Here is a 72089-nt window from a genome sequence, read left to right on the forward strand (position 1 = left end):
GGAAGGGGGGGAGCAATTCCTCACCCCTCTCTTCGAAAGCAAGGCAATAACTAATCGTCAGTTAACCTCTCCTGTAGTTTGCACCTTGAATTTAAGTGCTTAAGTCGGGACACATAATCTGTCATCGACTCAACTTTCTTTTGTTTGATATTATGTAACTGTGCCACAGAGCACCATCTATCACCACTTCGGGCAAAGCTGGGCACAAACACATTCTTGAGTCGTGTGAAGTTAACCTTATCCTCGAGCTTGAGGGTTCAGAACCACTGATGCGCTTTCCCTTCCAGGGTCAGTGACATTGTCACATCACTGACAAGCCCGCACGTTTCACATGTGGATTCAAAAATCTCTACATGTTGGATAGGATCTCCATCCCCAGAGAATTTTTGGACGAGTTTGGAAATGATATGTGGCTTCATCTGGGAGGATTAGAACTCGAAGCAAGCAAGTCAGAAAGATGACGGTGGACGAGCTTAATAATGCTATATTAGAGAAATTGACGGAGGGAAGAAAACATCTAGGCATGGGCATAATCATATTTACCCCCGCAAGGAATCGGTGTGGTGCTCTATGTGCAGATTGAATGACACTACCACCGAATGTCCACAATATAGAGCAAGGCCATTACTCTATTATGCCCATTGTGTAAAATTAGGAAATCATGACACTTCAATGTGCAGATATCCAAGATTCCAAAATGTTACACAGCTACCAGCACTTAGAGCTCCATTGGCTTTACCTGCGCCACCTGTACAGATCACCGCTACTATAGGATAAACCAACTCTTCCTACTTACCTTGGGGGATGTTCCGGGTACAAGACGGTTCACCTTTGCCACCACCAGTTCTACCACCACAACCACCGCAAGCTAAAATCAATTAAGTATTGATTGAAGAGCAGTCAGAAGATGTTGATATGGTGTGTGAAGTAGAACTTAGCGGAGAGTACTATGAGGAAATTGTGGAGGTCATGCCTGAATTCTACATCCTACAGAATAACATGCCAGTACCTATGTTTCAAACCACGGTACAGTGGAAGGGAAAGGACCTGAACTCGAACCTAAGAAGAGGACCACTACAATTCTTTTGCTGTGGAGGGCCGCAGTGAGTTGCCGAGTGCCCGAATAAGAATATGGTGCATACTCCAGGTGAACAAACACACACACACACACACACACACACACACACGATGAGGTGGGGGCGAGCCGCTTTGATCCCCCCTCCCACTAAAGCAAAGACCCCCAGCCACTCGGATGGTTGGAGAAATAAAAATTGGGCCCTGAAATTTTAAGGCTGCAAGGTCTTCAAGGGCATTTTAATTTTAACCTTCAGGTGAAGGCCACCATGGAAACTAAGGTTTCAATTGAAATCAAATTTTCTACAGTAGTAGTGGGTTGCAAATGTGTAAACATGAAGGCCAAGTAAGTTTATAGACAGACTATTTCAGCTTACAAAATACAACTAAAATTTTAAAATATACCACTTGTATGTTTTTTATTTAATATATAAAGGCTTCATCTTTAAAAAAAATAAAAAACTTATTGACCCCTTTAAGTCTCTTTAAATTAATGGGTCAGTACCAAGCGGTGTTAGCTCTTAAATTCTACGTGAGCCCTCTACCGCTTGGTACTGACCCCTCATCAATTTGCAAATGTGTAAATATGAAGGCCATGTAAGTTTATAGGCTTTCACGTTGAAGGTTAGGGCAGGCCATCAATTTTCAAGCTTGGAAGACAAGACTATTTTAGCTTACAAAATACAACTAAAATACAAAATATGTCGCTTGTATGTTTTTTATTTAATATATAAAGGCTTCATCTCAAAAAAAAAAACTTATTGACTACTTTAATTCTCTTTAAATTTAGGGGTCAGTACCAAGCGATGATGGGCTCGTGAATTCCGCGTGAGCCCTCTACCGCGCATTGACTGAAATGTTTTTTTTAGGCATGTCTTCGAAAGAGTTGGACATTGTTTACGAATCGGATGACGAGGCAAAAGAGTCCTGTGCAAAAAAGCTGTTTATGTTCTTGTACAATGCACAAGCCCACGAGCATTTGCATGAGTTGTCTTCAATGTTCAACAAGGAACTTTCTCTTGAGAACGTCATTAATTCTTGTAGGATTGTTCTCGGTGACCGTGAGTAGGAGTATGAAGACATTGTTTCTGCCAATATCGTTATGTCCGATGGTGAACGATATGTTCATCCATCTGATTTTGCAACAGACAAAGTCATGAAGAGGAGGCTTAGCCGTTGTCTTGAAAAGATTCCCAGCTACAGCAATAAAGTAGAGGAGAAATGCCCAATACACTCAAAGAAGTGTTGCTTGCTCAAATTTAGTTATGGTTTTCTTTGTTTTCTACATCTTCTTACTGAGGACTCAGAGCCGAAGACAGTGACTTTCGCAAGCACTCAAGTGCCAATCGAGGATGATGGGGTTAAGGAAGAGGTGGCTATAGAACTAGCAGAGGAGAGGGCAGAGGCCAAAAAGGAAACCTTTGAGGCTAATGCATCCCTTATCCCCTTCGATGTAGCACCTGTTTCATTGGAAGACAGTCACTCTAATGAGAATGAACAGGGAGAGTTGTCACTATCTTCCTTGCCCAGCTTTACTATGGCAGCCCAAGCCGATTACGTATTATTAACACACATGATGCAACATTTCAATATTTGTGAAGACTATTACTTGGCTACCTTAGAAAATTTTAGTGAAGCAGACATGGGCTGGATAGAGGAAGGAGTTGACAATTATCTACTAAGCTAATTCTGCAGTTTAGGACTCCGAGTACCTGCCTGGCAAGGAGATATTAAAGAAGATGTTCGATGAAGCTAGGACATATGAAACCCAATTGCCTTCCGAGGAGGAGGCTGCAGCAATTGCCGACCGTCTTGGTTTGGCCAGATATGGGTAAATTTTTGGCACCTACTATGCATGAAGACAATAAGTCCACGATCCCTTTGTGGACAAGATCCATGCTTGAGGTCATCGAAAGAATGCTACTCTTGCTCAATATATAAGACATTTGAATCATCAAAAGGTACGTGCAATTTATGACACTTGCTTAAAATTGACAACAGCAAGCAGTGACATGAGTCATGATGATTACAATTTTAATACGCAGATCATTATATTTCACAAGGAGTTCTCAAAAGACAATGCAAAATTCTCTTTATTCGCATTCAAAGTACTATCTAGGTTTTGTGGTGGACACGAAGTGCCTTTAAATGCTGAGAAGGTGGTGCTTGTCGAGAAACAATTTGCACTGCGGGTGTTTGGTCAAGGATATGGTTGCCAAGCACTAAGATGCCCCTACTACCTGTGATATACAACGCATACTAATGTAGCAGGAATTACAAACCTAGACACATTGCATCCATATGGAAAAAGATATGGTTGCCAAGCACTAAGATGCCCCTACTACCTGTCATATACAGCGCATACTATTGTAGCAGGAATTACAAACCTAGACACATTGCATCCATATGGAAAAAGATATCTAATATAAGGACAAGAAAAAGCCGGTCGGAACTGTTGTCTCCAACGGTGCAAATGCCAAAAATACATCTCTCGGTAGATGAAGAGGAAGAAGAGGAAAAGGAAGACGAAGAAGGAAGACCACTGAAGAAGATCAAGCCCACCTCATCTAGAGCACCTTCTCCCAACCCTAACTCTTGAGCGATGCCACAATTGATGGCGCTCTCTCGTAGTTGACTGATTCCAAGCGCATTGTCGGTTTTCTTTATTAATCAATCGTATTGCACATGTCAATGATGACTTGAATGTGTCTTTTTGTTTTGCTTTGTGAATCAATTTCCTGTAAGTCCAGTGATGTAACTCTAAAAGACTATTAGCTCGATTCTTGTCTCCACCATGTCTAGTGTGCCTAAAGTAACCTGTTCTTGCCATGTACCTGTGACTTCTCCATATTGACAATGAACTGTATATCTTTGTGAAATATGGTGTATGATTATATAGTATATACTGTAATCAATGACAAAACAGAAAAAAATCAAATGTATGTATTAGTTGGTCTCACAATATTGAGATTGCAGCAGTTTTTAAAGTTCTTACCATGTAATGAGTTACATGTTGATCACTGCATCCTGCAATGAATGTCTTCCTCCAAGTCTCTAATACGTTTTCAAATAATTTTATCTCAATGTTGCTCCAGCTCTTTTTCTCCATGAATGCAAAGATCTTGTCAAGTGAAATCCACACATCTGCCTTTCGATTTTGGATTGAACCTTCATTTCCAATGTTTTTGACTGCATTATGTAGATCTTTCCATTGATTAATTATCTTGACAGTCTTTGAGGCAGTATGACAAAAATATTTTAGCTTTCACACCACCTATTGATGGTTTTTTTGGTACTTTGCTGCCCCCTTGTGACCGCTTGTTGTCCTCCTCAATTTTAACATGCCCCCCATGCAAGCCAACGTCTGATAGCACTTTTTCTATTGCTTTGATTGCTTTTAAAGATTCTTTTTTAGGCTTTAACGTCTATGCAAAGCATATGTACAAATACACCAGCTTCTCTACAATTCTACATAGTGCATGCAATGTGCATATGTGCACTCTGGATAGAGGAATATCAAGTACTGCTTTGAAATTTTTATCTTTTAAATGCCTGTCAAGAGCTTTGTTCCATAGTATACGATCTAAAGTCTTGGCACTTGACAAGCAATATAGACATGGACTCTTTGCATTTGCACCTTTGCTTATATTATACATGCATTTTAGAGTCTTCAAATCACCTGCCATGTGCCATTCCACTTTATAGTCACCGAACTCAAGCACATGAATGGCTCTTCCATTTCTTTGCTCACTAATCAGTGATGGAATTGTAGTTTGATGAAACACCCAATGCAAAATTTCAAAGTCTTCTTTATCCACCTATGTCATTATGAAGAAGCTCATGTTTAATACAAGTTTCATGTTTAAATTATTTCAACGTAATACACAGTCATATTCAATGATAAAGAAGATACCTCAAAAGATCCAAGTGGCAATATGTTATTCTCCGATTGAACACTAAAATATCTTGCATCATCTTTTGTAATTGATATGTCTAAGGCCCTGTTCATTAGAGTGATAGTAACCCTCTCCATTTTTATGTTCTTTAAAATCTCACACTCATCCAGTTTCAAAACAAATTTTAGAACTCTTTCACATTCTTCTTGACCAATCTCAAAGAATTGAACTCCGTACCTTTGCAAAGCTTCAAGATCAAAGAAAATATTGTTGTGCTGGTTAAAGGCTACCTCTCTATCTTTAGCAAAACGAATGTTGCTTCAATATGTACTGGTGAACCAAGTTTCTCAAACCTCTGAATGGGTTCACATATTGGCATCGTGCAGACTTTACTTGCATTGGTTTGGAAAGTAACGAACCTTTATGCTTCTTACTTTGACATTTCTTTGCTAGTGCCTTAAACATTATACTGGTTCTTGTTCATAAAAGAAGACACATGCTCCTCATTGATTTTTTGAAACTTCTTTTGATACAGCATCTCTTCCACTATTCCTTTTGGTACCAAGTGACTATAGTGCACTCCAGCTTCAAAATGTACCTTGGACTCTAGATAAAGTAAAGATCTAAAAATAAAATAACATCAAATCTGATTACTTATGTCTAGTTTCAAACAAAGAACCTAATCTAAAAAGAGAAATATATATGAAACAGGAGTACGTGGCTCTAGTGATGTGTCCTTTCTCTTTAAAGCATCAATCTTTTTCTCCAAGTCTTGAATTGTTTCTTTGTTTTTTGCCATAAGCTTCTCTGCATACAACACCCATTTAGTTTTTTTATTTCAGTGTTCTCTATCTGTAGAAAATCCCTCTGCTGTTCTGCAACCATCGCTTTCGTTTCCAAGTTTTAGGCATAACTCAGCAAACCTTGTCTATCATCACCCATGAAATGAAGTAGGTTTGTAATGTTGTGAAATGGAGGTGGTGCATTTGTAAATGGATCCTTGGGATACATTGACCCATCGGTCCACAAGTCTAAATGACGCTCTCCATTATTCCTCCTTTGCTCTTTTTGCTCAGAACATTAAAAAAAAAACTCTTATTTCGTTTCCTCAAAGGCTGGTACTCATATTGTATGTCCACAACATAAAGATGATAAGTATCATATGTTCTTTTACATGCACCATTTCTACTACTGTTACTGAGAATTGGAGTGTCTCCATGTGTTGTTAAAGGTGGATTAATTAGAATCCCCAAATTTGGATTAATGTTCTCATTTGCAAAGCTAGTATTTTTTGTATCATAAAATATATTAAAGAATTTGAAACAAGAATTAACTGGATTAGTAAGGACATTTTTTTAAATAGCTTCAGCAGGAAAACCTCGAATCTATTAAATGCATAATTACCTCAAATCTGTGAAATCTTGGTTCTGACAAGTTTTACGTGCATCCAACAAAGAATGCTGCCTCATAATGAAACCTCGTTGAAAGAATATGCATATTTTAATATATTTAAACTATTTATTATAATAGTAAAAAAATGAGCCAGATTGCAAATTTGGATATATTTTAAACCTTTTATATTTTCTCTCTAAGCTGAGTTGGCACTTCTTACAGGGCCCAAAATTAAGTCCACATTTCTCCTAATGAAAGTCATAGAAAACTTTGTCAAAAAACTAGCACTCATTCAAAAAGCAATAAAGTCAATTACCAAAATTATTGGTTCCAAAAGCGAAAAGAAATTCATTCGTGAAAATATTAAATGCATTATTTGCCATTAAAACTCCTAAGATGCTAACGTAATAAGTACCAGTTTGAAAAAGATTGGAGTAACAAACTTAGGTTTGGCAAGAATCCCATTTGGGTAGCCTTGAAAGAAAATTGGCCCAGAAATTGGTGCCTAAACCAATCATCATAGTGGTCCCTAAGCCTCCCCATTGTTGCTGGAAATTCTCGCCTTCAAAACCGTACATGAAGCTTCCGCATCATATAGCTTCTCCCAAGATCAAAGATCTTCATTCGCTTTACGAATGAAGATTTGAAGAATTTTGTGTTTTCTGCATGGTATGCCTGTATAGGAGTTAAGGTTGCTGCACATGAACACCACTCATTGTCAAGTCTTTGTTTCTTTGAATGATTCTATTGTCAGAATGTGCAGCAGAGAGATGATGACCAAATCTGGGAACACGAGCAAACACAATGCAGAAAAACAACGAGAGAGAGAGAGAGAGAGAGAGAGAGAGAGAGAGAGAGACAGAGACAGAGAGAGGGGTGTAACTCTGCTCTATATACACAAAGAAGATCCCGAATACAAGACAAAATGGCAAGAGGGAAATGGGGCCATTTTATATGGCCCCCAGACTGCAGCAGTCGCGGGCGGCCTGCATCAGAGGTAGCTCGACAGGCCCTGAAGCTCCACGACCAACCACAACCCCAGTCAGCCAGAACAATGACCAGTCAGGTAGTACTTGAGAACTCCAGCCACCACATGGTAGCCACCCAGGCCATAGAAAAATGGAAAAAAAATGTGGAGAAAAATACGAGAGGAAAAATGAGAAGAACAACTACACAGGCGAGCACACCCACAACAAAGGCCCTGGTGTCCACATAAAGACAAGAGATGACTTCCAACACCCCCTCTCAGCTCTTGGCTATGAAACTAACCACAGGGAGTTGGGGTGCCGCCTGAGCAAATCCTGACATAGCGACTTCATGAAGAGGTCCACCGAACTATCCTCCGTCGAACAGAACTCTAGCAAGATGTCATCAGCAACAACGAACTGTTCACGAACAAAGTGCCTCTAGATGACCGTGGGTTCCTCCAGTGGAAGCCCAATCTTGCCATGCAAGACTCTAGAACAGATTCCATCATAACCTTCCATATGCCGTAGTTGTTCCCGTCCAACTGACGGCCCACCAAGAACGTGGGGAGTGTAGGGATCTTCACATGCCTCTCGGCCATCTCTAACAAATCTGCCATTGCGGGGATGTACTCTGAAGAAAGGGTGGGTGGGTGGGAACAAAGAAGAACTTACACCTGCAAGTGGCTGTCCAGAGAATCAGCTCGCCGTCCTCTTGCTTCTCCTCTTCTCGAATAGTCCCGAACAGTCTACCAATCAGCAACACAACAGTCCCCCTCTTGCTCACATAACTCCCAAGAACTATCAAGATCATACGACTCTGATACCATGTCAGAATGCACAGCGGAGATGACCAAATCTGGGAATACGAGAGAAACGCAATGCGTGTAACTCTGCTCTATATACAAAGAAGATCCCGAATACAAGACAAAATGGCAAGAGGACAGTGGGGCCATTTTATATGGCCCCCAGCGCAGTCGGCGTGCATATCAGAGGCAGCCGACAGGCCCTGAAGCTCCACGACCAGCCACAACCCGTCGGCCAGCTGTCATGAGTCGGCGAGAATAATGACCAGTCGAGTAGTGTACCTAAGAACTCCAACCACCACATGGCAGCCACCAAAGCCATAGAAAAATGGGAAAAAAATGTGGAAAAAAATATGAGGAGTGAGGAAAAATGATAACAACTACACAAGCGGGCACACCCACAACAAAGGCCTTGGTGTCCACATAAAGACAGGAGATGACTTCTAACATCTATATGGATATGTAAGGCAATCTCTAGATATAGGTATACCTAGATATAGATTACCTAAACAATTTTCATTTGGGCTAGGGCCAGTTCGGCCTCCAGCATTTGTTCATAAAACTTTTTCTTTGTTGTTTATAGTTTTGTTAATCTTGGAGAAGAAAAAAACATTATATATATATATATATAATGTATATGCATCTGCATATTCGTGTGTGTGTAGCTTTGTTGATCCTAGACATATATATGCATGTCCATATCCACACACACACACACACGCACACACATATGGAGCTGGGTTTGTGTGTATTCAAGCACACCTATATATGTATGTGTGTACGCACATATGTATGTATATATAAATATGTATGTGTATGTGCGTGTGTACATAGTACATACATGTGTGCGTGTGTGTACATAGTACGTACATATGTGGGTGTGTGCGTGCATGTGTACATAGTACGTACATGAATACACACATGCATGCGTGTGTGTGTGTGTGTGTTTGTGTGTTTACATACATATATGTGCGCACACACACACGGAAAATTACTTCTCATCATAAGATGGATAGCTCATTAAAAGAAGGGATAGATAGCTCTCGAGCTTATAGGAAATATAATTGTGCAAAACAGATATGCCCCACATGTAGACTGATTTCTAAATTTGTAGAGGTAAAATACAACCTTAAATTGAGAAAATTCTAAACACAAGGCAAATAAATCTTTCAAATTGTTAATGCAAATTCTTTTTATACTCTAATATTAGTTGGATAGCCACACAATTATTTCTTTTAAGCATTCAAATTTTATTATGCATTTGAGGGATTTACAATTTAACAACTTAATGGTTAGGGGTGGCCTTTAGAAAATAGGAGGGTAAAAGCTTGAGTGGATGAGAGTTGTACAAACAGTATGGAGTATTTGTAGATAAAAATAATGATTTATTAGTGTAAAATTCTTTGCAAAGCTTTAAATTTTATAGTTCCCAAACTATAATTTTGGTGTACTCTCTCTCTCACTCTCTCTCTCTCTCTCTCTCTCCTCTTCCCCCCCTTCCTTTTAGCTACCCATTATATGTGCTTAGACGCTAAGTTATTTTGCTTGATTTCTTCACTATCTTCATGATCACCATAGTAATTACAATCATGATTATTTCTAGATTTAAAATAGATCAAAAGAGGTTTTCTTGGTTTGATGTCTTGAGAAGAAAAGAGCTTGTTGTTCTTCTTCACATATCTTCTAATAGACACTTGTACACTTCACAAAAGATACAATTGATCTTCTTTATCAAACCTTCCTATAGGCATCTTTATAACTACAAAAAAAAAAAAGACACATTGGATAGTACAACCTATTGGTCTTTAAAAGCTTCACTACTTTTTCAAGATGCATCATTGAAGTTCACATGTTGTGATATATACTTTGAGAGGGCTCCAACCTACACAAAGCTTTATGTTCAATAGCGTGACACCATGAGTTCACATGTCCTGATATATACTTTGAGAGGGCTCCAACCTACACAAAGCTTTATGTTCAATATTGAGACACCATGAGTGTAAAAGAGAGGTGAGTGAGGACAATTTATTATGTAGATATATATCATTATGAAATGTGACCAAAATAATAAATTTGACAATAATATAAGAGCTAAGCCCTAGACAAGGCTTCACAACTGTCACTGGAAATAAATGTGCATACCTGATTGGTTAGTTCATTTGCAAGACTTTACTAGGGCTCAACAAAAATGTCATTTCAATGTATTTTTACCGATTGAAATTATTTAAAAAAAACGGCTAGAAATTTTTGAAGCCCTTAAAAAAGAATTCAAATTCACTAGTTTTTAGTTGAAGTACCGCCAAAATTTGCAAATATAGCTTAGAAAACGGGTTTTGACCGGTTTTTTTTTTATTACTTTTATCGAGCCCTTTTTAGTGGGCGTGGAGAGAACTTACCCAAGGTGCAAAGAAACACCGCGAAGATCTCTCACGCATTCATTCTTTTCCTTGCTAGCACAAACACTTGCACAGGTCTCCGTGAAGTTTCCCCCCATCATGTTTGGGCTACTCCTCCAATTTGGCGTATTGTTTAGCCTTGACTCAACATCTGCAATCTAGTTTTTGAGCCAACAAGTTATCTCTCTCTCTCACACTCACACACACTCTCTCTCTCACTCACACACACACACACACATCAATGTCACACTCCTTATGTGGCCAAGAAATGAAAGTTGCATTTCTGTTAGCAATACCTTGTATCTTAACATGCTATTCTCATGGCGCAACATGCTTTCCTGCAGCAAGCACACAAAAATAAAAATAAAAAAAATGTGAAAAGCTTTTTCCATGCAATAATATATTAGATCTATTAACTCTCTTATGGGTGGTAAGATCAAATAATTTTTTTATCCATAGGAAAGTTTTCTATGCAATCATACATCAGATCTCTCCATTTATTTGAAAGGAAAGCTTTTCTTTACAATAACATATTAGATCTATTCACTCTATTATGGGTGATAAGATCAAATAAATGGTCTTATCCAACCATTAACAAAGTAGAATACATGATTTCTTTTTTAAGGGATGTTCAAGAACCCATAAAACATAACTCTCATTATATAAAACTTCTCTTTATTGACCTTATTTTAGATAAGATTGATAATTATACCTCTTTCTAACGTTCAAGTAAAGTGTCTATGCACAAAAAGTCCAGCATTGTCTGTAGCAATGAGTTTTTCAAGCCTAAAAGGCTAAAATGTACAAATGTTTATGAAAAGATTTTATTTGTAGTTTCCACGATTGTGCGATGCTAGGGTAAAAAATATATCTTAAAATATCTCAATTTTGGAGTTGGTTTGAGAGCTAGGGCTAAGGCCCGTTACAAATAACCCACCGCCCATGTATGGGCGGGGGTGATTGCCTGCCCATAAATTATGGGCGGTGGATATGCCCACCACATCAACATGGAAGGCAGGGGTATGGCGATGTGTAATGGGCCTAACAATATATTGCTTCATTGATGGGAGGATGAAACTAGTTGGCTGACCCGTGCTCCGCTCATCTCCAACCTCCAAATTCAAATTCTACCCCAATCTCCTTGAACCTCTTCCTCTTTCCCAAAACTCCAAATTCATATATATACCTAGATGAATCCAAGAACATGCCCAAATTCACTTTATAAGAAAGTGCAATTTATAACCTCACGGTAGTCATCCATATAAGATAACAAACCATCAACTCCATTATGCATGGTATAGACTAGATACTACGACATCCCCACTAACGTCATCAGTGCCCAGTAGTGGGTGTAGAACTTGGTATCAATATATGCTCCCCACACACCCCACACTCTACACGCACACACACATGAGAGCATACATTCATACAAAGGTCTATGTATTGAGTTTCTGTTAAAGCTCTGGAGTGCATGGCAAACTCAGTCATAAGCTTGGCAAGGAGGACAAGCCCCAAGGTCCAAGCAAACAAAACATGAAGCTGAAATTTGTGCAATGTTCCCCTGGATACTGAACTTTCTCTTCCCTCTTACACCTTCTCATGTCTTATTAGTTGCTCTGCTTTGAGGCTCTTCCCTCTCCCTTTCATTTCACCACCATGAACCTCCAACCTGCTGCTAAACATTTTTCCTGCTTGCTCTGTCTCATTTTGCAGGCAAACCCACTCCACTTTGCAAGCTGCCTCACGTCCATGCCATTTCTCAAAAGTGCGAGATCACCGTGCAGGTTCCTCACTTTGCAAAGCTGCCTGGTACAACACCAGGCATCTCTCTTTCTCTCGCGAGCAGAAGAGAGCTATTGGAGGATGGTCATTTTACGAGCTTTCTCTCTGTGAAGAGGGAAGCAAGGGAGAATGGATGGATTGACTTCGATGCCCGCGACTCTACATGATGGAGCTGCATCGCCACCGAGATCAGCTATGCAGGCAGAGAGAGAGAGAGAGAGAGAGAGAGAGAGACCGAGACCCTAGATTCCTCAAAGCCCCCCATCACGACCTTCTCTCCCCCGAGCCAAGATGGAGGCCCCGTCGGCGATCGAGAGAGATCTTCCTTGGACAGCGCGACCCCGGTGCAGCGAGTTAGACGCACGGGACCACCAACTGTTGAGATGCAGGATTGCCCCTTCATATGCAGATTCCCATCGTATATATATATATAATATATTCACATGTTTCAGGCCAGCCCTCATATTAATTAATCGCCTTATTAATTAACACATATCCTAAGGTTACCACCTTACAATCAACCTTAGCATATATGCATATGCCGATGAAAATGAGTGGTTTTTTTAATCAATTTTTTTTCCTTCACAAACGGTCAATCCCCCCCCCTCTCTCTCTCTCTCTCCGTCGGAGGGCTCTTGCCCCCGAGTTCAAAAGCCTCATGCATCCCTTTTTATCGCCTCCATGGAAGAATCCTGAAGATGAGCCTTCGCAAATGCTCACCAACCACCTTCTAGGCAAGTCTTAGGCTCGATTTTTTTTTTCCCGATTCGACCCACTACCCATCATCACTAAGGTTCACCATACCTCCCCTGCTCCCAACTAATTAATTAATGCAAAAAAACGTTTGGGACCCATATGTAGCTCCACACTTTGAACCCCATCATATTATAATACCGTATCATTGACATTCACACCGTTGCTTTTCCTTTTCGTTTTTTCCATGATTTAGCCACTTTGGATATATTGTAGTAGAGAAGAGTAGGGATGATGTAGCCCTATAGCACATGCTAGCTTCGTAGGAGCAAACATAGGAGATGCTTGCAACCTTAGGGGGGGAAAGCCTTATGGGGATTAATGAATACCTACTTAGTGGGTATTAAAAGTGGGTATTACACATGCTTTGGTAAACTCAATTTCAACATGAGCTAAACAATCAAACCAATCTACAAAAATAGCAATCTAAATGCTAAATTATCAGTTTGCTATAGAAACATTTCCAGGGTTCCAACATACTTGATGGAGTTTTAGGTTTCAATATCATCTCTAGACACTCTAAGTATCGTGGGACCTTAATAAAAGTCTATAGATGATTTGATAGGCTTGCAAAAGAAGCTAAGGTCAAGCATTACTAAACTACACTTCACAAACCCTTTTTTTTTTGTGATGCCAAGACTTGAGGTCACTTCGAGCTTTCATGTTCTTTTCTAGATGTATGATTGGCGAAAAAGACAATGTGCAAGTATGAAATAGAGAGCAATCCATCAAAGCCGACCTGTGGGCCCATGGGTCCCTCCCAGCTACACCAGTCATTGGGGTGCCCCTGTGCACTAATACAACAATCTCTAGAAACATGAAAATCAATTCTAATGATGATGAATGACCTGGTTTAAGCAATGACACCATAATTGAGACTAAAGAAGATAATTAGAGTTCTTAAAAAGTATACACATAGGCTTAGGGTTCTTGGGTTTTATTGTGCATGCACTAAACAGGTGAGGGCAAAGCAGTTCCAATTTGTGGGTTGGTGTTGCCACATGGTAAATGGGTGTTGTAGGGTCGTGGTCATCTTTTTGAGCCTTGGGGTTGCCCGGCATTGTCACGAGAGTGTGTGTGCGGTTTTGTTTGGGGTTTGGCACCATGGTTAGCTCTTCTTTGATGGGAACTGGGATATGTAGGGCCACTACACATGGGCATGGTGTTGCTTGCTTAGATTCCATGGATAAGACTTCTGATTTCTCTAAAGGTGGTGCTAAAACATGGCTTGAGGTGAAAGCCACTACTCTCCATTCTTGCTTAAGCTTTGGAGTTTCCATTGTGCTTAAGCTTCAGAGGCATAGCTTTGGCATTCATTGCATCTTTGGTCTGGCGTTTGATGGCATAGTTCCAGAGGCTTTTTGTTTAGGTTTTCTTGACTTTGGAACCCAAATATAGGGGTTTCCTTCATAAAAGCCTTGTGCTTCTAATAGCCTAGTTGGGACCCAACGGAATGTTGGTTATTGAGCTCAAACTCGGGTCCGAGTCATTGCTTAGATCTCTTGGGCTTTAGGGTTTGTGCAGACGGTGAGGTTCTTGGGACCCAAACTGATGGGTTTCCTTCATAGAAGCTTTGGATTTATAGCAGAGGTTGATCGGGTTCCAACAAGACTCAAGATTTAGTTAAAACATTGTTGCACGGGGCTCCCATTTGGTAGATATTGGCTTAAGGTTGGGCTTTGGACTAAATGGTAGCCACCAAGTCTTCGCATGGGCATCGTAGTTTCCGAAGCTAGCTAGTGTTCTCTACCCATTCCTTCTTTGTGATCTTCCTAAAGGGTTGTTGAGGTTAAGGGGTGGTCTTCATCTCTGTCACAGTGAGGTTTTGGTTCTCCCATAGAGTTGGAAGGGATGGCCGATGCGGTGAGGCAAGAGTGTCGAGGAGTGTTAGAGGTTACTTGAGATGGTGGTCTATAAGTGGAGGATGAGGCTAGGATGTTAATAGGTTTGGGGTGTCCTCATCCACCAAGGGTATGGTAACCATTCCATAGGAAAGCTTGAGCATCAAATTACTTCTTCGCTTGCTGACAATGCAATCCATAGTTGCGATTTGTTTTCTTTTAAGGATGATACTCTCTTTTACTATACCTACAAGGGTCACACAAATCTTACAAGATGCCTGTTAATTTTAGTATAAAATTTAGCTTCAAAGCAATCGACGATCATGGATTGGGAATTATTTTCCATAGTAATGGTAGCGAATGGTGCAAAGGGATGGGTGACCTAATGAGTTCCATGTCTCCTAAGACAAAACGTTGTGGCTAGCCTCGGTGTCAACCCGCAACTAGATGGCCTTTTTGGGGGAACTCCAAGCGAGCCAGTTTCACTGTTGAATTTGTTTCAAATGCATCGAGCACAACTAGGGATGTGATTTCGACACCTTCCAATCGTGCAAACTTTGTTCCAAGCTTCTATAAAAGAGTATCCATAGTTGCGAGAATGTGAATAGATTCCTCTATAGCCATTTATATGGTAGTGATGTGTGGACATATGCTAATAATGGATTAAGGAATATTTTTCCTCCTTAGGAGGTTTTTTTCCTCGAGCATGTGTACACACTCTTATGAGTGTGTGTAAGTGACCTTATCATTTCATTTGTACTTTTCTCATTCTCATCAATCTACTTTAAGTGTTGTTCTTCTCTCCTTCTCTACTTGCTTGTTGCATGTATGTGTGTTGCTATCTTTATCTCTGCTCCAAAAATTGGTATCAAAGCAGGTTCATTTGGTCCTCACCCCCTTATTATCTTCTCCTCGAGTTGCTCTTTTGATTATCTCAAATTGAGCTATCGTCTTAGATAGAGGTATATCCTATAGCGTGATGTGAACTATGTAAGGTTTCCACAGACATCCTGAGGAAGTGTCAATTCAAGCTATCTTTGTTCAATTTTGGGTTTGCTACATTGTAGTGTGTAGATAGAGCCGTAATCGTGTTTGACATCACACCTTCGAGCTCACTATATCAACAACTTCAACTGCAATTGTCATCAATTTCTCCACTCCTGCTAGTAACATTTCTACACTACACTTTGCAATTTTTCATACGCTTTGCAAGCTTCCATGTCAGTTGTAAATACTTGCTAAATAGTTAGAATATTTGCATTTTGTGTTAGATTTTGTTATTTATAGGCGAAAAATGGTAGGCAACGATATACTTGGGATGCTTTTTATTGAGTATAAGCTTGACGGGACTAACTACCCATTGTGGTTCTATATGATGTGTCATATATGATTGCCAGAGGGCCTTGGAATGTTGTTATTAGCATTGAGGCACACCCCATATCGCTAGCACAAATAGTATATATACTCTGAATGGTGATACTAGTTTAGATGTAATTGTGGCATCTACCTTCATCCCTCCCAAAGCAGAACAGGGACACACAAGCACATACATTGGTGACACTTTCTATGAAAAGGAGCATTATTCCTTGTATTCACTAAGTAAAACTGTAAAGCAAGCTTGGGATACGCTTGTTGTGCTTTACTAAGTGCATAACGAGACACGAATGCCCTACTTGCACATGCAGTTAGAGTCTCAACGTATGAATGATTCATTTGAAGTCGTAGCAGATGCCTTTATCCCATGGAGGTGATTGCATGGAGGATGGTAGTGACAAGAGAACTCTCGGGAATAAGCTCATCAATGTTTGCAAGCGGTTCTTGAAGATCTCTCATTTTTGTGAGATACTCATCCATAGAGTCACCCTCATTGTTACTCTATTAGGATAATCCTTGTAAGATCTTCACCTTCGTGAGATACTCATCCATAGAGTCACCCTCATTGTCACTCTATTGAAACAATCCTTGTAAGCATGGTCAAATCCGCACTTATAACATGTGTCTCCATAAGGAATTATGTTGAGGGTTTTGGCACAGGATTCAGAATGCTTGGAGAGCTCGAGAGATTTGGTGTAAGGACACTCTACATGCAAATCACCAAACAACGAGGGTTTTTCCCTACCACTAGATAAAATGAAATGCTCTAATGCAATTAAACTTCAAAGAAGAATCAAAAGCAACAAACAAACACATCCAATAGCTCTAAAACCATATGTTTTTTGGAGTGTGACATCTTAATCAACACTAGGTAATATTAGATAATCTTATTAGTTTGGAATGGATGAAAAAACAGAGCTAAAGCCCCAATAGTGGTGCTGAATATGTTCAAGATAAGAGCTTACCTTAGCCTTGCTGAAGTATGTGTCGCTGGTTCTTGCCTTAGAGCTATAATTGCACCTTCCCAATGTGGGTGCACTACCTCATCCATCGCATCCTTACTCCGCTATCACACTAGAATGCTCCTTGCCAATGGAGTGAAGGGAGAGCTCTCTATGCTTAGATGGAGGCAAGAAGAGATAGTCTTTCGTGGTGGTTCTCTCTCACAAAAGGTAGAGAATGAAGGGGAAGCTAATGGAAGAGGGAAACCTACAATCAAACCTATCTAGTATACATCCATCAAGCAAGCAATGGCATACAAGAATGCAAGAAGAGCGAAGAGGAGAGCTCATACATAAACTATTTTAAGGGAATGATTTTACCTTACTTATTGTAAAACATGACTTATATACAAGTCACTAGTTTTCACACTAGGCCGCCAAACTTAAAATGGATCGACTTGTATTACTAGTCTTAAATAACTATGTACATTAAGTATGTAAACTTTTTTCTTTGATGCTAAGTGCAAAGTAAGGTCGCTTTATTGTCCCAACACTGACTTACCCAAGTTAAGTGCTTGTTCAAGTGGGTATAGAGTGGTCAATAGATGCCAATTGGACCACCAATGGCTATAAAGGCCTTACTCCTTCATTCCTTTAATACGTCAAATAATAATCTCCTCATCCAATCTCTATTACATTCTTTTATATATCATTCAAATTTCTGACTCAAGAACACATCTCTAAAGGAAGATCCATCAACTCAAAGGTTTTTAAGAAGGCTTTTGTCTTATCACCTCTTGTGTGTGCTATGCGTTAATTTGTATTTAATCCCATTTGTGTGAGTGTAAATTGTATTACGTTGCAAGTTATGTTCTCTTACATGCTAATATGTGTATCCATATGATTACATCATTATATAGCCTCTCTGCTCACGTGTACACCTACTACCTTCACTAAGAATGATAAAAAACACAAAAAACCAAAAAACATAACAAGAATCATCAAAAAACAACTATCAATACATGTACAAGCACTCACATCCATACTCGCACATGCAGCACACTCTCTCACACACACTCATTTACATCTGCACATTCACATGCATGTGCACACAACCCTTCTTTGCCTCATGCGCACACAATCGCATATGCACGTGCACACACAAAATCATGTGCATGCACACAAACAACCCATGCACATGTACGTGCTCCCACTCTTACACATCATGCATGCACACCCACTTTTATGCACATGCACCACACTTGCACATGCACACATTCACTTGCATTCATTCTCTTGCACACCAAACCTGCACTTGCATGTATATTCACTTGTATTTGGGCACATGCATGTATATTCACTTGCATTTGGCACGTGCACACCCCGCTTGCACATGCACGTACACATTCACGCATTCTCATTCGCACAATTGTTACATGCACTCGTGCATGCATACACTGTCACACAAATGTGCCTTTGTGCATGTGCACACGCACATGCACTTACATTCACATGCATGCAGCTCACACACACTTGTACAGTACCTGTACACACACATCAACGTGTGCACATGCACTTACATTCACATGCATGCAGCTCACACACACTTGTACAGTACCCGTACACACACATCAACATATTTACATGTGTACACACACGTGCATCCATACATTTTCACATTTACACATGCATGTGCCCACACATTTTCACACCATGCACACGGACACGTGCGTGCACATTCACTCGAACACCCACCCTGTGTATGTGCACATGCACATGTACACACCTTGCCCATTACATATCCACTTGTGTGCACACAAAGCTACCCCTCTTTTTTTTTGCCTAAGAACGACCCCCCTTCCCCTCCCTTTTTTTAAAAAAATTCACACCTTCTCTCCCCCCTTGGAAATATATATATGGTCTCTTTTTCTTTGTTTTTTTCTAATATATTAGAAAACCCCTTGTTTTTTATTTTTTGAAATATAAACCCCTTGCTTTTTAAAAATACAAAAAGAAAAGGTTAATATTTTAAAAAAAACAAAAAAGACAAGAAGGAGAAGAAGAAAACCCCAAGCTGCCTCCTTGCCATCTGTGACCCTCAGAAGCTCCCCACCTACCACCCCTCCTTTATATTTATTATTAAAAAGGACCCTATGATACCATATTTGCTTCAGTTGCCCCCCCTCCCGGTGTGGTGTAGCCTCGGAAGCCCATGATGCATGTGGAGGTTGTGTTGTATTGGTGATTTCCTTGTTGCATGATGAAGAACAAGGAAGATCCTCCATCCTATGTGGTTGTTCTTAGAATACCACATCACAACTCACTATGATCTTCTTTGCTTGAGGGTCATAGAGCCAATATCCCTTCGACTCCATGTTGTAACCCAAGAAGTTGCTTTTGGCTTTTAGCAACCAATTTGGTTCTTCAAGCATCTGGAACATGTACATGACATTCAAGTGTGCAGTTAAGAGAGAGAGAGAGAGAGAGAGATAGAAAGAGAGAGAGGCTTAGTAACATTTGCAAAGGGCCAAAACAGCCCATGAGACCATGCTGGGAGATACATTATGGCATCCCTTGTATTTTAAACATAATAGAATGAAACATGAGAACTAGATGGAAACTTAGTTGTACCAAGATTACGGCGATGGATGATTAAGGCAGTGCATGTCAAAATGAACAGAAGAGATAATGATCAAGTAATTGCTCCGATAGTATTTGGTATTTTATGAAGACAAAACAGACACAAAATGGAAAGATAAACACGAATGAAAAGAAGAAAAAATGATCAAGTAATTACTCTAATAAAAAGCGCAATACTGAGTGTTTTTACTTTTATAAAAGGAACATCTAACAAGATTTTATAAAGGATCATGTCAATGCGAAAAAAGGCACTTTAATAGCCATTGCAATATTAAGTCCGACAATGCAATATTAATTAAATTGTCTTTATACCATAAAGAGTTTTATACAAAAAAGTAGCTCAAATATTAACTTATAATCGTGGTTTGATGAAATATATGCCTTTATATATGTTCAAGATACTCACGAGTACAACATCATCTGTGCAATGGACAAAATCATAACTAGCTTTGATTTGATAGGCAAAATTTTCACTAATAGAATTTTGTTACTTCCTTAGTTTAGGGTGCACTTCTTAAGGAGAAATTTTGTGATTTTGAAACATTTAACACTAGTTTTATAATCACCAAAAAAGTGGCTTCGACTAGAAAAATGTCTTATACTTAATTCATACATTTCGAAGAAGTGAAAGTAATAATAAACATAAAACAATGAGCAATTAACTTGTGTGTGCTTGGTTAGCATGCATCTACATGGTGGGAGGTTAGGGAAAAAAAGTATTTAGCAAATACTATGATAGTCTTTCTTTCGATCAGAAGTTTTAAAAATGTTGTCTTTAATTAATGGAAGCTTCATGCCATTGATAACTACACATATTGGAAAACAATTATATCATGCTATCTCATGTTAAGAGTATATCCCTAGAAAAATTTTTAAAAAAAGAAACTACTATCTTATGTTAAGAGTATATCCTTAGAAGACATGATAAGAATATATATCCTTAGAACAAATGTTAAGAGAATATCCCTAGAAGAATTTTTAAAAAAATTTGTAGTTAAAGAAGGATAAATGTTTTACAAAAGAATCTAAAAGTCATAAAATGATTGTTTAATAAGACTCCCATTAAATAACGTTAAAACTAAGATAGAACAAAAGGTCAAGTTATTTAGAATAGGAGGAGGAGGATAAATAATGTATACGTATTGATATTATAGGTATGTGTGATCGAGCGTCTTTATGAAGGCTTGTGATAAGATAGTAATCCTTAAAGTCTAAGGCTAAAAGCCTTTGAAACAATCAAAGATAACTAGTAGTTTCTCCTTGGTTTATGGTTTTTTAGTTATAAGACTACCATTAAATAATCCCTAGCTATGGTTAAAACTAAGAAAGAGCAAAAGGTCAAGATATTTAAAATAGGAGGAGGATAAATAATGTATATAATTGTTAATATTATAGGTATGTGTGCTCAAGCATATTTATGAATGCTTGTGGATAAGAGAGTAATCCTTAAAGTCTAGGTTAAAAGCCTTTATAACACTCAAAGATAATTGGGTAATAACTTACGTGAAATCTCCTTGGTTCATGGATATAGGAGGTGGCTCCAAGTTAGGAGAAACTTTAGGGATTCTTGGTGACTCAAAATGCTTTAAGTGAGCCCTTAGATTATATTCACCCCACACACACATTTGTGTAGAGCTTATGCTAGTGAGAACTTAGTGAGAAGCTTGATGAAATACTTTTGAAGCTCATTTTTAAGCTTGTCTCAGAAGTGTTTTCTTATGCTTGATTAGAGTGATTACTACTTATGTTAAGTTCTCTCTCTACGTTTAGCATTATATTGCTTCCTCATTGAGTGTGCTTAGTGTGCAAGCTAAACGCTCATTTTTCAAGTTGGTATCATCCATGAAGCTTCATCTTTTGTGTGAGGCAAGAGTGGAGTTTCGTGGGTGGATTTGAGCATTCTTTGTGGAGTCTAGATCCTCTCATCTTCCACACCTTGAGTAGGTGTAGTGTAAGAGCCTTCTCTAATATGGTAGAGTAACAGCCTAAGGTCATTTCTAGCTTCTATGTGTGGTTGGCATTGAGCTTCTTTCTCACACTCCATAGCACCCCATTTCCCTACCATAACCAATAAAATTAATGGTGGGTGCTAAGAAATCTACTACTCCCCAAGGCTTCTTTAACAGCTACACTGAATTTTGGATACCCAAAAGACCCTCAAAGAAGGGTAAAACTAAATCAAGAGGGTGTAACCCAAGAAACAATCCAACCATTCAACAATGGCATGTCTCTAATAGGTTGCTTCAGCACATGGGTTTTACAAGGGTAATGCTCTTCTTTGGTTGCCCAAGAACGCAACATGCACTCTTCCCAAATCAAACTAAATCAAGAGGGTGGAACCCAAGAAACAATCCAACCATTCAACAATGGCATGTATCTAATAGGTTGCTTAAGCACATGGGTTTTACAAGGGTAATGCTCTTCTTTGGTTGCCCAAGAACGCAACATGCACTCTTCCCAAATCAATATTTCAACAAAACCAACAAAGGCCACCCAAGCCTGAGATTAGGTAACCTCAGACTTGATAAAGATGATATCGTTGTGTACTCAACATTTGCTTAAAGCTCAAAGTTTCTACGAAGACAATCCCTAGTTGTGGCTTTCAAGGCATACAAACTTGTACCCTCAAGAAGTCAAAGAGCTACCAATGCGCCAAGAAACCTGACCAACAAAGAACCACTAATAATACTTGCCCAAGAATCTCTTTATAGCTCAAGGCTTCATCAAATGGAGTAACACCAAAGAAGCTACAAGTAGACCATAAAAACCTCTCCTCCCAATTGGGAAAGACACCAAAACCTACTTGTGATATGAAAGAAAAGAGCAATAGATCTACCCTCTACTCCTTAAAGCAAAGTGCCTCTCTTTAATAAAATAAAAAAGATGCAACACCACAAGAACAACTCTTAGATGAGGAAAACACTTCAACTTTTTCCATAGCATCATCATCAAGCCAACTATCGACAATCTCCTAAGAGTCAACTAGTTCATCAAAGCCAATGGCTTAGAAAAACTTCAACAAAGACCATCATAGGTAGGCTCTCAAGCTTCTTCATGACTAGCAACTCCCACCACCATTAGAGAGCCAAGGTTATGTCAACCTCAAAGCGTAGATACTTGCTAAATCATTTAGGTGGTCAAATCAACTCCATGTCTGGCTTTTACTACAAGAAAGCAAAGTGCGAGAGGAAACAAAGAAATTAGAGAAAGAAAAAAGAACAAGAGTTGGAGGTCAAAGCTTCAATATTGAGTTGAGAAGTAGTCTAAACCACTTGAAGGTAAGCCCAAAAATCTACCCAATGATCTCTCACATAACATATCCATCAACAAAAGAGTCAACCACCCACGATCCTAACTACATCATGGCTTCCATCATTGCAACCAACCTCCCAATCGACTGACAAGGAGGTTATAATGTCTACCATGCCAACCAACTCTTTAACACATCATCTTGTGTTAGCCAATATACCTTTTGTAAACACCTTCACCTCAACCTTAACAATCCTCTTTTCTCAAATTAACCCCATGTGCATCAAAATGAGTATCATGTAGCATAATATATGATACAATCCACCAAAGCCTTTGTTGTGCTAACCTCTTTAATTTACTTACCATCACTACTTCATTGTAGGATGCTCAATAATCAATAACCACAAGAACCCATCTTATTAAAAAATCCTCATGTGTTTCACCTTTGCTACAAGTCACATGAGCTACAAAATGACATAAGAAGTCAACATGTACATACCACTTGTAAAAAAACAAAAAAAGGAGAGAGAGCTCTAACAAAGTGACACACCTCTATCGATCTAAGGACATGATCGCCGTCAAGAAGAAGAGTGTGTTAACATGGTTCTTCATCGACAATGTCTATACACACTTGTAAAGAGTGTGTGAAATATATTTTAATTTTGTCATTCATATGTTGTAAGCACTCTTCAAATGTTTCCAAATCTTGTATATTTAGGTTACAACATGAGGAACCTAATTAAAAAGACCAAACACTTATAAACGCCTTGTAATCAAACATGTGCACGTCAAGTTACTTATTCATGAGTAGTCTATAAGAAAACACAATAGAAAAAGTATAATCTTCACAATACAAAGTAGAAAGAAGTGGAGAGTAAACAATATTATTGCTTTTTGCAAACTGAAGGCTACCCGCCCACTCGTGTGCTTGTGCAGACGATCAGACCACATTTGTGAGCACTAGATAATGAACAAGGACAGTGTGTTCTTGGGTTGCAATGCATGGGGACCTACTTGAGAGTCCAAATGATCTCAAATGGTTGTGGGAGCTATACAAAGTCTCTATGTGATTATGTTGTAGTGTAATATGGTCCTAGTCAAGTGATATAGTCAGTTGGTCATTTTTGACCAACTGACTATATCATTTTTTACCAAGTCGTGGGTTGGCCTACATGGCTATGCCGACCTTGCGCACTATACCTAGACTAGTTTAGCATCGTTATTTATGATCGAGTTCATTGTATTCAAGCATTCTTGTAAGCAAGACATCCTTCGTCTCCAGAGTTTGTCCAAATTGCCATCAATGCATGCATCATACTTGGTAGAGTGTAAAGTCTACATAAGATGTCTCACGTGATGAGCTCTTTCCGAAAGTTGGGCTCTAGTGCTATGCTTGAGCTTGATTAATCTAGTTAAGCCCCACGAGATAAGTTAAGAGTGACGAGCACAAATAAGCTCTCTATGTGAACCCGAGTGGGATATAGATTTCGTGGCTTTTATAATGTAGTTAACTTTATAAAGAACTCCTAAAGTGTGAGTACTTGGTTAGTGCATCATATGGGGTTAATGCTTGATCAAGTGAGTGTTAATGTGTGACTAAGCATCATTGTAAAAGCTTGTGATACAAAAGTAATCCTTGGTTTAAATCCTTTTTAATAACCAACTTAGCAAAAATCTCGTTAATTTACATATTTGTGAAAGCTTGTGATAATCATTAAAATCCAAGGTTAAAGCTTTTTTAATAGAAAAAAACTCCTTAATTTGTATAAGAGTCCACACTTTTATGTAGGGTGTGATGGCTCAAAGTTAGGAAAAAATTTAGGGATTCTTGGTGACTCAAGATGCTCTGAGTGATCCATATATATTATTCACTTTCCCATATACATTTTTGTGTAGAGCTTTGTGCTAATGAGAACTTAGTGAGAACCTTACGGAATACTTATGTCAAGATCATTTCTATGCTTATCTTATGTTTTCTAAAGCTTAATTAAAGTGATTAATACCTAGATTAAGTTCTCTTTTCATGTTTTAGCATTATGTTGCTTGCTCTTTGGATGTGATTCATTTATATGCCTTGATAAATGCTCCTTGGGTGTGATTCATTCATATGCCTTGATAAATGCTCTTTGAGAGCTTAATTTGTAATTCTGATGCTCATTTTTCAAGTGTAATAAATTCCTCACTTTCTATGGCCTATAGTCTACAATGAATTGAAGTTGAGAGTAAAAACCATGCAAATTGTCAAATGGCAAGGAACATGTTAATAAAAAGTATTGGTAATTGCTTTTGGACTACGATAATGTTCTATGGTGGAGGTGTTATTAATTTCTTTTAGATTGAGGTAATGAATACTATTTTTTATACTTTATGAGTAAATACTGTTGTTTATATTGGGGTAGTGAGGTGGATGATTTAGATAGTGAACACTATTGTTTATAGTGTTATCAACAATAGATCAAAGGAATGATTTCACTCAAGCTAGGAGAAAGTGTCTCATTGCTAGGATCCAACAAAAGTATAGTTTTTTCTCTATGTACTTGTGTTAATTAATGGTGTCTCTGTAAAACATCAAAATATTGACATATTATCAAAAGTATAGTTTTTTTCTCTATGTACTTGTGTTAATTAATGGTGTCTCTATAAAACATCAAAGTATTGATATATTAATTAATGGTGTCTCTGTAAAACATCAAAATATTGACATATTGTTGAAAGGCACAAATCAAGTCAACATGTATTATAATAAGGTTCAAGGAAATACCTTCTTACACATCTCTTGAGCTTGAATTTGAAAAATTTGCATCTAAATAGTACAAAACATAAGAGAGTGTAAATTTTAGCACATCAATAACCTTATAATATAAATTACAATACACCGTAAATTTAAACATACTCACTTTTCTCTCCTTTATGTTACCAATTGTAACTTGAAGCTTTGATTCGAGCATCTCAAGGTCTTTGAGATGTAAAGATGTGAGATTTTCACCTATCAAAATGCTGTATAAACAAAAGAAAATGTAATGAGGAAAATTTATATATGCAAATGCATGAAGCCTTATATTATTCAAAGTTCAAATATTAAGGTACAAAGCATGTGCTAAATATCAATTATATCTCGAGCTATTTTCCTACCTTTGTTGCATTTGTAAATAGTCAATTTGTTTCTTCAACAAAAGAGCTTCACGCTTCCAATACTATCACAAGTATTAATATATACAAACACAAGTAGAAGATCAGTACTCAACCAAAAATAAAAATGATTAAAAACATTAGGTGTGTTGTTATAAAATGCAAATTATTCATTTGTGAGAAAAATCTTTGTTGATCGTTTCTGCATGCACATGTAGAGAATGGCCTTAGGACCATTCTAGAATTCACCAAATGTTGACACAAGAGGGTGGAGAATGGCACTAGGGCCATTATACCATCCACAATGTGATTAGGAATGGCCCAAGGGCCATTCTAAAGCATATCATGGATGGTTAAATGGCCCTAGGTCCATTCTTTCAAGCACATTGTACACGTAGGATGGCCCTAGGGCCATTCTATAGCACATTGTGCTTACAAGAATGGCCCTAACGCCATTCTACCATTCACAATGTTGATGTTTTATGCATGCATATGTAGAGATTGGTCCTAAGACCATTCTAAAATTCACCAACAGTTGATCCACGAGAGTAGAGAATGTTCCTAGGACCATTGTTGGAATTTTAAAAAGTTATAGTGTTTGATGATGATATAAACAAAGATAAAGAATATACTTGAAAATGATGAACATATATTATACACATGATAATATATATATAATAAAAAAACTTAGTGTTTCCTTCTCTCTCTCTCTCTCTCTCTCTCTCTCTCTCTCTCTCTCTCTCTCTCTCTCTGCATTTACGTAGAGCACAAGTCCCTTTAGCTATGGAGTCACGAGAGAGAGAGAGAGAGAGAGAGAGAGAGAGAGAGAAAGCAGAGAATAAAATGCTCCCATCCCTAGGGATCTCGATCTTTCATCTGTCTATTGTGAAGAGGCCTCGTTAGAAGATGGACATCACAACCATGGGGGTTGTGATTCAGGACATATTTTAAAGACATGGAGAGGCCTCACCATAGTGCATTGACATCATCACAACTGTGGGGATGGTGGGAGTCAAATCCTACCATGATCCCCATGGAGCCAAATGCTCCCATCCCAGGGATCTCAACCTTCTACCCATCACCTGTCTATTGTGGATTACACATTTCAAAGGCATGGAGAGACCTCGCGAGACACAGGAGGTGGACATCATCTCACAGCCCTCATGGGGATGTGATTTACAACATTTCAAAGACATGGACGGACCTCACCACCACAAGAGGTGGATATCATTATAGCCTTGGAGACGCTGAGAGCCAAATGCTCCCATCCCTAGGGATCTCAATCTTCCACCCATCCAACGTGGATTTAAGACATGGAGAGGCCTCACCACAGAAGCTGGACATCATCACAACTCTATCTCTTATGGAGAATGAGAGTTCTATTATTAGATGAGACATGCATCTCCCCTTTCACGTCCTAGTATACACACTTGCAACTCGTGTTAACATCATAGCTACTTGTACTACTCTTGACACATGACCATAGCATAGGTAGCTAGTTTTTTAAAAAATTTCAGTATTTTCATGAAGCTATTGTAGCTACTTTTTGACACATGTTCATAGCATAGGTAGCTAGTTTTTTACACATGTTCATAGCATAGTTAGCCAATTTTTGGCACATGTTCATTACATAGGTTGTTATAGGTATATATTTTATCATATTTTTTATAAATTAATGATCTTACAAAAATATATTTAATTTAATTTGTGCAAGATTCAATTTAATGGAATATGCAAATGGGCACAAGATTAATGTATAGGTGTAAATGTGCACATAGTCATTTTATGTAACAAGGCCCACTAGCAATTTTATTTAGATAAAATTGCTAGTGGGCCACATTCCCTACGCCAGATCTTGAGGCAGCAGACCAGCGCATACTGGGGAGATTCATTCTAGACATACAGCGTCACAGAGAGACATCATTACAGGCTCAGACAGCTCTAGAGTGGGGGCGACAGACACAGATTACTACATTTTTTCAGAGATCCATCCCACTCCCAGCCCCTACACGGCAGGGAATTACTCTCCAGAGAGCAGAGACACTCATAGCCCGCAGGAGACAGAGGACACCTGGCTTTCAGACACCACGCCTATACTAGAGAGAGATGACAGAGATCAGAGCTCAGTTTCACAGAGAGGGTGCGGAGCGACTGGCTCGCTTCAGAGCAGACCCAGGCATGTTCTTCAGGGAGCTGTGGACACCCCTTCATTGATGTATACCATTTTATACCCCCAGTATGGTACAGGATGGAGCTAGCTAGGTTGCATATCATGATTGTATACTCCATGCATATAGCTTTGCATTCTCCTAGTAGTAGGGCTCCATCCCCTCCCTCACTCATTGTACTTATTGCACACCCAGATTCAGCTTTTGAGTTCAGTACTTTTTCATTTTGTTGGGATGACAGAGGATACCCCATACAGATACACCGATTTGTCTCATAGACCGAGTTCGGTTTTTTGGAAGATGTTAATAAAATCTCTCTCTCTCTCTCTCTCTCTCTCTCTCTCTCTCTCTCTCTCTCTCTCTCAGCATCGGCGATGTATGATATCTTATATCCCTCTTATGGCTATGGATGGAGTTAGACATAGATCTGCATAGCATGCTTGTACTACCCCTTCAGCATATAGAGATGCATCTTGCCTTAGCACTCCATCCACATCCCCTGTATATGGGCTCCACCGATCCATGATGATTCACAGTTGTATCCAGACACATGCACACTTTTTCTTTTGTTTCTTTTCTTCCGATGACCGGAAGAACACAGTTGTATTATTTTTTGTCTCATAGGCCGACTTTGGCCTCTCGTAGACGTTAATATATCTTTCTCTCTCTCTCTCTCTCTCTCTCTCTCTCTCTCAATAGGACAACACATTCTGCACACCTCAACACGTGGGGCTCTTCTAAAACTTATTTTATTGTTATACACAAAGGATCTCTATAGTACATTGACCCTATCTATCCTTTCGAGGACAACAGCTAATCTCACATTGCCTTGACATCCAGCTTTTTTGTCTCATAGGCCCTTTGAGTCTTTCATAGACATTAATAATCTCTCTCTCTCTCTCTCTCTCTCTCTCTCTCTCTCTCACACACACACACACACACACACACACACACACACATCAAGCTTTTCCCAAAGCTCTAGTCTTACAAAGAGCATTTCTTACGGGTGTTGGATATTTGGTAGTACTACACAGTGAGGTCGTGTACTTATGGTACAGGCACTTTTATTCCACTTGGTTTTTTCCCATGGCCATCTAGGTGTGAACGGGCACCTTAGGGTTAGCTAGTATTATAAGTAACTTCATCCTTGGTTTAGAGTTGTTCATCATTTTTGCACTTCATTGTACCTTGAGTTATCGCTCCAAGTGAACTAGCCTTCTATGCTTTCTCTCTCTCTCCCTTATGTTCTCTTTAATCTATGAACATTGAGTAAGTGAGTGTTTGTAGCTTTAAAGCTACCAATGATTCACAACTTTATAAGCTTTCCATAGCTTGTTGCTGTCCTACAGATATTAGTTTTCTATAAAGTGGAGCTCAGGAGGTGTCATTCAAATTTTGTTTGAAGTTTTCAATTACTGTGTGAAGCACCTTGTGTGCAAAGAGCTCACACACTCGGCTCTACAGCAACTTATTTGGTGGTTTCCATTTGAGACAAGGAAGCATCTTTTATATGAAAAAGGACAAGTATTGTCATTCTCTATGTAGATGACATGCTAGTGATCGGCACCAAATGAGGATTTCATTAGAGCTTTCACAGCTGACCTTGCCTCAACTTTTGAGGTGTAAGATCTTGGTCTTTTGCACTACTATTTGTACATCAAGGCACTGCTTAAGAAGTTCAACATAAATAGTGACGCACCGATTTCTACATCAATGGAACCTGGTGTAAAACTTAGTCTGCAGGATACTCGTGAATCATTCAAAGTAACCACTTATGATTAAGTTGTAGGATACCTCATCTATTTGTGCAACTCACAGGCCAAACATCCAGTATGGTGTGTCACAACTTTCAAAGCCCTAGCACTAAGCATTGGTAGGCAGTTTAATGTATTTTTCGCTACTTGCAAGGCACTCAAGATCTTTAGATTGTTCTATAGGTGCCCAGCATACTATGAGATCATAGGGAGACCCCACTCCCTTTTCTTCGAGAAATTTGGTCCATTGTACATGATCATTGATTTCTCAAACCCCAGATGCCTCTGACTTTACATAGGGACTTCCTGTGGTGAATTATCAATCCTAAATTGTAGGAGGTTTGGAAGTACAAACACACTTATTAACACCAATACTTTTGTGAGCTAACCATGCACCTACCATGGAACACTCTCATTTGCAAAAGATCTCAGTATTATGTATTTCAAACTTCATTATTCCAAGAGTATATATGAAAACTCGCACACAAGAGGTGGACCCTAAGTAAAACACCAAAAGCATTTTCTTATATCTGCAATAAAATAACATGGAATATATTAACGCTTTTTTTTTTAAAGCAAAGTTCGACTATTGCATGCTCAAAATATAATAAATTTAAAAGAAATGTAATGCATTTAGAATTATGTTGCTTGACTTGTCTGCATGCAAACTCAAATTTAGCACAATGGCCTGATTGGGAGAGAGGGCGTCTCTCTCTCTCTCTCTCTCTCTCTCTCTCTCTCTCTCAGGTTGATCCATGACATAGTTGTTTGCAAAACTAGTCCTGCTCATGAGATACATAAAAAATGGTACGGTACGAAACTATGCAAGCGTAACTAATGCGAAACTATTTTTATTTTAATGGCTGTTTTTTTTTTGCGACTTTTTTATGCTCGTTTTTTTCTTCATGTTTTGTTTTACTGTTTTTTATGGCCGTTTGGGCAATGGGGCCTTTCTACCTTGCCACCTTCTCTTGACTTTGCATCTCTAAATGTGTACAAATACCTATTTTTCAAGTGTTTTTTTTTAGTCGATCGTTCCTCTACTATCGAACTAATTTTTCCGAAATGAAAAGTCCCGTATCGGTACCGTTTTTTCGTACCTTCGTCTCGTTTCGTACATTCGTACCTAACAACTATGATCCATGAGATTCTCTGCCAATATGGCATGTTCCCATCATAGAGGCCTGACATTCCCATTTCCATCAGATCAAACCGAGGCTTGTATCATTGTTATCTACTCACGGCAAGATCATCAATTGAATACATTTGCATTATACAAGTGTTAGACGTTTTCTTTTTATTTTTATTTTAGTTTTCCATGGCATAGTAGATCCGTGATACTATTGTGTTACTTTTGGTCCCGTAATTCTTGGGGTCTTTTATAGACATTAATCTATAGTGAGAGAGAGAGAGAGAGGTGTTAACGTCGGTAGAATGCAACACGAGAGAAAGATAGAGAACACTTACTCTAACCCAATGCACAAGAGGCAATGGACATCTTCAAAAAGGGGGGGGGGGGTATGGGTCTGAGGAGGAGAAAGGTTGGACGAGTTCAAAACGGCGGTGGACATCTTCACAAAATTCCAAACAAAAACTGTTTTCTACTTGGAGGAGTTGGCAGGATTTGGTCTCTCACCCCCCTTTTTTTTCAATCTCTCTTTTCCTCTTCTTTTCCTAACGATTCCAATGCCTTAAATTATTGCATAATTCTCTGCAGTAAACAACCAAAATCAGAAATTAGAGCTCAATTAATCCCCCCCTTTCTCCATTACTCCCTCTCCAAATTTTGAATTTTCTCCCTAAACATCGTAATGCGATTTTTTCTATGCATTTTCCCCCAACTCCAATATATAATATAATTGGCATTTTAAAAAACCCCAATTTAAAAATTGCCCTGCATTTTCCCCCAATTTTCCAATTTCCCCTCTCTCTCAGGCCATTCGCCAGAGATTTCTCAACGTTATCAACACTTTTCTGTTGCTACCTGCGAAATCAGAGCAAAAGATTCAGCATTAGTCCAAGATGAATCAACAGTGCATGCTCAGAAATCAGTATTCCACTCAGGATGGGTTCTTAGCCGAAAGGGAGATGTTTCTGCAACAGAAGGACATTGCCGCTGAGATCTAGGGTTCTGTTGATGATGATTGGGACAAGAAAGCTGAGGAGTGTGACTTGTGTACAGTGCTTCACAATTGTTAGACACGATGAGAAGGCCCAGCTCATGTGGATCTGCTCTGACACTGCCAGGGTTCCGTATCGTGCACATGACATCCACCTTTGCACAGGACTTACTGCAAGATGGCCGATCACCTTACGCACCATTGTTTGCAGACATTGTGGAGTTTGTCCGTGGACTACTTGATGGGGTCTCCCGCTTTCATGAGATCTTCCTATCGGGATTAGTCGCACATACATAGTCTTCACCATCGTGTCCCCAGTCCTCACCTATTTTACCCGACTCCTCTTTCTTTCTTTCTTTTTCAGGAAAAAGATCTTTCTATTTGTTACCAAGATAAACAGAAAATGGCTACGTACTAAACAGAGAGATTGCAGATCAGTCTTTGAAAGGAAAGAGTCCCAAAGCTTAGATCAGTCTTTGAAAGGAAAGAGTCCCAAAGCTTTGCTGAGACCTCAAACCTTTTTACATGATAAGGCTTTACTGAAAAGATTTGCCACATTTTCATGTGTATAACAATAGATCAAATTGATCTCTCCAGCATGGAGTCTCTCTATGATATAGTGATAATGCACTTCAATGTGCTTGGTCTTGGCATAAAAGATATGATTCTTTACAAATGCAATTGTACTCTGATTGTCAGTGAAGATAAGAGTAGGGATGTCTGAAGGGACGCAATGATCCTCCATCAATCTTCTCAACCATACACATTCAATTGTCACAGTGAATGTTGCTCTGTATTCGGCTTCACAAGGCGATGTTGCTATAGTTGGTTGTTCTTGCTCTAGAGATTTTTTGTTTTTGTTTTTCTTCCATATCTTCCTCATCACCTTCCTTCCCTCTTCTTCTCTGGCCTCCCTCCTTTCCTTTCCCATCTTCTACTACTTCTTTCACCTCTACTCCTCCTTCCTTCATTTTCTTCTTCTTCTTTCTTTCTCTTCTTCTCCTTTCTTCTTTTTCCCTTCTCTTCATACACCATCCTTCAATGTCTTAAATCTTTCCCAATTTCTACCTTCTCTTCTTCAATTTCTTAAGAGTCCTTGATTGAACCACTTGTAGCATCTAAACAAGCAAACTTGCCATAATGCCTCACTCCAAGATGTGTGAGAAGACACTATTTTTCATCATTACACTATGCTTTTAGATGGCTACTATAAGTTCTTTAAGTATTTATACTTTATGAAATTATTGATTTTTCGAAACCTCACGGTTTCTTAGCCGAGGGACGAAACCTTTAAAAAAAACCCGAAAAATCTCGAAACATTTCTTATGACTATGCAACAGAAGTGTGACTAAACCTCGCATGCCACAACTAGACATCTGTCATTGCATTAGAAGTATTTGTTAGACAAGCAACATCACACTTGTGATACATGTCTAATTTGCACAAACCACCTACGGTTAATAATCCAGTAAAAACAATTTATTTGTCATAGACAATGTATTTTTCAACATTAAGACATCCTCTTGCTAGAGCGGGTATAGAAAGTATATTTTTGTGAATTCTTGGAATACAAAGTATACTTTCAAGACAAAGGTCCTCACTACTAATAGTAGTGAGAACTACCTCATCAATACCTTCGACTGGGTAAGAGGCATTTTTGGCACACATGACAGTATGACCACTTCACGCATTCTCCAAATTTTTCATCAAACTTCTTTGAGAAGTTATGTGCTTAGAAGCACCACTATCAAGAAACCAATTGTTAGCGACAGTTGCACTCAAACATGTATCCTATTCCGGATTATATTTGATGGAAGCAAACCTACAAACACTCACTCACTCAGTGTTCACAGATTAAAGAGAACACAAGAGAGATAAAGAGTGTAGATGGCTAGTTCAATTGGAGTAATAGCTTAAAGTACAATAAAGTACAAAATGAAAAACAACCCTAAACTAAGGATAAAGTTGCTTATATGCTAGCTAGCCCTAAGGTGCATGTTCACACCTAGATGGCCATAGTAAAAAACCCACTGGGACAAAAGTGTCCATGGCATAAATATATTACCTAATAGTGTAGTACTATCACATATCTAATAATATGGAGCAGGTAGACTTTCATGTTGGACACCTATCCTGACATTTCAAGGCCTAAATGGAGATCAAGATGAGCCCAAAGGTGGAGCTTTCTGCATAGGATTTTCTAGTTTTTCTTTATAGATCGAGTCTACACTACAGACAATGGCACCAACTATGACCATGGACCTACGTGATCGTGGCCAGGACGTCCCGCGTATACAGGCCTATATAGATAGATACACGTCCAGTTCCTTCTCAACATAGTTCATCATTCATCATTGTGAGTTTACTCCCTAGCTTTTACTAGCTTACAGGCCTATATAGCTATACACAGCCAATCCCTTCTCAACATAATTCATTAATCATCACTGTAAGTTTACTCCCTAGCTTTTACTAGCATACAGTCTCTATCTTAGCTATTCTAGATCAACCATAGAAGCTCCCTTCACAACACACTTCAATAATAGAATATTCTTCTCTATCTCTGTTATTTTGCAATTTAATTTTTAAAGTTTTTTGCTATGAAAGATACTATTTCTTGTGAGTGTTCTCTCTTGTATACACCACACAATGTATCTTTTTATAGAGTATAGTCTGGACTTCCCTTTCTTGAATCTCTCTCAATAAGAGATCAATCACATTATCAGACTAGACTTGAGTCCACAAGAGTCAGAAATGTGGCCAACATCCATAGAGCTTCCCACAAAGCTCCAGTATCACATGAAATACTAGCTAAAAATATATCAAGGAGCTCTTTGTGCAAATTTTAGATAGATGGATAGAGAGAGAGATAGACATATGGACTAATAGATAGATATATTGATAGGTGGGTAGGTACTAGATGGATAGATAGATAAATGAATACTTAAATAGGTTAATGGATAGATTGCTCATTGGGGAGAGAGAAAAAGTCAAATTTCCCATAAACTTCCACTTGTAACATCTTATTATGCAATATAATCACACGATCATGAACATGTGTTTGAATAATGTAAACTCACCTCCAGATTATGGATCGTGTGTCCACGTACTTGTGTCCTTCCATTGGAGTCTTCATACCTTTCCAAGATTTCGGACATGCTAAAAGAACACAAACATCAAAGCATGAGATATAACACTACTTACAGATAAACATTTAGTTGTAAGACTATGTGTGAGTACTCTATAAGAGTATGCCATTAATAAGCTTTCAAAATGCAATTCTTGAAAATAATTTTGCATTCACAAAAACGCTCAAATAATTGATATCAGAACATTTAGCTCATTAATAAACTACAAGAGATCATGCTATTAGTGCCAAAAAGAAAGAACAATAACCACCTTTGTCTTAAGTTTATGCCTAAAAGTGGTTATGTTTTCAAATGTTTTTCTTGAAAGAAAGCAAGAGAGGGAGAGAGAAAGATGTGAGGGAAAGGGTAGGAGCAAAACCATCATAACGAATATTTTACCATTGTCTCACAATTTTTTTCTTATAGAAAAAACAAGAGTTAAGAGAGAGAGATTACAATTATGATATATATTGAGATATCATGATCTAATTTTCATGTCTTTTGTAGTGACAAAAGATTCTTTTGGAGATAAAACAAAGCCAATAACTTTAAATAAATGCTAAAATCCTTCTTTCGCAACTTATCTTAGCTATATGTTTTGTCTACCATAATAAAGCCATTTTATCAAGATAAAAGTGTTAAGTATAAGACCAATGCACTCTTGTTGGTTTAAAGTTCTATTCTAGTCAAACATGTCACTCGAGTAAGGAGAATGCTTAAAGAAAAAATAAAACAAAAGATAAAACAAAAGGAATCATGATGTAAAATAATCAACAGACTATGATTTATTAATAAATTATTCAAATCTAGGAAAGAAATTTAAATTGAACAAATATTAGATATCTTTGTTATAAATGAAAATGTGGAAAATGCATTAACTTACATGATGATAAAGACATATCTAATATTCAAGTATCACATTGATAGACTATTACAATGAGACTATTGGTTTACATAGAGCTACTTAGCTACAACCAAGGTGGATAGAATATATCCATGGCGTGTGTGTGCACAGAGAGAGAGAGAGAGAGAGAGAGAGAGAGAGAGAGAGAGAGAGGTAGTATTGCATGACTTAATGATAGATTCTATTGATGTGATAGAAGTATTGTTCACTCACCAAGTATAATGCTTTTATTTCTTTTGACCCATACAAATATCACACACTAGTAAGTTTATGCCACATGGCATACTTACCAAATCCAATCATAAGAGTGTGTTCATACACTACTACCACACTACAAATATCACACTAGGAAGTGTATACCACATGGCAAACTTATCTTATCTAGTCATAAGAGCATGTTTACACACTACTAGCACACTAACGCTTTTAAGGGTTGTTCACCCAAACACATAAGGATTCACAAACAGAGGTTCACACATATGAGGGGATACACACACGAGACTTTGAATCCCAATAGAGACCACTGTATTTTTTCTCAAAAATGACATCCTTGTGACTTATCAAAGTTATAAATTACATTACAAGTAAATAAAATTAATGTCTCTTGAATTTAGTTTGATGTTTTAACTAACATTGTATTGTACTTGTTTAAAGCTTAGTATACTGACCTTAAAGTTATGCAAATAGAATATGCTCTTTTATATTATAAATGCCAATTGTCCATTGGTTTGATGGCATAGTTAAATGAAGATTATACTTGAAAATGGTACTTATGTTTAATAAGTAAAGGATTCATGAAAAAACATGCCAATCAACTTTTAAAATATGATAGATGTACATTGATCAAATATAAATAAAATAAAATAAAAGATCAATCCCAATTGTTGGTGCTCTTTAGAAAGAGGTTAATATTTTTTACTAGTCTTAATAGGCCCACAATGATTTCCTTAAAAAATGATCTTTGATTAAACCTGAAAAAAAGAAAGATTCAAATCGATTATAAAAAGAATCGTGTCATGTGATTTTGCTCACTTTGCAGGCAATTAGAAGGTTTTCTTTGTGACAATAATATAGTGAATACCATGTAAAGAGCATCTCCCCAAGAACACCATGTAAAAAGTGTCTCCCCAAGGGATCAATTTAAAACAAAGTCCAAATAGACTTTGTTCACTAAGTTTTGATTTAATATATTCTTAATAAAAATGAAGTAACGGCCCACTAATCCTCTTGTACCCTACACCTTAGAAAATCTTCGTTCGTAGTTTCCCTAATAGCACTTTTAAAAAATTTCTTGGCTTCTAAACCAAGCGGTCATGCTTCACAACACAAATTTCTCCTATAAGATAATGTTTCGAGGCTCGATAATAAGCATAAAATATCGCCACGAACTTCTTATCATATACTGCATAATGTGATTGAATTGTTGAATGCTTATGATTGTCAAAGGCAATGTCTCGGCATTATTAAATGAGAATTGCACCAATTTTTACATGACTTTAAAAGGAAGATTGGAGTCTATGATATCCATTACTAAGGTTGTTGTTGAAGCAACATTTAGCTTATCAAAGGCATAAGAAGAAGCATCTATCCATGGAAAAGCATGTGCTAACTCTAAAACCTCTGTCAAGGGTGTTGCAATCTCTAAAAGCTTATAAACCTTTGTGTAATAAAAATTGGTGAGATCCAAGAATGATCTGACATTATAAATTATTTTGCAACATTTGCAAATCGATAATAACCTATCAAAATTTCACCTTTATATGGATTGATAAAAAGGACATTATCACGCAATATCTGAAAAACTTGATGCAAATGCCTTTTACACTCGCTATTGGGAATGGCAAAAATCTTGGTTAGCTACTCTAGCACATGTGGTCTTTGGGTGTCCTCCATTGTTTGATACTCATTCGGCCTTTGTTTCTACGCAAAACACTTTCTAGCCCACCTCACTTTCTACTGCTATCTAGCCCTCACTTTCTATCCCACCTCACTTCCTACCCTAGATCAAAATTGAGACACTAATTTCTCATCGCTTTATAACTTTTGCTTGTATGAGATTCTCAAATAGATATCAATACTTGATTGCCACACCATGTTAAATCCTACCATAAATGATAAGACACTAACATACACATAGTCCACGCAGGATCAAGATATGACGCACAATAAATAATTTAGAAGAATTTGTCCCGAGTTGAGTGCACGAGTGGTTTATTTTCATTCAATACTCTTTATTACCTTTATTTCCAAATGGTGATCAAGCTCGTTGCTCCATTTTTGCTGACTGTTAGTAGACTGATTAAGAAATATATGGATTGGGATGTCTAGTAAACCTCCCCAAGGTATTGTCATGTGTAGAGATCTGAAGCAGGTCTATTTGCACACCTATGAAGGACTGTTAGGGTATTGCATGAAAGATTTGCACAAGCCGCACTTTAGGTTTTAAGTAGATTTGTTTGCACACCTATGAAGGCATGTTAGGGTATTACACGAAAGATTTGCACAAACCTCATTTTAGGTTTGTTTGCACACCTATGAAGGCATGTTAGGGTATTGCATGAAAGATTTGCACAAGCCGCACTTAAGGTTCTTTCCGCACAGTGTGACATCCAAAGAAATGACAAGGGGTCATGAGCAATACGTATTGTATGGCCAAGGTGACCTAAGAGACAAAGTATGTATCATACCCATCAACCTGTTTAATCGTGCCTATGTATACATGGATAATTATATACCAAATAGACTTGGTCCACCTCTGGAGTCAACCTTGCTATGCATGATGTGAACTGGCAAGTACGATCCCTCAATCAATTGGATCATTCCGAAGATAGGGAATAACATGGATAAAAGAAGAGTTACAATAGCGTGGAAAGTGATGAACGCGCCGCATATTACGCCATGTGTAGACATTAATGCCATATTCTTTTCCGACAATGTTTCTTTCGAGTATTTTGGAGGTTGTGATGCTGTTGAAGAACCACCAATGGAAGATAATGAAGAAGACCAAGAGGAAGACCTGCCCCGAACCTCAAACAACCCTATCTCACTTAATAGTGATGAAGATGAACTTGATTCAACGACAAGTATAGCTCAGTGTGGAAAAGACATGCCTTGAAGGATTCGATCTTGCATGATCAAGATTTTGCCCCGCTCTCCATAACACAGCACAAAAAAGACGTTATATTTATGTAGTGTTCTCATGTATATGAACTGTTGTTTATGAATTGTTTTGACATGCTATGTGGTCCAAAAATACGGTTGATACTCAGATACTATAATAAATCACTTATTTAATAAAATACCTTTGCATATTTTTATGGCCTACTTTTTATGTCTATTTTTATAATCATTATTTTTATCAATCTTCATTTGTACTAAATTTTATTTGTATCTGTAATTTTATAAATTTGTAAATTAATAATAATTATTTTTACAAATTATTTTTTTCCCTCGGCTCTTAATTTAAAAACTGAAAATCATATCCCTTTAATTGATGAAAAAAATACTAAGTGAAAAAATTATAGAAATCACGGAAATTAAAAATTCATAAGTTTTCAAAAGTTTTATAATATTAAAAAATTATGTAATTTCCAAAGAATCTCGACTGCCTACCAAAACAAAATTTAAAAAATATGTGCAGTCTTGAGGTCAAAAAAAATGTAAAGTCCTAAGGCTAAGGTTTAAAAGAATGTAAACTGCTAACATTACAACCTTAGGCAGCGAGATTTTTGTTTTTACTAATTAATACTACGAGTGAATAGGGCACTGAGTGAGTGAATAGTCTTCACAAGACGAGTCCTTTGGATTAGAAAAGATGAACTTACTACCTATCACAAACAGCTCCTTTAGAGAAGCAAAAGGAAGAATCTAGATATTAGATACAACTATATGTCCCATAGGATGATCAACAAAGATAGTATTGACAAGGTCTACTCAGACACTATAATTGAAGGACTTTTATCTAAGAGTCTTTACATGCTTCCAAGAAACCATAAAATGGTTCCAAACTTTATTAACACAACTAAGACTTTCCTTTCAAATTATTAGGAAATAACATTTATAGAGTTCTCATCCAAAAAAGGTAGACTTTCCTTTCAAATTAATAGGAAATAACGTTTATAGAGTTCTCATCCAAAAAAAGGTTAATGAGCCCAAGCTGCTCTATAAAACTCCCTTCAGTTTGTAAGCATACTCTCTATGCAACCAACAGAGAAAAAAACAAGACTTAGCCATGACCGCATGTAAAGGTTTCAAATGCTCAGATTAAAGGTTTTTCTGTTAACTTTTCTTGCTTCTCTACCGTAATTTTGAAAGTAAAAAAAAAAACCATTTAATATGATCCTTCTCCCAAATTTAGACCATTCAATCTTTCTCTGAAAGACTTTGGAGGAAGGTAGCTCCAAAGAGGAAGCAAAGTAGCTGCAACCAAGGTGTAAAAGACTCACGCAGCTGCAACCAAGGTGTAAAAGACTCGAGCAGTAGCAAGGAGGACCAAGAGCTCAACAAGGAGGAGCAAGGAAGAAATGATGCTCGGTTCGACTTTGTTTCATCATGAAGAAAGAGAAGAGTTTTTTAACATGTTAGATAGGTTTCCTAAGCTGTTTCCTCCTCATTACACTAACTTGATAAAACAACATAAGCAAGAGCTTAATCCAATCAGCAGCAAGCCTACAGGCTCCAGAGGGGGAAGGTTCAGGGCTAAGTAAGGACTTAGATAATAGTGTGTCTAGTGGTGAATCGACCAGAAGAGTTAGAAGAACACACCTCGTTAATGTTTAACATTGATAGAGTATTATCAATTAGAGTTGTAAGAAGAAAAAAAAAGAGTAATGACCATGATCCCCTCCTGCTGTTTTTCTGCAAGAAAAGCTGCTAGCAAGCAGTTTTTAGAATAGAATATGCTTGTTATCATCAATCCAATGCGACTCACAACTCAACTTAAAAAGAGCCTTTCATGAACCACACAATAAAGCCCTTGGTCCTAAACAGACCCAAATAAGATTTTTTTTATCCCCAAAAGGGAAAAAAAGAGTAGTAAACATATAAGAAAGTAAATGTATACCTACATTTATCAAAATAAAAGTAGGTAAGCGAAACAACCCATCAATAAGCACAAAACACCTTCATTGACAAATATATATATATATATATATATATATAAACAAAATTATATATATTTTTTGGATAAGAATAGACAAATGTTGTTCTATAAGATTGACTAACATAAAGCATGGACAACAATAAATCACTTGGGTGGTATGAATAAAACTTAAAGAAAAGTTTAAAGGAAGATGCTCACATCTAAGATCCTTATATAATAAACCTCTTTTATATTATTATGCAAACTAAGTACTTACTAATATAGACTTAAGGGAAGATCGTTTGATGGTATCTTCTTACCCCACGCAAAGGTTGCTTGGTCTTCTTTCTCGATACAAGGCTAGCCCCTTTCCCGATAGTTCAACACTCATCACTGTGAGTTTACTTCTAGCTTCTACTAGTACACAACCTCCATCTTAGCAATTCCAAATCAATTATCAAAGCTCTCTTCACACAGGAGAATATGGGTGTGGGGTTATAGCCTCCATCTTAGTAGTTTCAAATCAACAAATTGAACCTCCTTTCATAGGAGCACACGGGTGTGAGGCTTACAGCCTCTGTCTTAGCAATTCCAAATCAGTCGCGTTGAAGCTCCCTTCACAAGAGCACATGGGTGTGGGGCTTTTCCATCTATTGTACCATTTCAGTAATATAGTATTCTTCTCTAACTCTGTTATTGTGCAATTTGAGTTTTTAAGTTTTGTGCTCTGAAAGATTCTACTTCGTGTCAGAGTTCTCTTGTACACACTCTACGTCGTGTATCCTCTTACAATAATAATGAGTAATATCAACAAAATCATCAAGAAAACAAACATTAAAGAATCATAGATCATTATCAAACCAAGCAAGCAATAATGAGCAAGCTATTGTGATCCATCAAGAATGGTTGATTGATTAAGATCATCATTATCAAGCGTTAAGGAGTGAGTACTAATTAGCCATCAGTGAGCTATGGTTATTAACATTATTGACATCAATAAAGCAAGAGTGACACCAAGAACATTGACAAGAAGACATGTAAACTAAGATATGGGTTTAATGATATCATTAAGAAAACCCTTTAACTGTGATCGATTTCTAAGCAATCAACAAAAAGAATGGAGAGTTGTGAAGCAATCAATCAAAAGAATGGAGAGTTGTGAATTATTGAGAATTTTGAAGAGAGGTCAGCTACATAAGAGCTACAGTATGAAAAGTGAAGGACATTCTAAAGAGATGTCGGCTGTAGAAGAGCTACAGTATGACAAGAGAAGGACATTCTAAAGATAATTCAAGATAATAATTTTCAAGATTACCGTGATTATTTATTTTTCTAACTAGCCTTAGGGCTAAGCGTCATGTGCATGCTTGCCCATGTACATTCTCAAAGCTAATCCAGAAGGGGCAACAGAGAAAAAGAGCATTAGAACTAGGACATGGAGCACAGAGTGCTGTTTGGCAGTGTGAGGATTGGAGCAAAGGCATGAAGAAGGCTTGTCGGCTGTCGGCTGCAGAGGGTCTGTCGGCTGAATCAGTGGGAGTCGGCTGCACCAGGACTGCTGTCAACTACAGGCGCTTCAGATAATGTGGAGTTATGACCAGTCGGGCTGGCCGACTGCAGCACTCCAAGAGGTCCAAGAGGCTATATAGGGCACTCAAGGCTCATCATTGTAATCATTCATTCCTTTATGGAATGGGTCCTTAGGGTCCAAGCATAGGACAGATTTTAGGTGTTGTTCACCTTTTGTATGAGGTAACCTAGGGCTGTAGAAAAGTACCTTTTTGTACTATATGAAATATACTGAATTTCCAGCCATATCTCTCTCTCTCTACTCTCCCTTCTGTCTACGTTTTTGCATCAGCATGCTCTCAGTGGTGTTTAGGGCTAAAGAAGACCCCCAGAGCTTTCGCGTGTTACACCAAGATCCTCCTGTAGTTATCGTTTTTACACGACCATAGGCATCGCCCATAGCTGCCTACCCATAGGTGCTATCTAATTTGCCTGTAGGGAACTCACCAACACCCGCGAAGGGAGGCTGACACAGGATAGAAGGCAAAGCGTTTCAGACGAATGAAGATCATCATGCAGGCCCAATAGTTAGTAGGCGATGCCATTAAGGAAGTGCCTTGTGGGGTTGACCTCCTTGTCCTAGACAAACACCTTTACCACTTGGGCTATCACCTCATTTGGATGATTTTTGATCTTTCAATTGATTATGAGAACACTAATCTTCTTTCTAAGAATTTGACTCTCAATTTCATAAACTATAAATAAATTAAGACTTAGATCAAGATTACATTGAAGATGAGAAGATAAGATCAAGATCACTTAAAGGTTTTGTCGTATAGCAGTGAGATTGAGATTACGGTCAAGATTGTAATTTAGTTTAGGATTGAGATTGTAATTTAGTTTGCGATTGAGATAACACCACTAAGGAGGTAGATTTGCATCTCTTTGGAATTGCAATTGAGATTACAATAGATATTATCATAAGTTTTCCATGGTCACACATGTATATTTGAGTCTCTTCTAGAGATGCAAATGAGATTTATGGAGGCAAACTTGAGGCCATTTATGGTTGCAATTGAGATTGTAATAAAGATTAAGATTATGAAAAGCTAGGGAATGGTAGCAAGGTTTGAGATCTTCCAAAGAGTATTATGCATTCCTATTTTTCATATAATAAGATAGGACATCACATTCTTGGAAGACATATATTTGTCTTTTGTGGATATTGCAACAAGTGTAAACAAATAAGTACTTTTGTGAACTTTCGACTATGTACGTAATTTGATAATCCACATTTTCGTGAGTTGAAGCCTCACAAACATGTTACCTCAGTTATGGCCGAAATGTAAAGGTTTCAAATACGCGCTCTAACGCATTCTTAAAAGAGAATACATTCTATTTAAGTTTGGTGTAACACAAAGCATGGAACTCCTTTTTATATTATAAATTTCTATATTATAAATTATATAGATCAATTGGGTGGTATGCAAAAGGACTTACATAAAAGTTTAAAGAAAGATGCTTACTTCTAGGGTGCCTTAGATGATAAAGAAACTTTTTATTGTTTTAGGTGTAGTACTAGAATTATAAAAAGAAAATCATCTAAGAAGAGCTTCATAGTCTTTTAAAACCATTAAGGTTATTTAGAGAGGACGTTGTTGATCACACTCTGCTCTTTTTGTCGCAAGAATGTTGCTAAGTAGAGAGGTCCTTAAAAAAGGCTTCTTATTACACTTGAAAGATCATCAATAATAGTATCGCGTAATCAAGTATCTATGATTGCTTCCTAGAATCACTACTCAACTCTTCCACACAAAAAAAGCCTTTCATGAAACCACAAAATAATCTTTTGGTTCTAAACAAATTCAAATATAAGGAAAGATGGACATCTAAAATAAATTCTTATTTTTAAAATATCTTTTAAAATTTTTAAGAAGACGAAGTACTCACAAAACAAAGATGGTTTTATTGATGGCTATTGAGGCAATTACACTCTCAAAGAAAGTATCACAACTGTTTAGACAAACTTAAAGAAACTAAATGTCTGTGAAAATGATTTAAAAATATGCAATCATAAGACCAAATTATATCCAAATATCCAACCTTTTTTAAGGACCTCTCTACTTAGCAACATGCTTGCAATAGGAGAGTGTGATCATCAATAATAGTATCGTGTAATCGAGTATCTATGATTGCTTCCTAGAATCACTACTCAACTCTTCCACACAAAAAGGGCCTTTCATAAAACCACAAAATAATCTTTTGGTTCTAAAAAAATTCAAATATAAGGAAAGATGTACATCTAAACTAAATTCTTATTTTTTAAATATCTTTTAAAAAATTTAAGAAGACAAAGTACTCACAAAACAAAGATGGTTTTATTAATGGCTATTGAGGCAATTGCACTATCAAAGAAAGTATCACAAGTGTTTAGAAAAAATTAAAGAAACTAAATGTCTGCGAAAATGATTGAAAAATATGCAATCATTAGACCAAAATATATATAACCTTATAAATTGAGAGAATAATTACATTATAAACAAACACAAACAAGACAGTGCTAGTAAAAATTTTGCAAAGAATACAAGCATGTAGAGAAAACAAAAAAGAAAACAATGTAAACTTAAAGTTCAACTGATAGAGTAACTACTAGAACAAGAAACTTAGCATGTTAAAGTTTAAATCGGAAAAACTACTCTATGAACGTAGGGAAGAGAGAGAGAGTAAGTAGGTCAAGCCATTACGAAAGTTCTCATTAGCACTGAAGCGCAAGTTGCTCTCGATTTTGAAAAAGCATGGACTTTTGGATGGACTTAGTGCTTTCTACGTCATGAATTCAACAGGAGTACAGCATCAAGTCCAAAGACTAGGTTATGCGGCGTACTCTCAATTGAGGTTTTGTAAGCTTATAAAGAGGATGAGAGCTTCTACTCCTCGCTACCGCTACTATCTTCATAAGCATAGTGCATAGGACCTTGTTTGTCCTTTCAACCTATCGCCTATCTGTTCGTTTGTGGTTGGATAGTACGAGAAGACTTGCACTGTATTACTATCAATTCTTCTAAGAGAAACTCTACCATGTCACTAAAGAAATTTAGTTTGCAATTGAGATAAATCCTCTAAGGAGATAGATTTGCAAAATTGCATCTCTTTTGGAACTGCGATTCATGTTACAATAAATATTACGATAAGTTCTCCATGGAGACAGATTTGTCTATTCTAGGGACGTGATTGAGATGATGATTGAGATTGAGGTTGCAATTGAGATTGAGATTGTAATAAAGAATAAGATTAAGACAAGCTATGTCATGCCTAAGCTCCAAGAAACAGTGGTTTCACCGAAGTGGCAGGAATGGATACAAGGTGAGATACCTTCGCGTGTCGATGAGGCAAGAACCATTCAACGGCTATGCTTGAGAGAGGAGTTCTGGCGCCAAGTCCGCGCCCTAGTCATTGCGGTTACTCCCTTGTATAGGGTTTTACGCATGACAAACATGGAGGGGGCTACTATGGGGCTCCTCACTCACTTTATCAGAGAGGCCATTGCCGAGATTACCCGCACCACAGTCCTCGATGAGCTTGATCCAGAGTATATACTAACAAGGTAAATAAGATTCTATTTTTTTCTCTTACTCTTCTTTTTCTATCTCTTAACATGGTTTATATTTCTATGTCTCTCTCTCTCTCTCTCTCTCTCTCTCTCTCTCTCTCTCTGGAGACGGAGAGGTTTTCACTTATTAGTGTCATACATAGAAAGTAGAGATGTAAATGGATTGAATTTGTTAGAAACAATCACAACATTATGTACACCCGGATTTTCCCACATGTATGTAAATTAAAGAAAGCATTCTATGGGCTGAATCAAGCACCATGTGCATGGAGTGACAAGATACACAAGTATCTATTAGCTTTGGATTATATATGGAAAATTTAGATTCTTCACTATATGTGAAGAAGACATAGAATGGTTCAATGGTGTTTGTGATATATGTGGATTACTTGATAGTCACATGTGATATGATTATGATTTAGGTGGACGACTTGATAGTCACATGTGATTGTGATTATGGGAATGTTATAGCTAATGTGAAGGTATTATTGGGTAGTTAGTTTGACATGAAATATTTGGGAGAACTGAGGTTCTTTTTAAAATTGTTGAATCTAAATACTTGTTGTTTCGTTTTCTTAATAGTTCTTGAGGCAAATCCACTTCCAAAGAATGAGACCATAAAGTATCACAGCTTATTACCACTTAGACTAAAATGCTTAGAGAAATTGAGCATCCGTTTAAGTGATAGAAAAATATGCATTCATAAGATTGAAATATATTCAATCTTACAAATCGAGAAACCAACTACACTTATTTATTAAAAAAACAAACACAAATCAAAAGGCACTCAAAAACTCTTTGCAACGAGTATAAGCACAGAGAAAAATGGTCAAAAAATATACAAATTTAGAGTTCATTTGATAGAGTAACTTAGACTATTATTATTTAAATCAAGAAAACTAGTCTATGAAAAATGAGAGAGAGAGAGAGAGAGAGAGAGAGAGAGAGAGAGAGTCTCAGTAAGCCAAGCATTACTTATAAACACAAATAGACATGATTTTAAGAAGGGGACGAAGAAGAGAGAGAGAGAGAAGAAGAAGAAAAGATGATGAAGAAGACGAAAAGAAATAGAGAGATTGATATATAACAAAAACCCCAAGTGCATTGGAAGTGTATATATCCTGCACATTGATAACATGTTTTAAAAGAAAGTAAAAAAACTAAGTAACTATCTTATTATAAATACTTAAGATAATCAACTCTAAAAAATAGATTTGGCTTTTGTTACACCTATAAAATATCCATGTAGCATCTACTTCTCGACCTCTATAATAAGAGTCTCTGAGTCACAAGCAAACCATGGTGCATCTTGAAATCTTGAAATGATCATGGCTACCTATTGTTGCTTGCATGTCTAAGGTTTCCTGGTGCAAAGCCTTCAAAATCTGATCTATATCACTTTAATGGCAATAACCTCCCTAACTTCAGATAGTGAACATAGAGCTCTAGTGAAGAACACATCTATAGGAGCAATAAAGCAGAGAGGATGACTGGTTTGCATGCTATTGTTGACGACCTTTCAAGTGTAATAAGTTCCTTTTTTTAAGGATCACACTACTTAGCAAAAAAAGAGGATAGTGTGATCATCACTACTTAGCAATAACCCTACAAAAAAAAAAAGTGTGATCAACATTGTTGTCTTCAAAGTTCAGATTATTAGTCTTTAGGCAAGCATGGATAACTAATTCAAATAATAATGGAACTCCAAAAATTTATACACAAGTCAAAGTTAACAAAGTTTTTGAGTACTGATGACTCCTTCCTAGAATACTACTCAACCCTCCTCATAAAAAGAGCCTCTCATGAGTCCACACAATAAGCCCTTGCTTATAAATGGATATAAATAAAAGAAGAATTTTTAAGGAGAGAGAGAGAGAGAGAGAGAGAGAGAGAGAGAAACATAGAAGTAGAGTAACAAACATACAAGAAAGTGAACGCACCTACACTTGATCCTTTTTTTTAACATAAGTAGACAAGTAAAAAACCAATAAACGAGCACAAATTATGTTTATTAACAAAACAAAATTAAAATGCATAAGTGCTCACTTGCATTTGGAAGAGTTCAACAAACATACAAGAAAGTAAACACACCACACTTATTCTTTTTTTACATAACTAGACAAGTAAAAAAACCAATCAACAAGCACAGATTATGTTTATTAACCAAACAAAATTAAAATGCATAAGTGCACACTCAGAATGAAGAGTTTAAACTCTTGGGTAGACTTAGTGCATATACAATCAAAAAATGAAAGATAAATGCAAATAGATAAGATTTCAAGGGAGAGAGAGAGAGAGAGAGAGAGAGAGAGAGAGAGAGAAGAAGAACAAGAACAAGAAGAAGGGAAAATTAGTTGAAGAAGAGAAAATTAGTATGATGTTCTACAAAAAGATTCAAGGGCCTATGAGATTGAGATAATACATCAAAAGTGTGTATATCATGCACGTTGATATCATGCACATTGTATGAAAACATGTCTTTAAAAAAGTCAAAAACATCAAATATTACTTCATAGATACTAGAAATAATCAATTTTAAAAGCTAGATTTGGCTTTGTGAGAGAAAATCCAAGAAGGTCCATGTAACATCTACTCCTCGATCTCTACAATAAAGTTCTCCAGTTCACGAGCGAACCATAGTTCACGAGCGAACCATGGTGCATGTCGAAACCTCCAAATGATCGTGGCTATATATTGTCGCATACCTGTCTAAGGTTGCCTTGTGCAAGGCCACAAACATATGGCACATTGTGTATTATCATGAGAGACTAATAAAGCAAAAAAAAAAAAAGAATAAAACTTTTGTAACCATGTAAAGTGTAGCATACAAATATGCATAGATGTGAAAAATGCATTCTTTTAAATATACATAGCCTAGGTTACAAGTTCTCCACATTGCCTATACATTTTCTTTTCTATAAGCCTAAACATTCCAAATCCTAAAATCCTAAAAATATGAGTGATAGAAGCATTTTTACTAGTGCAAAGAGGAGACGATCTATGAAACTATGAAGTAACCACTTCATAATTAGTCATATCATGAATATTTAAGGTAATGTGAAGCATCCTTATCATATTTATACAAGTATACTTTGGCTTAAGGAGTTATCAACTTTGAAATTTGTATTGAATTAAGACATTTAATCCAAGATGAAACAACAATCTACACAAAATATAAGAACAAATCACAAGATTCACAAGGCTAACGTTTATCCACGAGCTTGTATATAAATTGATAAATATCTTAAATGTAAGAGACAAAAAGTTATCTATATTACTTCTCAATTAACATCATGCAATTAAATGTTCAATTAGTGAGGTGATCTACAACCTAGATTTGTCATTGAAAGTAAGGATTCATCATGTCTATAGATTGAAAGAGATATTAAGGTTTGGAGATAATTTGGTTTCAAATGATAAACTCATTTGATTAGAGGATTGGACTTAGTATGTAGAACACTTCCATCTTTGTACTAGCGTTTTCCAGAGATAGAAAGAAGAGTGCAACGGAATCACACAAACTGCACACACAAGAGTCCTAAACTACTACTTTGAATTATGTACAAAATGTAATACAACTAAAATTCAAGTACAAGATATGGCTAAGAATGAAGACGTCAAATCGTAGCCGTGTAATCTACTATTTACTCCTGGCTAGCACTTCGCCTACAGAGAAACGCTATGTGAAGTACAACACTGAGGAAAGCATATGAATATGATAACTTGGTGACCCATGTGTATATATGTCCCAATGTCTCTAGTCGACTAGTAGTAGCATGCTACGTCATCAATGATGCATCATCACCGCCACATCATTAATACCACATCATCATTGCCACATGGTACTGCCATGTGTCTTCTATGCTATTCGACTTTACCCATCGGCTGTTATTTCATGTCAAGCTTTGTCTTGCATACTCGTAGGTGTTCCACATTCTCCCCTAGTTGCATACAATTGTCCTCAACTGCACAATGTCCATAGAAAGTGCCCTTCCATTAAAGGAAAAGATCCAAGCAAAGCTCATTGAAGAAAGCCACAATCTCGAACACTATGAGACCACTTTGCGTTCACTGCGAAGACTCACATTCCGTCCTCACTACTGAGAAACCAGTGGATGCCCAAGTTTCACCTGATCGAGCACTCTCCGTTTGTCCAACCGTCCATGAAAAAACATTGCACATCTCTTAGTATCCTCCAATAGCCCATGAGAACACTCTAGAGAATGGCCACGCAAAACTCTGCTATCCAAACTCTAGCCACTAATGCATCGGCTCAGATGAAGCATCAAAACTATTTGCACCGTCTTCAATGCATCCTGAAGGAAGAAAGCAGAACCAAGCACCGTACTCTTTGGAAACATTGCAGCAAATCTATATCCATTAGTATTGCTTGGCACCTGTATGTCTAAACCACTCATGTCTTGTGAAACATACTCTAAGTAATACATCCACTAATACACTGAAGTCAAAACCTCAATTGTTGTCCGTACAGTTCCAAGAAATCTCTGTACTGTGAAGATATACCAATTGACATATTCTCCCATGATGAAGAGAAATCGGATGACATGTCCTCCTATGGTGCCTCTAAGATATCAAACACTAAAGATACTTCACCCAATGCAATGAGCAGATGAGAAGAGTCCTCCTAAACGGCCCCAGAAACTAAAGCGACCGCCATTGAAGCGAAAGCATGGTAACCATGAAACGTATTTCAATGAGTCTGAAACGTGAAACGTGTGAAACGCCTGAAACATTTCGGTGTTTCACTGAAACGTCCTACATAAAACGCCTAAAATTACATTATATCTAGTACTTTTATCTCTTCATTCTTTCATGTAAAGACGTTTCAGTCTGACAATTCAATGTGCACTTATATAGGGGTGAAACGTTTCGAAGTGAAACGGAGACTGAAATGTTTCGCAGTTATGCTAAGTCAAAGATCCTCCACTAAGTACTCTAGAGATGCTAATAAAGCAAAATTAACTTACTTAAGACAATAGCTCTTAAGAGACTTAGAGACTCTCAAAAGTCACTTCCCTAACTTTCTTTCTAATAACTTCTCCAACAAATGGAGAAGACGTCTAGTTTATTAAAGAAAGTATGTTATGACTATAAAGATCATAAAGTAATCTGCAAATTATTTGAGGCAAGGCTTATAAGTTATACATAAGAAAGAGACTTATAGGCATGCTGTGCATATTGACTTGTGTGGACACTTATGCCATGAGCTATCACAAAAGGACGAATTTATTAATGAGTACACGCTCATGCTTTATTTATAGCTCAAGTCTTAAGTCATATCCCTCACAAAAGGACGAACTTATTAATGAGTATACGCTCATGCTTTATTTATAGCTCAAGTCTAAGTCATATCCCTCGTAAGAAGGATTTTCTGAGGAACTATATTTATATGTAAAAATATAGATATTTACAAGACTGAGCCCAACACAAAGAGTATCCAAATGATATAAATAGTCTATCTAATAAGACATCTTCAAAGTTTATAATATTGATTTTTTTTCTCCTTTTAGGTCTCCGTAATTCTTTTTAGAGTTAAATCTTCAACTAGCAAAGCTCTACATCCATCTTTGTCAAGTCTTTGACAACACCTATATATTTCTACTGAGAGATAAAAATATTATCAAGCTTCTACCAGACCTCAATCCCCAAACAATAATAAATAAGCCAAAGATCAATCATCTTAAACTTTGCGCTAAGCATCTATTATGCCTGTGTGAGATCTTTTCATAGTGATCTCTTGCCAAGACGAGAACATCTACATAGAGAACAATAACCATATGCATTTCGTGCTCACGAATGATATACAAATTTGTGTTTAAAGGATTCCATAGAGTAAGAGATCAATACTCACAATATAAGCACCAATCCTTTGATATCATATCATGAGACCATCGAATACCTTTCGTAACCTTTATTTTTTGAATCGAAGACGACAAACTCTAGTGGTTGATGCTTGTCTTTGATAACATAACTCTCTAGTTAATTGATATAAATCTCCTCCCTCGAAGAACTATCTTTATTTTAAAAAAATAAAAAATTTTCTTTTCTCTTACATACATATCTATGGTTTTTACTTATCTTCTTCCACCTTATTTTACATACATGCAATTAGATCTTTTCTTTACAAAGTATAATTTAGCTCTCACACTACCTCTTCTAAATATAATACACCATATAAGTCATTAAAGACTTCACTTTTTCTTTTCTAAGCTTTTCAATTTGAGTCTCCATAAAAGATTAGTCTCTGCATGAGCTTTTCTCTCATAACTCAAGAGAAAACTAATCTAAGTTAGATTTAGATAGTTTAAGTATGAATCATGTTATCCGAGTACATGATATCTCATATCTCAAGAGAAAAGTTTGAGAATCAATCATATTATCCGAGTAATCAAGAATGTGAATTTTTCACAAATCTGTGTATTTTTTTTTTAGTATCTCTATCCACGACCCTTCACTTCAAGGCTTTTCAAACAAAGTCTATTAGTAAAAAATTGAAGCTTATATAGTTTTCTTTATGAAGAATTTTATTTTATTTTTTTAGATTAGATTAGTCGCGAGCCATATAAGTTTTTCTCTCATATCGCAAGTAGAAACTGATTTAAGCTCCACTAAAACTAGTATGAGTTACTTAAATAATAATAATTAAAAAAATCTCATTAAAATCTAAAATTATATGTCTTGTATAAAATTTACCAATGCTGTTAATTTCAATCTTTGTCATCTCTTTAACCTATCACACGATTAAAAAACGTTATACCACTCGATGAAATAAAAATCTTAAAAATAGCACAAGAAGGCTGAATCATTTAATGATAAAAATTTATCACTCTAAAGAGTAAAAGACTTGATATATTATATTAACAAGTTGTACAACACGAACTTTAGTTTCAAATATTAACAACAATATACTAGGTTTTTTAATTATTAAGATTTAATTAAAAAATTTATTATTTATTTTAAAATAATTTAAATTTATAAAATAATAATTTAATTAAAATAAATATTAATCATTATATTGATTAAATTTTTTAGTTATTGATTTTACTTTTATATAATAATTATATAATTTATTTTTATACTATTTTATCATATACTTACAAAAGTACTCAATTAGAGAGTGATTAATCCTTTAAAATAAAATATTTATATTTTTTAAAACTTTAAAATTAAAAAACATCAAACTAAAATTCACACTAACTTAACTCTTTCATTTATTATCTTTAAATTACCTTTTAAATCTTTCAAATACTTTTTAATCTATATTAATTTTTAGACTTTTAACAAAAAATTAATATTTATTTTAAATCAACTCTATTAATTAAGCAATTATATGTATATAAGCTTTTCAATTTGAGTCTCCATAAAAGATTAGTCTCTGCATGAGCTTTTCTCTCATAACTCAAGAGAAAACTAATCTAAGTTAGATTTAGATAGTTTAAGTATGAATCATGTTATCCGAGTACATGATATCTCATATCTCAAGAGAAATTTAATCTTAATTAAATTTAGAAAGTTCGAGAATCAATCATATTATCCGAGTAATCAAGAATCTGAATTTTTTCACAAATCTGTGTATTTTTTTTTTAGTATCTCTATCCACGACCCTTCACTTCAAGGCTTTTCAAACAAAGTCTATTAGTAAAAAATTGAAGCTTATATAGTTTTCTTTATGAAGAATTTTATTTTATTTTTTTAGATTAGATTAGTCGTGAGCCATATAAGTTTTTCTCTCATATCGCAAGTAGAAACTGATTTAAGCTCCACTAAAACTAGTATGAGTTACTTAAATAATAATAATTAAAAAAATCTCATTAAAATCTAAAATTATATGTCTCGTATAAAATTTACCAATGCTATTAATTTCAATCTTTGTCATCTCTTTAACCTATCACACGATTAAAAAACGTTATACCACTCGATGAAATAAAAATCTTAAAAATAGCACAAGAAGGCTGAATCATTTAATGATAAAAATTTATCACTTTAAAGAGTAAAAGAATTGATATATTATATTAACAAGTTGTACGACATTACGAACTTTAATTTCAAATATTAACAACAATATACTAGGTTTTTTAATTATTAAGATTTAATTAAAAAAATTTATTATTTATTTTAAAATAATTTAAATTTATAAAATAATAATTTAATTAAAATAAATATTAATCATTATATTGATTAAAATTTTTAGTTATTGATTTTACTTTTACATAATAATTATATAATTTATTTTTACACTATTTTATCATATACTTACAAAAGTACTCAATTAGAGAGTCATTAATCCTTTAAAATAAAATATTTATATTTTTTAAAACTTTAAAATTAAAAAACATCAAACTAAAATTCACACTAACTTAACTCTTTCATTTATTATCTTTAAATTACTTTTTAAATCTTTCAAATACTTTTTAATCTATATTAATTTTTAGACTTTTAACAAAGAATTAATATTTATTTTTAATCAACTCTATTAATTAAGCAATTATATGTATATATGAGATTTTTTAATTAAGAATAATAACTTAATTAATTATTAATATATATAAAAATTAGTTACTCAATTATTAATCTTATCATAAAAATTAGATATATTATTTAAAAATTAATTTCAATGATAACAACTTATTTACTTTGAAAGAGTAGAGCGATATTAAAAACATCTCTTAGAAGTTTTAAGAAGAGAGAAGAAAAAAAACAAATGACAGAGATCATACATAAGAAACTGTAATAATAATTAAAAAAAACTATTGAGAAAGCCCACTTGTGCTTAATGTCCATTTACACTTCAACAAAATACACTTCACTCAAAAAACTAAATCATTATCTTTATTGTCTATCTTACTCCAAAATTTAGTTACATGTATGTGCACTTAAAGACTTACTAGACTCTACTTATAAAAAACTAAAATAAACTCCACTTATAAAAATTAAAATAATGTACTAACTAAGTTTTTTTCAATATATAATTTAACTTTCATAAATATTTATCCACGACCTTAAACATTAACAGCTTTTATTTCTCTAGTCTATATAACATTTTAATGTGTGTACTCATTAAATTAGTAAACAAGTGTGAGTTTAAAAGTCTGCATGCCATGTAACTAGCTTCTCTTAAGACTTGGATTAAATTGAGTGAATACTAACCAAGATCATAACTAATGTAAATGCTTAAAATGAAATGATCAAGGTAAAAGAGTTTACATCAGTTATACCACTCAAAAAAAAGTCTATTATATTATTTTTATACTTAGATCTTTACTATAATAAAAACTAATCCTTTATTTATTTTTAATATCTAAGTTATCAAAAGATGCTTTGGATATTTTTACAAATAATGTAAGCAAATTATTTTTCATTATAACCATATAAGATATTGAGATAGTATTAAGAGAGAGTATATTCTTGAGTTTATAGTTTACTTATTATAAAAAATACACCTCAAGTGAAGAATGAATACCTTAAGATACAAAGAACTATCAACAAAGAGTACACTTTCTTGGTAAAGGTGTAATTTTTTCATAGCTTTGCTCATCGAGCTCACAAAGAGAGAGAGAGAGAGAGAGAGAGAGAGAGAGAGATTGGACGACAACTCTCAAAAACTAGAGAGAACAAAAGAAAAAGATTACTAGTTATTATTCATTATGAAGAAGAATATTCATGTCATAATAATATATAATACTAATCTCATCAAGACTAAATGTAATAAATACACCCAATAAGCTAGCAACTTGTGAGATATATATGTTATCTTCTATATTTTTTTATTTTATTTTTAAAAAAAATTAGTGACTACTAGAAGGGAGCAAAGTACTCTGTGAGGAGCTCTCATATCCTCTACAAAGCGAGGACAAGGTAACTATGGAGTGTCCAAACGAGGATCGAACCTAGTATCCTCCAGGTTACAAGCCACTCCCATCAACCACTAGAACAAGCGCCCGACGTTATCTTCTATATTTTTTCATTAATTAGAGTCTTACGACGGTATGCATCATACTTATAATCTTCCAATGTATGATTCTGACTCCATTATTCTTGAAGGACTTCCATGTTCTCCTCCCTAGACCTTAGTGATCTCACAAAGCTTGAAACTTAGCAGGTGAGTTTCATCACCAAAGCTGTGATGTTTTTGTAGCTTAGTTTATTGTGTGAGAGAGAGAGAGAGAGAAAGAGAGAGATTGATGTACAAAATATAGCTCATAAAATACTAGAGAGAATAAAAGAAAAAGATTACTAGTCGTTGTCCATTATAAAGAAGAATATGCATGTCACGGTACTGATGTGGATTAGCATCTTCTCAACTAAGGCTAGATCTAATAAATGCATTCAATAAGCTAGCTATTTGTGAGCTCTCAATGTAGCCTTCTATATTTTTCTGTTGATTAGAGTCTTAGGTGGGTAGGGATCCTACATGTAATCTCTTAATTTCTCATTATTCACTCTATTATTCTCTAAGCACTTCCATTTTCTTCTTGGTGATCTCACAAAGGTTGAAAGGCGAGTTTTGGCTTTAATACACTCATAGAAAGTGCGCAAAATTGATTATTATTTTTTTATAATTAAAGTCTTAGGTGGGAGATTGGCATTTGTGGTCGCATCGCCCGATGGTGCATGCGTTGAATTGGGCTCGCGAGGGGTGACCATTGGAAGGTGAGTTTTAGCATGGATACACACATAGAAGTTGAATTTTTACAACAAATTTCAAGTGTAGGACGTAAATGAGAGATACCTCTACATACAAAGAAGTGACATTTTGAGTCATAGGGTGCCATGATAAGAAAAATGCCAAGGCATTACAGCTGCTAATGTGTGACCACTAAATGCCTAAAGCCTGCCCAATCAGCTATGCATCATGGATGTCGATGACCTTGTCGTATCACTCAAAATGGTCCACAAAAATAGTATGGTTGAGGCAGCCCACATCACAGCAGATCCACAACCAAAATATGCACCTAATTAAGAAGCAGAAAAGGGGAGTGAAGACCTACCTGGGGCTGCCGAATTCGGAGAGCCTGCCGGTGGAGGAGAAGACGATGACCGCCAGCTGGGCGTCACAAAGCACCGAGAGCTCATAGGCCTTCTTGAGGAGGCCGGTACGGCGCTTGGAGAAGGTAACCTGGCGGTTAGTGAGGTTCTCGATGCGGCGGATGGGCGTGGGCATGGGCATGGGCATGGGCTTCGGCTTCTTGCCGCTAGAGGGGGCTGCTTCTTGATGTGGTTGGCAAACCATCGCTGAGCGGAAAACAGAGGATGGATGGATGGATGGTATGTGGAAGAGGCGGCGCGCGCGCGCCCTATATGTGGAGGAGCTTGTGTGATGTGTGCTGCACACGCAGAGGTTAAAAGAGCCCAGTGACCTGTAGCGTCGAGGCCCTACCTCTTCACATGGGCAGCGCTGTATTTGACCGCTTCGTGTCCGGCCCTCTTCGTCGATACCGGACCCCACGCCTTCTCAGGGGACACCCGTCCTCTTCCAGGTCCCTCGCACATTTTACAAACGCTACCTGGCACCTGCTTTTCTCACACATTTTGGTGCCCCCCTCCCCTTCCTTGTCCTTCTTTCAACTCCTTACAGATTGCAATCTATGCATGAAGATTCTTTGGTGCATTTCATTGTCATTATAATGATCGTACAAACATTGCAAATCTTAATTTAACACTCGTACAAGGGTGCTTAGCGCCCGCGCCCGCGTTATGCTATCGTTGCATGCTCACATGCTCTAACACTAAGGGCACATAAGGCCCAATCATCGAATGCCGACACCTTATGTTTATAGCTCTCAAAACTTTAAGATGCAACAAAGCCCTAATGAAAGTAGTGTTATGATGCTTTAGCTCAACAAAAGAGTTAGTTCAATCTCTTCGAGATAATTCAACATCTAGCATCCATTCAACTTGGAAATCTAGGATAAAAGGCACCCTTGGGGAATTTAACATCCTAAAATCTCAAGGAATTTTTTTGCATAAGAGATAGATCTTACTTTGCTTAACATTAATATTTGGTGGGAAGTATGACCACTTGATTGATCAAAAACTAATGCCATCTTTGACTTTTTAAACTTTATCTCACTAATTATATAACATGACGCTTTAAACTTTTAAGAGTGCAACATATTCTACACAATCATAAACCTTGATAGAGATTTGAGATGGGACCCCAGTCTTGGCATTATGAATAAACCCCTTTTATGGAACCAATTCAGACATGCAATAGTTTTCTTTACTTTATCATGTTGTTTTCACTAAATGAGATAGATGTTGCTTAAAGAAAGGGAGAAAGTCCTTTCCACCCACCAAGTGTGGTTATTTTAAATGTTTATTCTTATACAGGACAGAATAGACAGAAGAATACATGATTACCTTGCTCTCAATATAGATCTACATTTGTGTTTTTATCTCACTCTCAGAGGACCATATATTTTTGTGCTTTTCCCACCACTAGTGGTATGGAAACAATAGTACACATTGTCTCTATTGATGCTTTCCTTTTACTATTAAAAGACTTTCGATATACACAAAGAGCCATTTATAATTTTGTGTTTTTTCCACTCTATAGAAATGATAGTATACATCATCTCTATTGGTGCTTCCTTTTACTATTAAAAGACTTGGATATACACAAAGAGGCATCTTGGATACCACAATCATGTCATGGCGATGTAAGATGCCTAGCAAATGGGATTCTCAAGGGTCTTTCTTGAATAAAAATCTAAACCACATATGTGTGAAAACGTTACTCAAACTTAGATGTTTTAAAATAATGCCTCTAAGCATGCATCTATACTACTTTATAAGGAAATGGAGCACTCCCATGTGGGCCCATGTTCCTTCATTTAATGGTTCATGAGGGAGTAGCGATATATTAATGTATCAAGAGATGGGCACTAGATTTTTTTGGTGGAGTCACATCACCATTTGCATGTTTGGTGTATTTAAATAAGTTTGGAGCGAATTTGGAAAATTTTGAAAGTACAATGTTAAGAGCACTGTAACCATAACATAAAGAGATAAGATATAGTATAAGGTTATACGAGGTTGTCATTTTTTAATTTCTAGTACAAGAGTATACTTTAATGAGGGATAGGTAGAAATGAAGGTAGGTTATCAAAAGGAATATATTTATAATGGCAAAGATGAAGGGTAGGTTAGGTAGTATTCATAGGCCATGTGGACTATATGTTAGTTATTAGGATTCATTAGTAGGTATGACTTTACATATCAACAGCTTAAAGGAAAGTATTTTTTACATAGTAATGAAACATGATTTATAATAACATTAATATCATACATGATATACAATAATATAATATATAGCACATAATATATATCATATAGTGTAAAATATTTTTTAATAAATGTATGTAGTCAAAATTGGTTTCTTAAAAGACGTCTTGAATTTTTTAAAAGATTATAAAAAGTGTGTAAGTGTGTGTGTGTGTGTGTGTGTGTGTGTGTGTGTGTGTGTGTGTGTGTAAGGCCTTGCTCATTTATTTCATATATATGAGTGGGGAAAAGGGGGGAGAGAGAAGGGGGGGAGAGAGAGAGAGAGAGAGAGAGAGAGAGAGAGAGAGAGAGAGAGAGTACAGATAAGGCTTCTTAAGCTCTCTTCATCTTTAATGATTAATATGTATCATAGATAAAACAAATGAGGCTACTTAACCTCTCTTTTGTCGTCTCATGATCAATATGTATAGAGTCATAGTCCTACTATTTCTGAACATCAATTTTTGTGCTATATGTTTTTGGGCTATGTATCATCATTATCATCTTTGTGTGTAATTTTTAAAAATAGATTAAGTTTATGGGGTAAACTTGGGTTTTGTACTAGTACATTTAATATACATCCTTAGTTTTGTACTAGTATATTTAATAGACATCCTTAGTTTTAGACATTCTTAATATGCATCCTTAGTGTTTAGACATCAAATTAAATTCTAGAAGTATACTAAACCTTACTATTTAGACATCAAATTATTAAAAAATGTAAATTCTACAAGTATACTAAACCTTAGATTAAACTCAGTGGGGGGATGGAGGGTGCATTTCTCGCCCAAGTGGTTTGGTGCTATCTGAAAACCCTAGATGGAATATCTCACATGAAAGGAAATCCATATGGAAGGGGGGATAAATAAGCTATGAAGGGTTGTTTTATACAAGCATGCCCTCTAGGTTGAATGTTAGAGGGAGAGGAGGTAAGTTAAGGATGTGGGATATTTGTCGACAATGCGTAGGCATGGTACCTCTGTCAAAATACGCAGCGGAGATGATGACTAAATCTAGAAACACAAGAGAAAGTGCAAAAAAAACAGCAATGGAGAGAGAGGCGTATAACTCTGCTATATATACACATGAAGAATACCGAATAATGATACAATGTGGCAAGGGGCTATGGGGCCATTTTATATGGCCCCCAAACAACAATCGGCCTACTGTCTGTAGGACAGCCGACAAGAGTCCAGAAGTGCCCACAACTGTATACACTAGTCGGCTAGCTCATAGGGGTGTCGACCAGCACCAAGAAGGTCCAAGGCCTGTCCACATACAATCGGCCAGCACCACTATAAGAAGACTGATGCAGTGGGCTACCAAAAAGGACATCCTGCCACCTCAGGGCTAGCACCCAAGCTACAGAAAAAATGGGAAAATGGGGGAAAAATACGGGGAGTGAGGAAAAATGAGAACAACACCTACAAGGGCAGGCACACCCACAACAAAGGCCCTGGTGTCTAGATAAAGACAGGAGATGACTTCTAACACCCCCTCTCATCTCCTGGATGTGAAACCAACCACCCACAGGGAGCTAGGGTGCCGCCTGAGCAAATCCTGAGATAGTGACTTCGTGAAGAGGTCCACCGTACTGTACTCCGTCGAACAGAACTCTAGCAAGATGTCATCAGCAACAATCTGTTCTCACGAACAAAGTGCCTCTGGATGACCGTGGGTTCCTCCAGTGGAAGCCCAATCCTGCCATGCAATCTCAGCAACCTCACCACCTCACAAACAGCATCACAAGCAGCCCGGTACTCTGCCTCTATCGTGATGACAAGGCAAAAGAGGACAGCCTCTTACTGCTCCATAAAACTACTCCTAGGCCTGAAGTAGATATCCTCGTATTTGGATCTCCTCCCCAATCTGAGTCACTCTAACCGTGGAGTCGGACTCCATCCATCAATCCCCCTCCTGTGCAAAAGAGACCAAGATCCTTCGCATGCTGTAGAAACCACAGAGACGCAATCCTGCCTCCCAAAGAGTCATCTGCAACAACCATGAGCTCAACAATCTCATCAAGAAGCTCACGTCCAATCTGGTGTCCATCAACCAAATCAATGAACCATTCTGCTTCTGAGTCAAAGAGGCATCACACTGCTCACAAGGATCAACACCTGTTATGGTGGAAAGCCAAATCCTGGAAACCTACTGAAGACCACACAAGGCCTTCTGAAACCTGTAAACCACCCCCTCTGATTCTGGAACCACTAAGCCTGGAGAATCCACCTCCTTCTACAAGTAATCAACTACCACCTGCCTGGCTTTTTGAGAGGTCCCCATGGAAAGAACATCCTCATCTACAGGAGTTTCTTTGTCTCGAATGCTACGAGACATCCGAGCATAGGTCACCTATAAAGTTTCCTTTGACTAACGAACACAAGAACCACCAACATCAGTATTGGAAAGTTCCTGCCAACTGCTGCCACATCAACAGGCAAGCTATCCATCATCTGGTCTCAGAAAGCCTGCACTTGCAGTGTATCCACACTTAAGTGGCCATTAACAGACTGCCACTCATCACAAAACTGAGGACCTAGGAGAGAGAGTGCTGAAAGCTTGTAAACTCCATTCTCCACTCCACCCTCCCACACTACCTGGCCTGTTGCTTTTTTCCCTCGAAGAATACTCATCAAATTCCACTCGTACGCCAGTCTTGCAAACCTGATGCATTGACAACAGATGAAAACCGAGCATCACAGGCAGCCGACAGGCCTTGAAGCTCTACGACCAGCCACAACCCCAGTCGGCCAGCTGTCATGAGTCGGCCAAAACAGTGACCACCAGTAGTAGTCAGGTAGTACCTGAGAACTCCAGCCACCACATGGCAGCCACCCAAGCCATAGCAAAATGGGGAAAAAATGTTGGGAAAAATACGGGGAGTGAGGAAAAATGAGAACAACTACACGGGTGGGCACACCCCAAACAAAGGCCCTGGTGTCCACATAAAGACAGGAGATGACTTCTAACACCCCCTCTGCTCCTAGCTGGGAAACCAACCATAGGGAGCAGGGGTGCTGCCTAAGCAAATCCTGAGATAGCGACTTCGTGAAGAGGTCCACCGAACTGTCCTTTGTCGACGAACAGAACTGTAGCAACATGTCATCAGCAAACTGTTCACGAACAAAGTTCCTCTAGATGACCGTGGGTTCCTCCAATGGAAGCCCAATCCTGCCATGCGACCTCTACAATCTTACCACCTCACAAACAGCATCACAAGCAGCCCAGTACTCTGTCTCCTCTGTCAACGACAAGGCAAAAGATGTCCGCCTCTTACTGCTCCGTAAAATTGCTCCTAGGTTTGAAGTAGATCTCCTCATGTCTGGATCTCCTCCCCAATCTGAGTCACTCCATCCATGGAGTCGAACTCCATCCATCAATCCCCCTCCTATGTAAAAGAGTCCATGATCCTTTGCATGCCACAGAAACCACAAGATACGCAATCCTGCCTCCCAAAGAGTCATCTGCAACCATGAGCTCAACTACCTCATCAGGAAGCTCCCGTCCAATCTGGTATCCATCAACCAAATCAATGAACCATTCTGCTTCCGAGTCAAAGAGGCATCACACTGCTCACAAGAATCAACACCTGTTACGATGGAAAGCCAAATCCTGGAAACTTGTTAAAGACCACGCAACGCCTTCTGAAACCTATCAACCACCCCCTCTGAATCTGGAAAGCCAAATCCTGGGAAACCTGTTAAAGACCACGCAAGGCCTTCTGAAACCTATCAACCACCCCCTCTGAATCTGGAACCACAAAGCCTGGAGAATCCACCTCCTTCTACAGGTAATCAACTGCCACCTGCCTAGCTTTCCGAGAGGTCCCCATGGAAAGAACATCCTGATCTACATGAGTTTCTTTGTCCCGAATACTACGAGACATCAGAGCATAAGTTACCTGTTCAGTTTCCTCTCACTGACGAGAACACAAGAACCACCAACATTAGTACTGGAAAGTTCCTGCCAATTGTTGCCATCAACTGGCAAGCTATCCACCTTCTGGTCCGGGAAAGCCTGCTGCAGCGTATCCACTCTTCAGTGGCCATTACCAGAGTGCCACTCATCACAAAACTGAGGACCTAGGAGAGAGAGTGCTGAAAGTTTGTAAACTCCATTCTCCAGTCCGCCTTCCCAAACTACATGGCCTGTTGCCTTCCCGGAGAGCAACAAAATGCTCATCAACGCCTGTACGCCAGTCTTGCAAACTTGATGCACTGACAACAACAGATGAAAACCAAGGGATGGAACATACAACACCTGGGAGGAATGCTTCCCCCCTCTGCCATCGGAAACTATCTCCAACCTGCCCTCACTGTGAACTAGGATAGTGGATGTATCCCCAGTAAGAATGTGACTAGAATACCTGCAGAGATCCTAAAAATCTGAACGGGAAGGAGTCATGTGCCTAGAAGCACTACTGTCTAGAATCCACTCCCGAGTATCCATTCGGAGAGTCCTCGAACCTCCTCCCTGCCTAAAAAAAATGAAACATCGGTGTCCATCACCTCCAAGTGCACAAAAGCCGGAGTCTTTATGATTGCTCTGTCGAGGAATCTTCACCCTTCTCGGTCTTCCGCTTGGGACACTGCCTCCAATAGTGGCCTTTCTGGCCACAATCATTACAAGTCCTCTCTGCCTTTAGTTTCTCGCGGGGTCAGCGTCATCAGACTTCTTCTCAGAAGACTTCTCCGATGAAGCTTTCCCTTTGCCCATGTTATGGCCATTCGACCGTTGCCTCAGAACCTCCACCTTGAGGGACGTGGTACAATGATCGTTACTACTGTATGAAAGCCTCTAGCTCTAGCTCATGGCAAGTCCTCCATCATATCATGAATAGCTTTGCATACTTAACCTTGTATCTCTCTCTCTCTCTCTCTCTCTCTCTCTCTCTCTCTCTCTCTCTCTCTCTCTCTCTCTCTCTCTCTCTCTCTCTCTCTCTCTCTCTCTCTCTCTCTCCCCCCATTTCATGCAAGCTTGTCAGTAAAGATGGCTTTAAAATGGTGAATTCCCATGCAACATTGTCATGTAGTAAACGTTAATGCCATAGGTTTGGTCCAAATATAATGACGCTCGAAGACTTAAATGTGTTGGTGATTTCAATGGTATAAAATTACAAGAATATTCACTTATTTGGAACTTTGGTCCTAAAATATGCCTATGTATTAAAGTCATGATTAATGTATAACTAAAAGTTATACAAAAGTATGCCTTCCAAAGGTTTTTTATTTTGCAATGGTATAGATCCTTCTTTAAGAGCCATTGTATTAGCACAATGTGAGTTTTTTTTTAATGTGTTTAACGTGTTACTGGGGCAAGTGTTGCATTGCAAGAGAGGGTACTAAAAGAATGCCATTTTAGGTTTGCACTTGGCTAGTGTGGTGCGAAAGGATTGAACTCTCGAGACTTTTACTTTCGTGGAATTCTCCCTTAACCCACCACAACGCTCATGGGCTGCACAATGTGAGTTTTGAGTTCTGGGTTTTCAAGTTCTACCTTGTGGTATGTACCATAGGGAGCCTTAAGTGACATTCCAAAAGTTAAAGAAGTGAATTTGTGGGTCAATTGTAATGAATACATGGTTTTTCAATATTAATTATAATAAGTCATGAGATTTATTTTTGAAATGTAGATATATAGATATGTGCACACACACACACACACACACACACACATATGGACAGTGATATTCTAGATCTGAGCATAGTGTCCATGAGTATAGCTAAGCTTGATATCCTTTGATTCTTGTCTAAAATAGTTTATAACATACTGGATCTAGATACTCAGAAAAATGGAATACTTTCCAATTGTCATGATCAAGCTTTCTTACCACCACATGTGAATTCATACATACGTGTTCATGTGTCCCAATGATGCAGGGAGAACACAATGCACTAGCAATGATTTATGAATACATATGTATTCATGTGTCCCAATGTAGGGAGAACACAATGCACTAGTAATGATTTATGAATACATATGTATTCATGCGTCCCAACACAAGGAGAACACAGTGCACTAGCAATGATTTTTTAATGTGGGCATTCCATGTGTTTGTGTGTGGAGCAACCAATGTGGTTGAGTAGAGTGAGAACCATCCACATGGCATGTGCTAGTTTAAGAACTTAACAACATGTAAGGTAACATGTAGTACATGCACATGCATGTTGTTATACTCAACTTTTGAGAGATATATTATTTAATACAAATGGGCATATTGCCCAAGGACATATCATCCATTTATATTGATTGTACCATATGCATTAACTTGACATCATTGACGTTAAATTCTATATTTTTATGTTTCCTCCATAAGCATTAGATGGGTCGTATATATGGTATATGATTCTCGTATTATTGTTCTTGTGAAAATCCACAAAGAATCTTGAGAAGCTGATCTATACATAAGCATCCATGCATTGATTATTTATTCCATGTATGTGTAGAGCATCCACTGTATGTGTGTTGTTCCATGTATGCGTGTGTCTATTAAGGCAAGAGTTAAATTAGCACCACATGTATTTATTCCATGTTTGTATGTTTCACATGTATGTGTACATTTGTATGTGTTAAGACAAGTTAAATTAGCACCAAACGTGTGCGTGTGTGTGTTAATTAGCACCATATGAGTACACATGAGTGTTCAGAACAAAACCATTGGAGCTTTATTTTGTTAAAACATAGAGAACTTGATAATAAACCCATTGGAGCTTTGTTGCTAAAGCATAGGGTCTGAAAATTTTGATGACAATAATAAAGATGAAGGAGATAAAACATGGGGGACAAGAATGAAGGAACCAAAAAAGAGTAACCATGTATATGCTATGTGATTCTTGTATTATTGTTCTTGTGAAAATCCACAATGAATCTTAAGAAGAGCAACCATGTATATGCTATGTGATTCTTGTATTATTGTTCTTTGTGAAAATCCACAAGCCTTGGCGCAAAGAAAGACTTCTCCTGTGGAAAAAGGACGGAGAGAAATGTTACCCACCATCTTGAGAAGTTGATGTGTACATAAGCATCCATGCATTGATTAATTATTCCATGTATGTGTAGAGCACCCAATGTATGTGCCCCATGTGTGTGTGTGTATGTGTAGACAAGTTAAATTAGCACCATACAAGTGCACATGAGTGTAGACAAGTTAAATTAGCACCATATAAGTGCACATGAGTGTTCATAACAAAACCATTCGAGCCTTGTTCATAACAAAACAATTCAAGCTTTATTGCTAAAACATAGAGAATTTGATAACAAAACCATTGGAGCTTTATTGTTTGATGATGTTGTAATGAGGATGATGGAGATGATAGCATGGGGGACGAGAATGAAGGAACCAAAAAGAGCAATCGCATACATACTAGCTAATAAAGAGCCACCCGAGGATAGTGGGGAAGAAGGAGATAGACCGCTTAAGAACCTAAGCACAAGTGCTAAGAATAGCGAGAACAAGGAGGCCAAGGGCAAGTGAACCGAGAAGGAAAAGACACCTCCAACAATAGTTAAACAACAAGAACTCTGAGAATCAAAGAGCACAAACTCCCAAAGTCACAATCACAATCGATAAGATCTTGATTTGGAAGTCACAAATGCCAAAGAGCGGTGTGCCAAGCAATGTACCCAAGCAATGTATCCAAGGTTTACCCAATCAAGTGATTTTTCACTTACTTTAGGGAGAAGGTACATGACATTAACTATATTAGAATACACCTAGCTTAAAGGTGAGTTCTAAAAGCATTGACCTCTAGATGAAGATATACTAAGGAAGATTTTTGCATAGTTGAGGCATTCCTCAGCTGATTTACAATGTAGCTTGTCAAGTCCCAAGGTTAAGTAATGCAACCTCACCTCCATCAAGAAAGGTATGGAGCTATTTCTCCGTGGAACATGTAACAAGATCCTAACATATAAATGTTGAGCAGGAAATTAGTTAGCATGTAACAGAGGGTGACTTGGGTTGTTTGAGAGAACAAAGACCAAAGCTGAGCCAACTCCAAGAGAAACCACCAAGTCTAGACTTCAGGTAGCTATTAAAAATTATTCAAGGATGATCAATGGTTTGACTGAGTTATGTGCATCAATCAAGAAAATGAAGTGCTAGCTCGAGTTATTAACAACCTACCAACTCTACAGACATCATGTTTAATGTGCTCAGGATGATAGGAGACAACTTTCCTCATTTCTTTCAATGTTATACCCAAGGCATCATGAGCCTAAAGATGTTGAGGCCTTGTACTAATCATGGAGAAGGAAGATGGTCACTAAAAAAGGTAGACGATCTCTGACTACCTATAGCAATTTGAAGGAGTAAGGACCATCAAAGATATATAGTGTTAGTATACACTCAATGCCGCCTCTCAGCATGTATCTTACATCTATGTTTGGTGTACATTTGTAAGGGCCCCCACACATAGATGCATCAGCTTATGCTACAGGATGCATACTAGCTTAACCTGGTGTGAAAGCACATGGACTTTCCTATGAATTATGCTAGAAGACAACTCAATGATACCGAGAAGAATTATACCACCATAGAGAGGAAAGGCTTAGAAATGGTTTATGCAATTAAGAAGTTTTACCATTATCTTTTGGCGAATAAATTTATATTTTTTATAGACCATCACGCTTTGCTCTATTATAAATAAACCATGCACCATAGGGCGCATTAGTCAGTGGTTATTACTTCTTCTTGAGTTCAATTTCACAATGTTAGTTTGGAAAGGAACCTCTCATGTCAGAGCTAATCACCTATCTAGAATTTCCAACAAGGAGGGACTAATAGGGATTAAGGATGATCTTCCAAATGCATCCCTATTTTAAATAAGCTTAGTACCAAGGTGGAGTTATGAGATTGCTGAGCATTTGAGCAATGTACTTCCCTTAGACGATACCATGTTCCTAAGAAAGAAACACTAGTTAGTGAAGGGGCAGCAACCCCGTACACCCTCATTTTCAAAAAACTCTACAAAAGAGAGAAATATGATGTCTTAAGACTCTACATATGTGAGGGGATGAGTATGTAGATATTTTCTAGAACAAGCTCGTGCTTGAGTTTCTTCGAGGGAACTTCGGAGGAGACATCATAACAAGAAATGTCCTATACAAACGACTATGGTGGCTGGTGAACTAACACTCTTCAATGATACACTGGAATATGTCAAATGTTGGGACTCAGTCCCAGTGGTGCTTCACCATTCCCTAACAAAAGGACGCAATGCCTTTATAGCCAATCATTTGTAAGACCTTTCTCCAAATGGGGCACGGGGCCGCTAACGCTACACACAAGTGTGATACATCATCGTGGCTCTACCGATTATGTTACCAAGTGGGCTGAGGCTAAGGCCACAGTAAAACCAAATTTGGGAACATACCAAGCTCACTTATGAGCATACCATCACTAGAGTCGGATGTCCTTTGAAGCTAATTAGCGACCAAGGGCCAATTTCGTAAGTGATGTGGTGGAGTTTCTCTTAGAAGAATTGATGGTAATGCACGATAAGTCTTTCGTGTATTACCCACAAACAAATAGATAGGTTGCGATCACTAACAAGGTCCTATGCATCGTGCTTACAAGAGATAATCGAAGCATCAAGGACAAATTGGGAGCAAAATCTCTAATCCACATTATGTGCTTATAGAACCGCCTACTTTGATTGGGACTACTCCATATTTCCTAGTATTTGGAGTTGATGCTACACTTCTAATAGAATTTATAATCCCAACTTTGACGGTAGCAAAGCAAATGGTATGGATGGGTAATAAGCTATCTGAACGACTCATAGAGCTTGAGAAACTTAATGAAGCAAGGCTACACTCAATGGTGGTGGGCATGTATTCTGAGAAAAGAGAAGAAAAAGATTGTTCAATGCCAACATCAACACCAAGAGGCTCAAGGAAGGGGACTTGGTCCTACTTTATAACCTCAAGAAAAACAAAAGGAGCTTGAAATTGAGAGGGATGGATTCACACCTAGAGACCCTCGATGGAGTCCAGATGGAAAAATTCCTTAATGGGAGTGAAAAGTACTATGGGCTGAGTCCAGATGGAAGGATTCCTCAATGGGAGTGAAAAGTACCATGGCTTGTTGTCCTATGAACAACTTCAGGCCATTCACAAGGCTAAACAAAGAAGGAAACAAGAGGCTAAAATTAAGGGACAACAAGAAGCTAAAGCCCAGGCGGAAAAAGAAAATCAAAGGAGAGGTATTATACCCCTCCACATGGCTAAAATGCATTAACTATCATGAGGAGAGAAAAAAGAAAAGCAAAGGAGAGGTATTATACCCCTCCACATGGCTAAAATGCATTAACTATCACGAGGTTAAAGAGGTCAAACCCATAAGGCTTTGCCTAGACTTCCCCATTAGCACACAAACCATTGCCAAACTTGCTTTATTGGATATAGGATCCAGAAAAAACTTAATGCCATGAGACTTGGGTCTCTTTAGGAAAAATCTGCCCTTGATCCTACTCAAGCTCTTGTACGAACCTAGATGGAGATAGTGGAACACAGAGCACATAGAGCATGAAAGGGCAAGCTACCATTGGTTGTTGAAAGAAATTTTCTTCACAAGGAGCACCATGGAAAACCAACCAACATGGAGGCTCATCTGGTTGTTCACAAAAGGTATGCAATACAAGAACACATACCGTAAGGCACCAACAAATAGATCATAATACATGCTAATCAAAAGGATCTATTTGTGGGTGGAGAACATACTTTGAGCGGCAAGCCACCAACCCATTCTTGATCAATTTTCCAAAGCTACCCTCTCTACCTCCAAGTGAAGACATCACTGAGCAGTGGATGCTCGAAGTCATAAGCATGTTCATGGGAAAACACAAGGATTCTAAGGATCTACATGTCCAAGCCACTTGCAAAATTTTCCACACGTTATTCGTTTTCTTAATAGGTTTCAATGAAGTAAAAAGTACCAAAGGGCAAATATACCACGAAGTAAGAAATGAAGTAAAAAGTACCAATGGGTGGCACATGGGTTTCAACAAAGTTAAAAATGAAGTAAAAGTACCAAGGGGTGAAAGTGAAGTGCACTAGAGCAAGTGCTAGCCTTTGACTTTGCCATCATCCTCTCATGCTTGATGAATTTTTCATGTCCAAGCAAAGCTATCACCGAGTAGTGGATTCTCAAAGTCATGAGCATGTTCATAGGAAAACATAAGGATTCTAAGGATTTACACATCCAAGACACCTGTAAAATTTTCCACACATTGCTAATTAACTGGTTTCGATGAAGTAAAAAGCACCAACAACAGCAAGGGGTGGCACATAGACCACGAAAGTAACTTTAGTGCAGCAATTAGCCTTTGACTTTGCCATCAACTTGACTCTCACGCTAATCTATGGATATTACGAGTGAGTTTGCTACCTCTTGTCTCATCACCAAAGGATGTTAGAGGAATGTTAAAAAAGTATTAACCTTCTTCTATCAAACCTCTTCTTCAACATGATGCTATCCATAACTTCTCGCTCACACCACTCTTGTTGTGAAATAACGCTTCTGAGGACGAAAGCTAGCCTAGGCAGAGGGGACTCCTTTTTGTATGTTCCGTAATCCCCAGCCTAGCTAATGTCTTTCACATTATTGTACATGGTCAAAGGCCTACCATTATAATAAAAGCCAGACCATATAAGGCTTGAGTTATGTTGGAAACATGTTTTGGACACCCCATAAGTGTGAGCATCGGGAAAAGGCCACTTATATATAAGAGACTTATGGGAGTCTGTAGACACTTTTGTAATCCCCAACCTAGCTAACATGTTTCACATTATTGTAACAAAAGCCGGATCATATAAGGATTGAGTTTTATTAGGAACATGTTTTAGGCACCCCATAAGTGTGAGCATTGGCAAGCAAAACCCATTTGTATATAAGAGACTTATGGGAGTGTGTAAAGATACTTTTGTAATCCCCAGCCTGACTAACATGTTTCACATTATTGTAACAAAAGCCGGATCATATAAGGATTGAGTTTTATTAGGAACATGTTTTAGGCACCCCATAAGTGTGAGCATTGGCAAGCAAAACCCATTTGTATATAAGAGACTTATGGGAGTGTGTAAAGATACTTTTGTAATCCCCAGCCTGACTAACATGTTTCACATTATTGTACATGGCCAATAGCCTACCATTATAATAAAGCCAGATCATATAAGACTTGAGTTGTATTAGAAACATGTTTTGGGCACCCCATAAGTGTGGGCGTCGGCAGGCAAAGCCCACTTGTATATGAGAGACTTATGGGAGTATGTAAAGACACTTTTTAATAATAC

At 37.4% G+C, this 72089-nt stretch overlaps 1 protein-coding gene and 1 pseudogene across 2 annotated transcripts; both read right to left on the reverse strand.

The window, feature by feature from the left end:
- Positions 1-3296: 3296 nt before the first annotated feature.
- On the reverse strand, positions 3297-5083 carry LOC147611809 (uncharacterized; annotated as a pseudogene).
- Positions 5084-9711: 4628 nt separating this feature from the next.
- On the reverse strand, positions 9712-57865 carry LOC147611810 (MADS-box transcription factor 23-like). Of its 2 annotated transcripts, none has more exons than XM_086783654.1 (8): positions 57518-57865; positions 35358-35436; positions 26242-26303; positions 26007-26106; positions 25871-25912; positions 10826-10867; positions 10530-10687; positions 9712-10015 (listed from the first exon to the last, which is right to left on the reverse strand). In XM_086783654.1, exons 1-8 carry the CDS (start codon positions 57757-57759, stop codon positions 9979-9981), a joined length of 762 nt encoding a protein of 253 aa, XP_086639780.1. In that variant the 5' UTR covers positions 57760-57865; the 3' UTR covers positions 9712-9978. The 2 variants fall into 2 exon arrangements, with proteins under 2 accessions (XP_086639780.1, XP_086639778.1); XM_086783652.1 differs by having other exon boundaries at positions 9712-10092; positions 57518-57861.
- Between the last annotated feature and the right edge of the window lie 14224 nt (positions 57866-72089).

The sequence above is a fragment of the Cibotium barometz genome, chromosome 46 (genome assembly GCF_041138505.1).
Source record: "Cibotium barometz isolate CiBa-2024 chromosome 46, ASM4113850v1, whole genome shotgun sequence".
Classification (NCBI taxonomy): domain Eukaryota; kingdom Viridiplantae; phylum Streptophyta; class Polypodiopsida; order Cyatheales; family Cibotiaceae; genus Cibotium; species Cibotium barometz.

Bases quoted from the DNA above. Each gene is read 5' to 3' on its own strand.
- LOC147611810 (XM_086783654.1), bottom strand. From the start codon at position 57,759: ATGGTTTGCCAACCACATCAAGAAGCAGCCCCCTCTAGCGGCAAGAAG. The intron at 26,304-35,357 runs GTGAGTTTACAT...TACTTGTGATAG, and splicing joins ACACGATCCATAATCTGGAG to TATTGGAAGCGTGAAGCTCT. The intron at 10,868-25,870 runs GTATTTCCTTGA...TGCTTGCTGCAG, and splicing joins CTCAAGAGATGTGTAAGAAG to GAAAGCATGTTGCGCCATGA.